Consider the following 72,089-nt stretch of genomic DNA (forward strand, 5'->3'; position numbering starts at 1 on the left):
CAAGTGTTACGAGAGTTTGGAGTGAAATGAAAATTTCACAGATAATTGTTACAAATGTTACAGGTTGTTACAAGTGTTACAGCACAAGCCTTGAAAATGGTCAGAAATCGGAATTAATAAGGTTACATAGATGTTACAAGGATGTTACATAGTTGTTACAGCATTGTTACAAGTGTTACGAGAGTTTGGAGTGAAATGAAAATTTCACAGATAATTGTTACAAATGTTACAGGTTGTTACAAGTGTTACAGCACAAGCCTTAAAAATGGTCAGAAATCGGAATTAATAAGGTAACATAGATGTTACAAGGTTGTTACAGCAAGGTGCAAGTTTCTTTTATTAAGAATAGACTTATTGATTAGATAACTTACAATATTTACAAACATTTATAATACCACACCCATTTAAAGTATTTCAGCTGAGAGTGTATTATCCAAAATGCATGTATTGTTATAATGTACTTTATAGTATATTTATTGATATATTTATTGTAAAGTTTTGATTCTACTAGATTTTAAAAACATTTAGATTTTACTAGATCTTCAAAATATTTTGTTCCATGCTCTTTCATTTAATTTTGAATAATGAATCCAATAAATACCTATAATAAGTATAGGATTAAAATTGATAATGTTTTCTATCTTTAACTTATATAAAAAGGTAATGTTTAAACTGCTGGTTAGATTTCAAACAGGACTAAACAGGGGTGTACAGTGCCATCCTTAGTTGTGCACATTGTTGGCATGTTCTCATTGTCGGATACCCACGGCCGAACCATTAACATTCATCATTGATTGCATGTTATGTGACATGTTTATCAATTGTGGGTATCCAACGATGGCAGCCATGTTCTGTTTCTCTGCACAAAATGGCCCAAGAGTTAAAAAAAAGAAAAATCTATCACATGTACAACTGCCAAAATTCAAAAGAGTGATCAGAACCATACACAGTTTTGGGAGACATGTTTTTGTGACAAAAGCCCTTCAAGTTCATATATGACCTTGACCTTTATTTGATATAAAATATCTTTGGAGTTAGCTGGAATTGTCATTACTTTGTTATTTTTTACAGATTTGATTCATGCTTGAACAAACAAACACAGAACCAACATGTTGAATTTTTCTGATATAACTTTGACCTTTAAATGATTACCTCCAAGGTCAAACAATTGAAATTCACTCACATTGTCATAACTTTGTTTTTGTCTATGATTTGATTCATTCTTGGACAAAAGAACAATTATCATTCAACTATGACCTTTACTATTCAAATTTGAAATTTACTTTATACATTTATATTATGTTTTCTAGGAGTACTCTAATAGATATTACAATATTCTCCTACTGATGTGTTTGACTTCCAATGTAAGAAAAAGCCGAGCATGGCCCAAGCTAGATAGTGGCTCTTGTTTTCAATGCCAACTTGATTATATGTATCCATTCCAATTTACATTCTCACATGTATTATCTATTGTGCTTGAAAGGTTTCTACAAAAAATAAGTTTGTTCTTACAGTCCTGGTTTTATTTTAGAAATATTTTATAGACAGTTAAATTTTCTGTTTATTTTCTATCTGCATAATCATTTCTTGGAATAAATATAGTAAGTACACTGATTTATGTGTTATACATTCACATAAGGAAGTACTTTACATGAAAATTGGTTAAACAACTATAGTTTCCCAACAAAATCCAATGTCATAATTTAAAATGTTTATTCATGATATATATGATATCAATTATGCATTTTGCCTGGGTTTGTTAGTATGTTCTTGGTACATGATTTTCAATTTTGACAAAAGAGTTTGGAGGCGATACTGTTATATTGTGTACAAAATGGGCACTTATTCAACTTTGAAAGAAGAATGATATCAGATTGGAACACCTAAAGTAGATTGCTATACAAATCTCGAATTTAGCACATATTGCGCCCCCATCAGTGCTTTCAGCACTTTGATTATTAATGCTTACAGGTACTGTAGGCCATGTCAGTCTGTTTTAAGAAATGGGCGGTATGTAGCTCAACCTTTCGTTTCTTAATTTTGTTTTAGCCGACCAGCCAGCCGAGATTTGTAGATCTAGGGGTATGGCACACTTAAGTTTACTGATATATTGTCTAATTATATGTATTTGATTTGAATAAGTGTCGGCTCGGCCCTAACATACTCGGCCTCGAGTCAGCTCGGCCCTATTCCAACTCGGCACGGATCAACTCCATAGTCAACTCGGCCCACTTAAAAAAAAATTTATTAATCTGATTATCAGTGTTAATATATTGGTTTGTTTTATCACTCTCTGTTGTTGGAACCATATTTTTGATATATAGAAAATACATGGTTGATGTCGGGATGGAGAAGGTTTATCCCATAGGCACTTGGTTTCGGGATAAAAAGCCTTTTGAAGGGTTTGTAGGACTCAAATTTGATTGAATGTAACGATTTTTTAACGTAGATGTCTCGATTCTAAATTCGACATTTTTCCGATATTACTAAAAAAACACAAGGTAGCTCAGTCGCCATTTTTATCCGCAACGGAAGTGGTGAATAATTTACCGTACACGTACCGTACCGAATCTGGTACCCGCGAATCGTATAGACAGCTGCTTGGAAACCGGGCACCGCTACTGTTTGCCTGGTGACATAAAGTGGCGCTAATTTTGAATTGCAATAAAGACGATATTTTTTAGCAAAAGAGGCTGTATTCATATAAACTGTGACGATGGACTTGGAAAAATGGCAACTTTATTACAACAACTTGATATAACAGTCATTAAATTACCGATCTAGGTATATAATTATATACATTATTAATTTATTAATGCCAGATTTCTGATCAACTTTATACATGTATATCCTTATATGTGAAGAAGATGGCAGAATAAAAATCCACTTTTTGAGATGAATTAATAATTTTTAGGAGACGGAGAATAAATGGATAAACATAGTCTGATGACTTCGGGGTTCCACCGACTGCTATGAGGATAACCTTGCACATTTCACATTTGTGATTTAAGGAGAATACTTTGCTTGTTTGTCAAGTTTAATTTCTTAAAGATTTCTGCTAAATTTTCATAAATGTTGACTGAATTTAATATTTGTTTCATATTTTCATGGTCTGACAAAGTTAGCTGTATATTTTGATTACATTCTTGTTTCACGGAGCTGTCATAATTTTCTGTTTCAGGTACAGATTCTTGATTCCTCAATTCTTGGAAGTTTTCATTCCCTTTCCACTCAACGCCCATGTATAACTTGGTAATTTTAGCCCAGAATTCAATATTTTGCACAGATTAAATAATAGTTCCTTTAAACACCTTTCTCATAGCCCTGCCAATTTCTTGTGTACTGAACTGTCCTCTAAGTTTTTTTTCTATTTCTGATAAATACACTTGACCATTTTCACTTTGAAATATATGATCTTTTAACCTACAAAAATAAATGGCTTTGTTGTAAAAAAATGTTCAAAACTATTTGATTAATATGTGTCTATTATTCCCTTTGATTAAGATATTCAAATTTTATACTTATTTTAGATTACATCATAAATGTCTAGAATATTGCAAATGATGCTGTTAAATCTATAAGCAAACTATGAAGTATTCAATCATAAAATATACAAATTATGTGCCAAATTGTCTTGTACATATGGGTTTAAAAGGGATTTTACTTGGATTGCATAGAGGGAAAAGACCTTGAGTAGTTCATATGTTGCCAAAGATACTTTCATCAAAGACTCATACATATATAATTTTATATCATTATGCTATGATTTGAAATTCATTATATTTTTGTTATTTCTGTTAATGAATTACACAAAATATAAAACCTGAAGTCATAGCAAATGAGGTTAACTACTGATACTGATAATAATGGAAACACATAAAGGTGTGCTGGAGAATATTTGTTGTTATAATAACTGATAGTATGAAGAAATTATATCCACAGAATCTGTATATACACTATATATGTATATAATTCTTGGTGTATATGTTAGTTTGCAAGAAGAAAATAATACAGTGTACACTTATCTTGGTAGAAACAGAACCAATTACTTGTTAATGTTTCATTGTTAAAGGCAACATTTTAAATTTTCAACTAATATAAAAATTCACTATTTATATGAATATATCAAAACAACATTGTCATTTTCATAAGATAAGTCTTAATATTTAAGACAATGACTGCATTATAACCTATTTGTTAACATGCATCTCAAGAAATGTTTATTATTTTTGGGAATAATTTAAAACCATTGAGCTTATACTCTATGCAAAAGTGTTATATTACTTTCTTTGCAGGAAGTTTTTAAAACTGACTTCATCATAAATTTAATTGGTGATATATTAATAGTCAGGAAATTGATGTACTATATTAATACATGTGAATTAAGGAAATGCCTATAATTCTTAAATTTCAGCTCTTTAGTGTGAATAATTATAAAATCATATCATTTTGGGTAAATAAAGGCTGCTTTATCAATCACTATAAAATGCTAGTTAGTAGCAGCATTTTATATTAAGTAGTTTTCTATTTAGAAAATAAAGAAAAAAGTTTATAGAAGACAATTTAATTATTTCATTGTTAGATGTAAATTTGTTTTCTTATTTGCTGATTCAGTTGGAAAGACTTATCTGAAATTTCAAATGAAAACACAAAGTTTACTTAATACATGATTTCATATTTTAAGAATACATCTATTTTATAAATTTCATATTGTGATCCAATTAACTTGGATTGAAATTTACTCACCTGTTTAGTTGTGTCAACATTGTGCTGATTATACATAATTTGAATATTGAACATATAAAGGATTTTTGCTCATGCAGTCAAATAATTATATTAATTTTAGAGATAAATAGTCTGCCCTTCACAATGTTGTGTTTATTTGTGCACATGAAAGAAAGAATATGGTATCACACTCTTGAAGGTGTTTTGCCTCAATATAGACTTGAAAATATATTTTTATTTAATCAAGATTATTGAGTTCATGTATACACTTCAACAAAATAATAAAACAAGAGCTATCAATTGGACAAGCAAACTTTACTATTTTCAGTACTTGATAGTATAGTAACAACCTGGATAATGATGAAATTAACGAAGAAGAATATTCTATACAATTTAAAAAATTAGATAAAGGAGCATAATTCTGTCACAATGCTTGTTACCTCCTCCATGTGTACAGGTTTTGGGCTTGATGGTGAACAAGTCTGCATAGTTTCAAACCCATGTGTCAATGGACTCTGCACAAGTTCAATATCATATGTCAGTGGACTTGAGGTGGTACAAAAACTTCAACATGTCAGTGGTTAATATGCCAATGCTCAGGAGGTAAGGATAGCTCTCCTTATTCTTTGAATAGTGGAGCTAAAAAGTAAGCATTCATATCACTGCTACAACTTGAACCCAGAAAATTAAATTAAGAGTTAAAGCAAGCATTTCCATTAGAGTACCAGTCCATATTTGCTGAATCTTGGCAAACCCGTACAGGAACAACATGGTTCCCATATGAAATACAACTTAAGAACCCATACAGATTCATATTCAACCTTGTGCGGGCAATAATCTCAGACATTTATGACATTTTCATATTTATTACCCACCAAGGTCCTACATGGAATATTTAGGATGCGGCAAGTTGGTGACATTGGATAATCACAACATTTCTATAAATTATAATTCTTTATATAACAGCTGCTGTCAATTTATGAAATTTATCTTATTTTTTATAAGAGTTCCTTTTTCATTGCCAAGTTAGGTCTTTGTTTCAATCCCCATGCATAGTTTGGTTGAAAAATTATTCAATAAGAGCTATAATCAATATGAATATTAATTTAAAAAATCTATTTCTCCTGCTTTTCAATAATTTTATAATTCTGATTATTATTCCTGTCACAACAGATGACAATAGAGCCCTGTTTAGCTTCTTCATGTTACTATAAATATGCCTCCAAGTCAGTCTTCATTCCTGCTAAGTATCATTTAAGGGACTCAACTGGTGTTTTTGAATAGACAGGACTTGAAATTTTTTTCGGCATTTATGTTCCATTTGATTTTTAAGGTTGTGGAAAATTTCGGATCATTCATAGTTATTTTATGAAAAATAATAAAAAAATGAAAATGGTTGAAACACTTTACACACAAAATGGGCTACGAATAGCAAAACGATTTTCAATTATTTCTGAGTATATTCCAGAATTATCCATTGTATATCTTTCTCTTTTAGTGCCAAACTTGATCTGTGTAATAAAGTAGCATGTTATGTTTTATTGCTTTTTGGACCTCAGTGGAGTTCCTTTAATATGTAAATATATACCTAGATCGGTAATTTAATGTCTGTTTATTGCAATTCAAAATTAGCGCCACTTTATGTCACCAGGCAAACAGTAGCGGTGCCCGGTTTCCAAGCAGCTGTCTATACGATTCGCGGGTACCAGATTCGGTACGGTACGTGTACGGTAAATTATTCACCACTTCCGTTGCGGATAAAAATGGCGACTGAGCTACCTTGTGTTTTTTTAGTAATATCGGAAAAATGTCGAATTTAGAATCGAGACATCTACGTTAAAAAATCGTTACATTCAATCAAATTTGAGTCCTACAAACCCTTCAAAAGGCTTTTTATCCCGAAACCAAGTGCCTATGGTTTATCCGGTGAGCGAGAAAGTGTATCTTGGCGAGCTTTAGCGAACCAAGATTCACTTTTGCAGCGAACCGGATAACCTTCTTCATCCCGACATCAACCATGTATTTGATTTATCCTGCTTTAATCATGTTTTTATAATAATTAGATGGTTTCATTCTTCTTTTTCCCTGATAAAATAGCATCTATATGTAGTTTTGTTTTGCTGCTAAACACGTGACGTAATCATATGACGTAATGACTGGAGATAGATAAGTTTATCCGGCAAAGCTTTATCCAGCTGATGATATAGACAGTAGCAGGATAAATGGACTTATTCACAAACGTTGAAAGACGTTTTCTTAAATTATTATTACATTTTTGTGTCGCCTCTACGGAGTAGTGGCGACATATAGGGATCACTTCTCCGTCGTCTATATGTCCGCCTGTCTGTCTGTCCGTCCGTCACAAAACTTGTCCGGACTACTCCTCATAAACTACTGGTGCAATTTCATCCAAACTTTACAGGAATAATCAGTATCAAGTCTAGTTGTGCATATTGTCAGCATTTTCCGGTTCAATGATTTTTGTCAGAGTTATGGCCCTTTAATAATTTTTAATTTTAAAGTTTGTCCGGACTACTTCTCTTATACCACTTATGCAATTTCAATCAAACTTTACAGGATTGATCTGTAGCTCAAGTCCTTGCGCATATTGCAAGGGTTTTCTGGTTGAATGATTTTTGGCCAAGTTATGGCCCTTTGATAAAAAGGTTTCTTTTTCTGTGTGTTGCCAGATACACAAAAGCTTGGTTGGACTACTCCTCATAAACTACTGGTGCAATTTCATTCAAACTTTACAGGAATGATAAGTACCAAGTCTAGTTGTGAATATTGTCAGCATTTTCCGGTTCAATGATTTTTGTTTGAGTTATTGCCCTTTAATAATTTTTAATTTTAAAGTTTGTCCGGACTACTTCTCTTATACCACTTATGCAATTTCAATGAAACTTTACAGGATTGATCTGTAGCTCAAGTTCTTGCGCATATTGCACGGGTTTTCCGGTTGAATGATTTTTGGCTGAGTTATGGCCCTTTGATTAAAAGGTGTTTTTTTTTCTGTGTGTTGCCAGATACGCAAAAGCTTGTCCGGACTACTCCTCATAAACTGCTGGTGCAATTTTATCCAAACTTTACAGGAATTATCAGTACCAAGTCTAGTTGTGCACTGTCCGTCTGTCTGTCCGTCTGTCACAAACTTTGTCCCAACATGAAATTGGCCATCATGAGGCGACACATGTGATTACTTATCGCTCTTGTTGGTAATAGAGTTTTCAATGATTTGGTATATATGAATTCATTACACTCCATCCTTGTGACATTGCAAAATACATTGCCTGTTGATAAATGCATTACATGTTGTTTTATGTATACAAGATAAATAACAAACATTTAAAAATATTTTATATAATAAGTAAACAAGTTTATATTTCTTTTTTTATTGAAGATCACTTTACAAACAAAAAGCATCATTTTGAAGGGAACACATTTGTATTATATTAATTTTTATCATGCAACTGCGATGATAACTGCTCGATAACACTTGACTGATAATTATTTTTGATATCAGGTTAGTAACCTGATATCAAAAATAAGCTCCCCCCATTTTAACAGACTTGTTTCAATAGCTTATTAGCCTTTAATCCAACAATTTTATCTAATATCCTGACAAGTCTATTTGTTATTTTATTCATTTTCAATTACGAACAGATTAGATAGCGAATAGTTAAGTTTTAAGCACCAACTTAATGAAGTGACGTCACAATTTATAAATAATTTCCAAAATGGCATCATCGATATTCACGTCATATTATTTAGATAAACATAACAAACAGGCCAGGCGATTTTCTTGGAGAACTTGTAAATATTTACTATGTACCAGATTGTTATATTGAATTTATAAGTGATCAGCAAATTGTTTCATGCATGTTTATTTTTGATTGCTGGTTTGACTTTGAAACTGAAATTATGCCTGATACTGAATGTTTGACTTTGACATGTCAAGGAAAAAAGTTTGAAACAGCTTGCAGTTATCAGAAAAAGTTATGTTTTTTTTCAAAAGTGGGCCAAGTTGGCCTGTGCCCATTTGACCCGACCCAAGCTGGTAGAGGGTCGAAATCCCCCCCTTTTATATTTATTAGTAAGTTATTATCAAACACACATTTTGTGAACCACTATCCCTAGTATGGTTCAGGTAGTAAGATAATGCAGCAGTCTAATATTTATTAAATTAAAGCAACAAAGTTTGAATCAGGTTTCGCTTAAATATTTATTTTTTTTCATTAATCAACACTTATTTCTGTAGCACCAAGGCTAAGGGACTTTGATTATATTAATGAAGTGTATCCCTGAAAAAAGAAGTAAATTCAAGTTATGTTTAGAGTAAAAACATGTATAGAGTAACTTATACTAGGCTTTAGGGGAGCTAATTCTAGAAATATTGATGCTAGAGTACAATTGAATTTTTCTTTGAAATAATGCAGTTTTCCTTATGTACACCAGCTGATTTTCTACCCAAAGTGGAAATTTTAGCAATAATTTTTACCTAAATCTAAGGTCCCTTTCTATTAAGTAAGAAAAATAACTGGAGTCCCATATTATGTGAGTGATGATAAGGAACATATATAATATTTGAAGTTAAAAAGTAATAGGTTGTTTCATGCTACATGTATATGGGTACTTTCTGTCTGCTAAGCATATTTGCAGAGTTATACCCCCTTTCTAGCCCACATGAGCACAAAGTGCTCAGAGGTGTCAGATCTTTTGGTTAGCAGTATGTCTATATTTTGTCATCTGTCCTTTGTTGTTGTCCTCAATTTATTAAAAAAAACGCTACTATAGACCACATGATGGATTTCGACCAATTTTTACAGGAATGATTCTTAGATGGTCCTCAAATAAAGTAAAAATTTCAAAAAAAATCTTCTTCTCTAAAATTTCAAGGTATTTTGCATGAAGCATCTCCTTGTGAGTCTCTACAAACGTTCTGTAAGTCTGACATACCCCCTGGACCACCCTGGGCTCACTAAGTTTCTATAGACTAAAATACTTCAGTAAAACAATCAATTAAGCTTTGTGTAAAATTATAATGCCAAAATCTAAGATATTTGTTATGAAGACTTTTGTATCAGACAGTGAGTCACATCAACAAATATTTGGAATTTATGCAGTCTGGAGAAAGAAACCTTAATATATGACTTCATTATTGTTGTAATAATTACACATAGTTACTCCCCTTTGATAAATGATCCTCATTGACCATGCTAATTGTTTAGTCGTATAACAGTTAGATTAAATAAAACACAAGGTTAGCTTTTAAAAAAGCTAGTAGCGACTCGCTTCGTAATTTTTTTCCAGGGGTGCGTTTAAATGTAAAAATGACAGTTCTGTTAGCTGAAGAGACTTCAGCGAACATCAAAATAAAAGTGACATAAAGTTATGGAAGCCAGTTCTCTCAGTTTAAGAAAGAGGAATATGAGTATATATGAAGATGCATGTAAACAGATAGAATGAAGTCCCTATGTCTATGCACATTTACTGTATGGCCTGTTGACCTTGCCCAAATAAATGTTAGATAGGTAGAATTCATAAAGATGTCTCTTTATACGAAGTTAAGTCGAAATATGTTATTTAGTATTGGAGTGAGTGACAGACACAAGTCCTAAAGTAAACACAAGTTGTCTATCAATTCAGCCAGAAAAGCCGGGATCCTATTAAAAAATATAGGGACCCCGGAAATTGACCAGTCTAAGATGTTTTTCAGATAAGCCGGGATCCTATTAAAACATATAGGGATCCCGGGAATTGACCAGTTCAAGAATTTAGTTTTCAGAAAAGCCGGGATCGTATTAAAATATAAAGAGATTCCAGGAATTGGCCAGTTCAAGAATATAGTTTTCAGAAAAGCTGGGATCGCATTAAAACATAAAGGGGTCCCGGGATTTGACCAATTCAAGAATGTAGTCTTTGATTTTTCCAATTAATTAGGCGTATAATTATAAGTATTGTGATTTCCGCATTTTAAGTTTGTTAATAAATAGCTCTAAATATATTTATATCCTAAGTTTAATTAATTTAACGTTCATTACATACATTAAAAAAAACTTAACGTTTAATGGCCTTTCATTACGACAATAATCAACACAAATATAGTTTATTATTTTTTCCTCTATATCTTATACGATCCCGGATCCCGGCCAATCCGGGGCGTCCCGGATCCCGGCCAGTAAATATATACACTTAATACCGGAAAGGATTAAATGACCGGAAAAAAGGAAAAAGAAAAAATGCACAGAACAGATGTACACTTATGTTAATTAACCAAACGAAAACTTACTACAGAGGAACAGGTGAAATCGCGAAATCAATAGTCAGTGTAAATATGATTTATTGAAAAGAATTCATGAAAACAAACATTTTAATCATCATTATATCTTTGCGCTCAAAATAATACTTGCTGCTTTTTAAAAATGGCGTGAAAATTGAAGGTTTTTTGACGCTATGTAAGATTAAATTTGATTGGCTAAATAATTTTGGATCCTAGCCCTGATAGATAAATTTTGTAGAAAGCTGGAAGCCAAGCTTCGATTAAATTTTTGGATGGATTCGGAGTTTTAGGTTGTTTCTCAGTAAAATCCTAACGTAATACCGGCTCGCCGTGGTGAGCCGGCATCAGGTACAGGGGTTTAATACTTATAGATTTAGTTCCATTTAATTTGACTTTGAATAATTAAAATGATTGTTGTCATTTGTTAATGTGTACACAAATATTATAAATTTTCTTATTGACACTCATTGTCAGGGGCGTAGCTGGGTCATTTTAAATATACGCACAAATGTTAAATGACATTGACCATCCAGGTCGGATGATTGAATTTCGCTTACATTTTCTTAACTTAGTCATTTATTTATGGAAATGATTCATAACTTAGTCATTTATTTATGGAAATGATTTATACTTAGACAAAACAAGTGTGACTAAACAGATCAGTTAAACTACAAAAATGTGCATATTACTAATCTATAATTTTATTAATATTATTATTTAAATATTCAAAGTGCTTGATAGCTTAAAAAGGATTTTTCTCTAGGTGAAATGTGCAAATTTCTGTTTTAATGATTTTGCATTAAACTTTGGTTGCTACAAACCACTGAATGTATTCAAACTTGAACCAGTCATACTGGTTATAACATAAAAATCTTACACCAGCTGTCAGTACAGATCTGAACATCTAGCTTAAGCATAATTGTTTTCGGCAATATGCTCTGCAGAGTTTTCTGTAAACAGTTACCCGTGAGCTAGAAATTCCCTTTAAAGCCAGGGGTGTAAGCAAGGTGTTTTAGCACCCGCGCAAACAGTAGATTATCCTGTCTGATATGCAAGAAATTGTTGTTGTGACATGTTTACCAATACCTCTAGCATGGATAATTCAGATCTGATAAGGAAAAAAAATACTCTTAATTTGAGACTATCTAGCAAGCAGTTAGCATCTATGGCAAATACTGATAAATATAAAGTATATAAAATGTCTAAGTATACTTATATTATAAGTTTTATTCTGGTGCAAGCCAGAAATGATGTCTAAGTGTATGTTCCTTCTTCACTCCAGTTATGGTTGAAACTTGCCATATGACTTCTCCAGTGTCAGTTTTATTATAAACCCACTATATCCCGCCCCCCTAAAGATAGTAAACAGTAAAATAACTTACTTAAAATTAATATATTAATTATTGATAAAATTAATTTTTGTACAACTGTTTTGCTGATTTGTGTTTTTATATATATGAAAGAATCTGGGTATTTATTTAATATTTGGTATTCGACTGGTATGTATAAGTACCCGGCAGAAACGAATATAAAAGAACATTTCGAAGAGAAGATGTGCACTTCTTTCCAAGCTGGAAATATGGTATTTCCAGGTTATGTTTCTTTGTTACATACTTATAAATAAAATGATGAGAAATATTGATGAAATTAAATGCTTATTTTCACTTTCCTTATTTTCACTGCAAAAAAAATATTTTCCACTGCAGTGAAACATATTTTCACCGGTGTCTTGCCAGACTAATTTCTGCTATATTCAGCCGAGTTAGTCTTTCATATTGTGATGTCAAAAAAGAGAAATGCATATGATAAACAAGTAAATTTAAGTATTTTCTATAAATAGTTTGTAGTATGAAAATTATCATGTTTCACTTGTGGCAACCACCACTCATGAAATATTTGTTTATACCACGCAATGAAAATAAATATTGTATTTATAGAAAAAACTTGGCTATCCTCTATTTCTTCAGTTATAATTTATAATGTTTATTACCTGACTGTAATGACTTGAAAAGTGAAAACTTGATTACAAGTCTAAAGATCATGTTTATGATTGAAACATGTTTTTGGGGGTTATACATTATTTGGAAATATAAAATGTTGAGCACCTATAGTTTGGTGCTTAAAATAAATTTGGTACCCAATCATTCCTGCAATAGTGTATTCTGCAACCAGTGATGCTTGAAAGAATGTGTAGATCTCCTCTGCTAAAACGAAAGATCTTCTAGCATGTAAGTTTATAGGACTGCACAGTGCAGTTAAAAGGCACAGACACTTGGGATGTGGAGCTCGTGTGTGTGTATTATTTTAGGACTTGAAATATGATTTTTTTTTTCAAAACAGCTTATATTAATTTTTTTTACATATATGATCAGTACATGTGCTGGGATTGACAAAGATATATATCTTATTTGGATTTTAAAGGCACCCCAAGTGTCTGTGATAAAAGGTATCTATCACAGGGACACAGCCCAGTGTTGGGATAGTGTAAAAAAGTAATTCTAAAAAAATATATATACTGTATATATAATAAAGTCTATATATTATATATACAGTATTTTTTTTTTAGAATTACCTTTTTACACTATCCCAACACTGTGCTGGGTCTGTCACAGTGTGGTATCTATAGGTTTAAAGCACCAGCCTGTTCAAGTATTACCCTATGTAAAATTAATTAATACCCGCTGGTGTTATTATTTATCACAAAACGTCTGTTGATAATTTCTTAACAGATCATAAGGATTATTTGAACGGATGCAGATCGTGGCCGAGATGATCGACTCGGTCGAGTTCATTTAGGGCCGAACAAGATGATTTCAATTTACTACTCGGCATTTGTGTAATTCACTCATAGATGGACAGCAACATTCACTACTGTATGTTTTTATTTTAAAAACATAAGGAGTGGTCCATTAGTTACTTCATATTTACTTCATAGTAGATCTATGCAAAATATAAAGATCCAAATTAATTTATAGAAAATCATGAACATCCGAGCGGCTATTTTAAAGCCGAAACATTGATTAAAATTGTTATTATTTACTCGTAAAAACAGTCAAACTCCTTCGCTTTAACCATTACTTTATTGATGCAATGAAATATTGACAGTATTTAATTTAATTGCAACAGCAAATGTTCTCCACTAAAATAGTCTTACGTTTCTCACGTCTGACATTTTTCACGACCCTCCCGTGAGATTCGTAAGATCTTACATTTTTCACGGGTCTGACGAATCTCACGCTACACCGGTACAAAAGCAGTATACCAGCTTTTTTGCAATAAATGCTGTTGTTTTTCCTTGTGTCCAGAATGATATGCACATACTGTTAAGAAATATATTTAGAAATACATTGAAAATTGTATATTTGTGCTATTCTTATTCTATTCTTCCCGATACATGTATGAATCAAAAGCTCGGCAACACTGTTCATTTTTGGGACATTTTACACTGTTCAAGTAATCATTCTGGGAAAACAGAGCGAGTGCATGCATGATCTGAAATTTTTGCAAATAGGTTTTTTTCTGAGATCTACATCAAATAGAATATCATATAATCAATCTTGAAAAATTATTTCCAATCCGGTCATGTCAAAAGCCTCAGTGGAGTCCCTTTAAGTAATTCATATATGACATTGACCTTGAGATGACTGACCATCAAGGTCAAATACTGAATTTAACTTATTGTCATATCGTTAAATTTATTTGTTTTGTGTTTATAAGAAGAATTCCTTGAAAAATATTTACCTCATTTTGACTGTAAAAGTACATAAATTATAACAACCTTAGAATTCAGCCATCAGAGGCCATTAATGCTAAAGGTATAAGAGTATGAGTCTGAAGTTTACAATATTTATGATTTCTCTTTGGTTACAGAGAGAAACAGTTTTCCTTTTTGTATTTTATTATATTGAAAAATGTATAATTTGCTGTCAAGTTGTGTGTAACTAAATATGTGACTAGTACATTTTACATTATTTTCTGTTCTTAGTAATTAATCTATAGAATAAGAGTATAGGTAAAAGAATCTCTGGTAAAAAATATTTAAAATCTTAAAAGCACATATAATGTGTCAGAGATAAATAATTTTGTAATTCTTTAGAAAGGTCAAACATGTGTTCAATAATGTTTTAATGATGTATTTAGTACGGAATGCCGTTAGGGCCATCGCCTATGAATGTGTTGATCTGAAACGCGATAGTCGATAGTACGATGGTGAAAACGCGAAATCACGAAACTACGATGGTGAAAACGCGAAATTACGATGATGAAAACGCGATAGTACGATGATGAAAACGCGACAGTACGATACTACGATGATGAAAATGCGATTAACTTTCGTGTTTTCACCATCGTACTGTCGCGTTTTCACCATCGTAGTTTCGTGATTTCGCGTTTTCACCATCGTAGTTTCGTGATTTCGCGTTTTCATCATCGTACTGTCGTGTTTTCATCATCGTACTATCGCGTTTTCACCATCGTACTATCGCGTTTTCATCATCGTACTGTCGTGTTTTCATCATCGTACTATCGCGTTTTCACCATCGTACTGTCGTGTTTTCATCATCGTACTATCGCGTTTTCATCATCGTACTATCGCGTTTTCACCATCGTAGTTTCGTGATTTCGTGTTTTCACCATCGTACTATCGACTATCGCGTTTCAGATTAACACATTCATAGGCGATGGCCCTAACGGCATTCCGGAATGCCGTTAGGGCCATCGCCTATGAATGGTTTGATCTGAAACGCGATACTCGACAGTACGATGATGAAAACGCGAAATCACGAAACTACGATGGTGAAAACGCGACAGTACGATGGTGAAAACACGATAGTTTATCGCGTTTTCATCATCGTAGTATCGTACTGTCGCGTTTTCATCATCGTACTATCGCGTTTTCATCATCGTGCTTTCGCGTTTTCACCATCGTAGTTTCGTGATTTCGCGTTTTCACCATCGTACTATCGACTATCGCGTTTTAGATCAACACATTCATAGGCGATGGCCCTAACGGCATTCCGTAATTTAGAGCATTGTAAATGTTTAACAACTGAAAAGAGTAACACTGAACAAACAGTCATGTGTTGTAAAGGTAGCAAAATGTGAGCAGTATTATTTTGACTTCCATACAAAATACTGAATTATTGTAATTATACCAATTGCCAGATAATTTCTCTACATGTACATGGTCAATGAGTACATGTAACTATTTGAGAAGTGCAACAAGATATGTAAAAGGAAAGTTTAAAAAATATTTTTTTTTATCTTTTCTCAAAGACGTAAGGCTCCTCCTATGGAATCCCCCGTCTAAAACAGCCCAAATTTGCATTGATGATAGAAATATGATATCAAATTGTCCCAGGTTTAGATTACCCCACAAATTTCAAGATGCTTGTAAAGAATTACACAACCCGGTCATTGGTTATAAAGATGTGTATAAAAATGTTTACTGTCTTGCTTGCAACGAAAATCTAGAGGCTTGTTATTTACAGCGAAATATGTAAAACAGACAAGGCAAGATTTCAATAATTACTGATTCAGCTTTATTGTCAATGGAAACCGAGGAAGGATCATACAGTCTGGGCCAATGTCCAAACGGAAAGTTGAATAACCAAAAACTGGTAAGATGATTAATATGTATTATACTCGGAGATATTAAAATCTTTTTATAATTGCTAACATTTTTCTTAATATTGATGCAATGAAAAGAAATTATTTTAATATTGCTAAGATACGAATTCTTGCATCGAAAATTAGATTTTATCTTGAATTTAAGCAAACGAATTCCGTTTACTTTTACAGAGCGAGTGCATAAAAAAAACTTGCCCTTTCGGGCACAAGAAAGTTGGAAATTCTTGCAGGCCGTTTGTTTTGCAAATTTCCGGTGCCAGTTTGTCTTATCATCTAAGATTTTTATATAAAACAATCAAATTTAACGACAACGAAGTTCTTATGGAAGCCCGTCGTTTTGTATTGCACCATAAGGAAACAGCAGAGGCAATATGTAATGAAGAAGTTACCGGCGTTGCTATGGAATGCTATTTTATCGCAGTTATGGTCAAAATGACAAAGCACATCAGACAACGGACGTCGATATATAAAGATTACGAAATTTTAACTAGTAAAATATCATTTTACAACAGCATAGAGAAGAAAGAAGATTTTCCGATCAGAGTAGAAGTTAATGAGAACGTTAAATATACAATGACATTGGGAAAAATATCGGAACTTCTACTGTTAATTGACGACAAGACGCCTGCATGTCCATATCCAATCGCCATGACTACTCTACAGTTCTGTGATTTGGAAATAATTCCGGCAAACACTTGTGAAAATAGTATAGTAACCCTGGAAAATGGTATCGTATTCTATAAAGGGGAGTATGTAAACTTATACACCGATATAAACTCTTACAAAATTGTTGTTTGCTATGACAAGTATGTATCTAAGATGAAAATGGCTGGGAGGGTTTCTTTTTCCAGTGGCGACCATCTTCATATAATGTCTCAACATCACAAACTGATTGCTGTAGTCATTGTCTTCTTTTTTCTTAAATTTTATTAATTCTTTGTCATTTTATGTTTAATATTTCAACGTGTTTATGTCGTCCTAGCTCTGCGACATTTGACTTAATCTACATTTTCGAACATTGAATTAACTATTTTTAGTTATTTACAAATAGTATTAAAATTGTGTCCCGCACTTCATCTCAATGCTTTTTTAATCTAGAAAACTTACGAACTGATTTTGTGTTGAAAAAACCCTGTATATTTAATAAAGTCTCAGGGATGTTTAGGAATATTTTAGTACATTTTTCATTCGACATTCGGCAATTTACACTAATTAAATTGATGTTCTTTGCTCTTGAGACTATTCTGAACTTTAGAGAAACAAACTGCGTCTGTTTATCACATTCACATATTGTAATATCGGAAAGGATAGGTTACAATGGAAATAAGTATAACATGAACACATTCAAATGTCGACAATAACCAGTAATGTATTTACATATTAAAGTGCAGCATTAAAACCAAAGAAAACATAAAACATACATTAAAAACTACACAAAAAAGAAAGAAACAAACAAAAACAAATTGTTCTCTAATTTTAAAATTGAGTGAAATAAATATATAATTATTTCAATAAAAACAAACGTTTCTCTTTAGTCTTCTTCAGTAAAAAATTGACGTTCATGAAATAACAAAATGTTTCTTTCTTTTTTTTTAGTAAAATAAATCACATTTGAAAATTGCAGCCGATCTTATTTCCCGGCATAAAATGACATGTGTATGGTTTGTTCTTGTAGTAAGATTGATCAAACAAGTATGCTATTACTTATACAAATTTATGTATCAAATTTCAGTCTACTTTATATTGCTCTGGTTTAACAAAGATATATTTTGCTTAAATGTGTGATTTGTAAAAAAATAAACATGTACACATATAAGACATGTTTCTTTTTAAACTATAAACTATTTACAGGTATATACAGTATGAATATATAGTGTCATTAAAATGACTGGCAGAAAAGACAAAAGTCTCTTGACCAGTAATAGGGAATGCAGCTTCCCAAACATAGTTTGTGCATTATTTTATTCAAATTCAATTAATTCAGCAAATATTTCCGAGTTTTCAATAGATTTCTGCAATCAAAGTATTTTACAAAAAGATAAATAAAGTGTTGGATGAAACATTATAAAATGAAAAAAATCTAAAGAATGAAAGTAAATCCTTGTCAAGAAGTTTTATCATACATTGTACTATGTTCACATTAATTTTTATAAACTCAATATACATGTACAAAATATAGTTTATTGCATGTGCAATTTTTCCAGCAATCAAGTTACAGAAGGAAAGAACGGAAATTTGCGTCATTACAGGAGTTCTTTATCAACATCCATTCCTTTTCAATACAATATGATACCGACTAGTACAGAAATATATATAGGCAGTGGATCCGCCGCATCAACAATATGACTGTTCCACTTATTGGCATACTCTGTGAATGAGTAAAAAACTGCTCCGTTAGGGAAAATACGCTTGTGACGTCGTTAACGTCAATTTCAAAGTTATACCGTGCGCCACATTGCTTTACATGTACATGACACTAACTGCATAACTTTTTTATTTGTTTATATTTCTTGTTGGTATTTTTTGTATCATTTAGGGAATAGATTCCGATTTATGTTCCGTGTATTTTTATGTAAATTCATTTAACAGGTAACGAATCATTTACAAAGTCCGGTTAATTTTTGATCATCCCTCGTACATATACATGTGTTGTAAACAAAATTTATAATCAGCATTAATATATATAGTTGTATTTTGTTTAAAGAAAAATATCTATTTAATGATTTTTATGCGTCACTTTTAGAGTTGTTAAAGTTTTCGTGACTTGTAAACTTTACGGCTGCTATTTTTGTAAAAAAAGTGGCAGAAAATAACATTAGAGAAAGTAAGCCGTTCGTCCTGTTTTATCAAAATGCGTAGTATAAATAAATAAACATTTTAACAGTGCACATACATGGTTTAGTAAATCAATCAAGTGGAAAACAATGGATTATAACAGTGACAGTGTTTACAGGTAAGTTATCGTGCTAAATGTAGAATACATTCTTACACTTAAAAAGATATGTCTTTTTTGTGAATGAAATAAATCACATTTGAAAATTGCAGCCGATTTTATTGCCCCGCATAAAATGACATGTGTATGGTTTGTTCTTGTAGTAAAATTGCTAAAACATATTTATGCTATTACTTATACCTATTTATGTATCAAATTTCGGGATATTTATATTGGCCTGGTTTAACAAAGATATATTTTGCTCAAATTTGATATTTGTAAAAAAATAAACCTTTCTTTGTACACACAGATAAGATGTGTTACTTTTAAAGCTATAAAATATTTACAGGTATATACAATATGAATATATAGTGTCATATATAGTGAATTACTGGCAGAAAAGACGAAATTATCTTGACCAGTAATAGGGAATGCAACTTCCCAAACATAATTTGTGCATTATTTTATTCAAATTCAATAAATTCAGAAAGATATTCATAGGTTTTAATAAATTTCTGCAATCAAAATTTTTTACTAAAAGATAAATCATGCGTTCCTGGATGAAACATTATAAAATAAGAAATTCTAAAGAATGAAATTAAATCCTTGTCGAGAAGTTTTATCATGCATTGTACTATGCTCACATTAGTTTTATAAAGTGAATATACGTGTACATATACATGTGTTGTAAACAATATTTATAATCAGCAGTAATTTATATAGCTGTTTAAAGAAAAAATATCAATTTAATGATTTTTATGCGTCAGATTCGACTTGTTGAAGTTTTCGTGACTTGTAAAATTTACGGCAGTATTTTTTTTGTAAAAATAAGTGACAGAAAATAACTTTCAAGATAGTAAGCCGTTCGTCCAGTTTTAGTTTACATAAATAAACATTTTAACAGTACATATACATAGTTTCGTAAATCAGTCAACTGGAAAAAGCGACAGTGTTAACAGAAAAGTAATCGTGTTAAATGTAGAAAACATTCATACACTTATAAAGACATGTCTTGTTATGTTATATATATTATTACAAAATGTCCATGCATAAATGACAGAATTGAAAAAAAGTATATGTTCAACGTTAACGCAAACTTGTATTCATGAAGGCTTATCCTCGTGGTATCAATACGCCGAAATTCGCAAAATTTCTACAGTAAAAAGCACTATTTTATTTTTCGACAATTTGGATAGAAAATCGGATGTAGTCCCTATTTCAGTTCATTATTAAGAAAACATTTTTAGTTCTCTCTCGTCAAAACATGTAGATTAACAAGTGATTGATGGAACAACGAATAATCTAGTTTAAGATAAAACTTACTTCATATTCAATTTTTATAGGTTTCATTAAACGAATCTGTCATTTGTTTTCACGAAAGATTGCATAAAAGAAACCTGCAGAAGTAGAAACTAAAGTTAAAGTGAAGAATATTGCTGCTATTTTATCAACGGCGTCGACAACCATGTCCCAAGTAAAGTGTGTTGTTTCCGTGACATTTTTGGCTTCCTTGTTGTTATCGGTAATGTTATCCGAAGATGAAGTTGCTTCTGTCTCAATGCTTTCAATTGTATGGACCTTGTTAGATTTGGTATTTTTCTTACAGAATACTTTGCTAATTTTAACGAGAAACACAAGAAAACGTGGTACTGCCGTGTCCTTGTCCATTAATTCTGCTTTCGTTAAAAGTACAGATAAAATTGTGATGATTGTTGACTGGGCAGTTTGAACAACTAGATATATCGAAAAGAGCGGTATCTTCTCGGAATGCGGAGGCATAACAGAATCTACAATGGTCAAGTAGAAGGAGAAAGCTAGGAATACTGTAACCGCGTATCCTGATCTGTTACCACCGTTAGGTATTGCAAACACGAAAAGTCCTAGAATATTTACTAACAGAACTGGAAGAAATAATGTCATCAGTGCGTGTTGGGGTTTCCGCTTCAACTTTATTTCATAAATAAGGACATCCACGCCCAATCTTTCTGAATGTTTTACACTTGTGTCGTGGATTTCCCATACAGGGCTGGCATCGTAATAGGTTAACAACACATTATTAGATACTGCGGTTAGATTAATCTGCAATTAGACAAAAAATCCACAACACAGTAGTGTATATATCATTCAAGGGTATTTGAGCAACACATTAGCTTCAATTTTGTTTTTACGCCGAGTTTAACACATTTTATAACACATCGAGGTCCTCCTTAACGGCCTTCCTGGAAAACTTACTAGTAATTACTTATTTCTTTGCAAGTGACCTACCACAAATCCTACATCGGAGATCAAATCGGCGAATTCTGGATTACAGATCCGATACTCACCCTATTATGTCAAGGGTATGGACAACTAGAATCTATCATTTCAAATTTATAACAGCTTTTGGTAGAATTCATGTTAAATATTTAATGGTTTTGTAAATAATGCCATCATGCTCTTATTTGTTTTCAATTATTTTTTTAGATAAAATGTGGCGTTTGAAATTTTGTCATTGAAAACAAAACAAAACAAATCAATGAAAATGATTTATATGTCCATACCGTGACACTGCTTTTAACATTTTTATCATTAAAACATGAAACGATTTCATCGATTTATTGTCAGAATATTTCCTATTTAATATTTTATCATTATTTCGTTATTGAAAAACATGAAACGATTTATGATCGATGATCGATTTATTGTCAGAATGTTTCTTTTTTTATGATCCGAAATTAGAAAAAAAATTACTTATTGTATTTTTGATAAAGTTCCTTCCGCTACTTCCAAGTTCAAAGGTTTTATTATCTAAAGTTAGAAAAAACATATGTGCTCAAATCTCGAGAGGGACTTGGGAGTTAGCTATCCAGCTAGCTTACTGAGCGTCGGTGGTTCTACTGAAGTACCTATAATAACTGGAAAGTCTCAACATGCCCTTCACTGTGTTGGTGCGAAATAAAACCCAACACCAACAAAGACAACAAAAGATTATTTCAGTGCAGGTATTATGGTAGAGCCAACAATCTTCAATAATTTGTTCAAATCGCATATAGGCGACATGGCACGGTCGTGCATGAATTTTTGCTGTGACGACATACGCGTTCTTCACACAATCAGAACATCTCGGCTATTATTGATAATAACCTCGGACTTAATACGGATACCACGTGGTGTTATATGTAAACAAAAACATAGGATGTAATCAGTGATAGTGTTTTTATTATTGTACATACTAGTATTTGACATCCAAAGGAAAATAAAGTATATTTCAGTAAAACTATGTCTGAACATATGCCTGGCAATTTTATCAGTTTAAAAATGCCCACAATTTTAACCAAATCCGAACTGATGTCAAAAGGTAGACATGATGCACTTTCGGTTTGTGCAACCATACTCGTAAGCACATAAACAATGAAGTTTACTTTTATGAGTATATCTATTTATAAATCTAGTTATCAACACCCATCATTGAATAACTTTTTATTAACATGTTCAACTTCTTAGCGTAGGTTAGACCGAAATATCGTATCCGTCATGTGTATTCTTACTATTGTGCTCGAGCTTGTGTTTCGAAGTTTGACGGAAAGGGCAGAGAAGACGACATTATTTACATACAAGCTGGCGGTTATAAGAAATATTGGGATAAAAATAGTAAAGGTAGCATTATGTGGTCAATTTGGGTTACGTTTATTTGCAAGCGATTGTTTTATCATTAAAAGTTGCTTACTGCAGTGTAGCTCCACGACATCAACTTTATTTCGCAAGTTTGTATATCATATGGGTAATAAGTCATGTCTATATCACACGCCGTTTCAAACACCTGGAATATTGATATACATGTTGTCAGTTGAATATTCTATGTAAAGAAGCTGATGTTACTGACAATGCACAAATTTAGTACGTTTATTTCATAACAAAACTTGGAGGTAAAAATAGTACATTCTGTTATAGTTTGCACTAAAGTTTTCATCTGGATTGTGATAATATAAGTTTTTATATGTTTCTTAAAAAATAGATTTGATTTTTTAAAGATTTTGTAACCTTATTTGGAGTCACGTCGCATTACTACATGATTAAGTACAATGTATGTTTATAGTTGATGTAGTTGATATCTGGTGATTTAAAAAAAAAAATATTCTTGCGAGTAATAAAATGCACGTACCTCATGAGGGAACCACCTAATCTCACCGTAAACAAAACTTTCAACCAAAATAGTTTCATGTCCAAGACTTTCATATGATTTAACTGAATTGGCTAGAACTAGATCTGGCTTCCAAACATCGTCCTGAAAGAAATGTTACAGTATATACTTTTTCTATAGCTATGTACATGTATATTATTGGCATTATACTATATATGCCACTGAGGGAGACCGAAAGGCTGAAAGCTACGGCAAATTCAAATTAGCTTTTTTAAGTATATACGATATGCGGCAAATTTAAGATTTTGTCTACATAAGACCGAATGTCTTTGCGGACAGTTATATGTTTACAGGAAATGAAGTTCTATAACTGAAACCATATCTTGAGCCATAATGAAAGATTCATTATATAAAAATATTGGCAACAAAGTCTGGTAAAACATGTAGATGAAATTAAATCCCTTATATTCCTAAGTCAAATTACAATATGCTTCTGAGGCCCAAGAAACGGAGGTACAATTAGAAAATATCAGTAATAATCTTATAAATTTTAATATAGATGATAAACTATTTTTTGAAACACTGTTAAGTGGAATTAGGGGAAAAACTATTTCGTACTCATCTTATAAAGAAACAAGAAGACAAAACTCAGGAAAAATATTGATATAAATAAGTAATTTAGAAAGACGGTCTAATATTAATATTCAGGTTTTAGAAGAAAAAAAAAGAAGAATTACTTCAATTCCGAAATAAGAAAATGCAAGGTATTTTTATAAGATCTAGGGCCAAATGGATTTCAAAATAGGAAAAAAGCATCAAGATATTTTTGTTACCTTGAAAACAGAAATTATGTCTCAAACAATGAATCCTTTAAATGATATATCGGGTACTTTGCTTACAGATCAAAAGGAAATTCTACAAGCAGTAGCTTGTCATTTTAAAAAATTGTATACCTTAAGGGAAACAGATAACGTAAACCTTACTGCTCTATTTGATAATAATATCATATCAAAACTGAGTGATGAAGAAAGCCAAGGCCTTGCAATTGATGGTCTTTTAACTTTTAAGGAAATATTAGCCAGTATAAAAAATATCAAATGATTCTCTCCAGGCAGTAGTTTTACAATGGTTTTCTATATTTTTTTTAATGATTTAGGTCATTTTGTAGTAAGAGCAGTTAATCAAGCTTTTGTTTCAGGAAAATTATCAGATAATTTTAAACAAGGGGTTATAACGTGCATTCCTTAATGAAAGAAAGACAAGCATTATCTTTATTCAATGTTTCTAATAAAATTGCACCAGTAAGTATTGCCCAACGCCTTAAAACTGTATTAAATAAGCTTATATGTGAAGATCAAACTGGTTTCTTATCTGGAAGTTACATAGGTGACAATATAAGACATATTTATGATATTAAGCAATATACAGATGATCATCAAATTCCTGGAATATTGTAACTTATTGATTTTGCAACAGCCTTTAATTCTATATCACGGACATACTATAATGCTTGATGGAACTGTTAAGTCTCTCAGACACACTATGCAAGTATTAATTTTTTTTTGCTAAAATATCGGGTTTTGCTAAAATTTCAGCATAAACATAGATAAAACAAAAGCAGTATGGATTGGTTCTATGAAAGGGAATTCTCAAATAATGTGCCCGGATTTTAATCTTCAGTGGAACTCTGTTTTCAGCTACTTGGTGCACGTGTTTATTTTGAAATTAATTTAAATAACATGATTCAAGCTATTTATTTATCTAATCAAGGTGAAATTAATAAGTTATTTACTCATTGGTCAAGACGTATTAATATCCCTATTGGTAAGAATGATGTAGTTGAGTCATTAGCATTACCTAAACTAAATCATCCATTCTTAGCTTGCAAAATCCTGATATAGAAACAATTAATTAAAGCTTTACAAAACTCCTTCTTTAAATTCCTATGGAAGTCATTACCAGATAAAATTAAAAGAATTGTTGTTTTTCAGGATAATGAAAATAAAGGTTTCAGAGTTATAAACTTAGATACTTTCATAATGTCTCTAAAACTGACATGGATAAGAAGAATTTTAATGTATTATACTGAATATTATAATTTTCTAAATAACATGTACTCTTTTCTATCAAATATAAGTAAATATGGTGAGCAATTTTTGGTTAATAAACTTCAGACAGTGCAAAATAAATTTTGGAAGGATGACTTTACTGGGCTCATACAGTTGCTTAAGCAGTACCAAGGAATATGAGTGAATTTTGCTCACTTCCTATTTGGCATTATTCTATGTTTAAAATGGGTGGTTCTACTTTTTGTTTTTCAAGATATATGTAAATTGCGGTATTGCATTGGTTAGACAATAGAGGTAATTTGCTTCCATTTGATGAATTTTTAACTAAGTTTGATACAAATACAATTTTGTAGGGTATCCAAACATTATAGAGTCTATTAGGAGACTTTTAAATCAAATGTCTTTAAGACACCTACCTCAGAAAGAGGAAATGTCTGTCCAGCCTTTAATGATCAAGATAATCAATAGTCAAAAGAAGGGATGTAGACAAATCTTAGAGAAAATATATCCTCTATTGCTAAGAGAAAATGGGAAGATGAACTCAATTTGAATGATGATTATAATTGGAATGGCATTTATAGGCTCCCTTTTAATATTACAAAGGATTCAATTTTACGATGGTTTCAGTATAAAGTTTATCACATGATACTGGCAACAAATTGTCTTTTGAAACAACCATAGTGATCCTATAAAACATTTATTTTGGGATTACAAATTAAGTTTTTCTTTTTGGGAATGTATAAAATTATGGATAAATTCAAAATGTAGAGATGAACACTTAGATAATGCAACATTGAATTTAATTTTGTTGGGAAAGTACTAGTATATTCTTTATCGATGCAAATAAAAAAGCTAAACTCCAAGCGTTCAACTTTCCCTTGAATTGCTGACATTTTTTGGTAAAAATATCAATGTTATACATGTTATATTGGACTTTTTCCTTTATTTTAAAAGAGTTCTGTAATATTATAAGTTCTGAAAGGAATATTTTTCTAATATTACAATAAAAAAGGTCTGGCATTAATGATTATTACAAATTTGGTAAGATACTATTTAATTATTATCTTTGTTATCTTTATAAACTTTATAGAGTCTTAAAAGAAATCTCTTGTTCCTCCTTTGTCTCTCTCAATATATCGTATGTATATGCATACATGTTTTGTATTGTGAAAAAAAAATCTGAAAAAGTTTGGTAAAATACCAAGTCCTTTTAATCGAGACTGTATGTGTCAGGCAGGTTATGTATGCCATATTCTGTTAAACTCGGTGCTTACCATTCAAGTTAAAAAAGCTTAATGTAAATAAGTCACTCCAAAATTCTACACAAAAGTTATTGTAAACACTGGTGATTTAAAAAGAAATAGTTAAGAACCGCAATATATTTTGTCTTTGTCAGATTGTTATATGACAATGTGTGATAGTTTCATATGAATTTTTTAAGCAGGAAACTGGTCGTAATGTTCCCTTATTTATTGTTGTCCCCTGATCTTGTACATTGTGTGTTTGTTCAGTTCCCAATGCTCGAATAAAACCTTTCCAGGATAAACATTTGCCGAGCCCAAACACATCGGTTCTGCATATTCCTGTGATTCATACTATATTCATCTAAAATACTATAAAAATGTATTCATTGACAAGATGAAAATTTGTCGTTGGTGAATACAAAATATTTTCAGTGACTTTTACTAGAGATACATTATTATGCGTGTAGTTGTATCTATATCTGAACAATACTCGTTTACACCACACAAGTAGAGAAAGGCAATACGTCACACGGAATGGAATGTTGGTATGGAATATTACCTGAGGCCAATATGTCAAAAGTAAGAGGTTGAATTCCAAAGGATCCCATTGCAAGTATGTATCGTACCATGCTATGCTCATGAAGGCTGTTGTCTTTAATGTTTCGGTTATCTCATCTAAGTCAATAATCTTTTCAAGATAGAAAGCAATTTTTACATCTGAAACATAAAAAAGATGATTTATTGAAACAAATACCATCTAATGCCCCAAAATTATTCATTGCAAAAATTGCGGTGCGTACGAGGGATGTTCAAATATGAATGCAAATACGCCAATATCTCGCCTTTAACCACATTTTGCACGAACTATGTACATGTATTGTATCGATGGTTGTGTAAGTAATAGATACGGTACGAGTTTTTCTTCAAAGTGTCTTCTTACAGACTTAAGACGACAGTTTGCTAGGAGAAACAACAAATTGTTCGAGGCGCATTTAATAATAAATATATATAATTTAAAATGATTTACGTTCTTGTTGAAAATATAAAACTATAGAAAATATTTCCATGGCTTAAAAGCTTTAAGTAGTGCAAGGTGTGGCGAATTGTATTTGCACGAAATTTTCGTGCACTTATTTTAATCGGACATAATATATACAATGTGAAAATGGCTGCCTTTAATAGAGAGTCTTATTTACTAAAATCAATTATCTCGATCAACATTGAAACAAGCACTCAACTTTTGTAAGTTTCCTTACTTGTTTAGTAATGGGAACATGTTCTTTTGTTTTTTTTTCTGATTAGACGTTATAAAGAAATGGTAGAGTTTCAGCATATTTCAAAGAACAACTAAAAAAATTTCAACAGTTACTTTGTTCCAGGAAATGTCCGTTCAATTTATTTTAAGTTCATTACAACTTTCCGTCCGTTTCTATGGTGTCCTGTTTGAGGCAGTTAAAATATCACCTGTTAAAATATAAGATGACTTAATATCTTGTTTTGGCTTTTTCAGGAATCGTCGGTGGTTATACTCAGGTGTCCGTTCGTGTCTGAAATAATGCACGGAAGGGCACCTGAATTATTCCACCACCAGTAGAGCTGGAAAGTCGCAATATGACCTATACTGTTTATACCCAAACAAGCACTGACAAAATACGAGCGCACGGCTCTTGTTAATAGACAAGTAGCGATGTATAACATTCGCTTTCGCAAAGCTTTATAAGAAACATGCGAGAGTTAAGGTTAATCATCGCAAATGTTCTAACATTTTGTTTCTCTCGAAGGTTAAGTTAAGCGTGTGAAAAAATCAAGGTTGTATGGAACCAAATGTTTTATTCGAGAATGCAGAATTGATTGATTGATTGATTGATTGTATATATATAGGTTTGTGAAACATATTTGCATCTACAAAATACCTTTCAAAAACACTGGATCCAAAGAAGGATGCAAGAACGTGGAAAAAAACAATAAATTTGGAGAAAATAAACGTTCATACAGTGCTAAAGTATAAATACCCAAGTACTTTTGGCGTATTATGCCTTCATCAGGGGTGTATTACATGTATAATGTGCACACAATCGAGCACAAAATCTCAATACGTGTGTACTGTATAGTATCAACAAGAGCGATCAGTAATCACATGTGTCGCCTCATGATGGCCAATTTCATGTTGGGACAAATTTTGTGACAGACAGACGGACAGTGAACAACTAGACTTGGTACTGATCATTCCTGTAAAGTTTGGATAAAATTGCACCAGTAGTTTATGAGGAGTAGTCCGGACAAGCTTTTGCGTATCTGGCAAAAAAACCTTTTTATCAAAGGGCCATAACTCGGCCAAAAATCATTCAACCGGAAAACCCGTGCAATATGCTAAAGGACTTGAGCTACAGATCAATCCTGTAAAGTTTCATTGAAATTGCATTAGTGGTTAAAGAGAAGTAGTCCAGACACACTTTAAAAATAAAAATAATTAAAGGGCCATAACTCTGACAAAAATCATTGAACCGGAAAATGCTGACAATATGCACAACTAGACTTGGTACTGATCATTCCTGTAAAGTTTGGATGAAATTGCACCAGTAGTTTATGAGGAGTAGTCCGGACAAGCTTTTGTGTATCTGGCAACGACAGAAAAAAACACATTTTTGTCAAAGGGCCATAACTCGGCCAAAAATCATTCAACCGGAAAACCCGTGCAATATGCGCAAGGACTTGAGCTACAGATCAATCCTGTAAAGTTTCCTTGAAATTGCATTAGTGGTATAAGAGAAGTAGTCCGGACAAACTTTAAAATTAAAAATTATTAAAGGGCCATAACTCTGACAATATGCACAACTAGACTTGGTACTGATCATTCCTGTAAAGTTTGGATGAAATTGCACCAGTAGTTTATGAGCAGTAGTCCGGACAAGTTTTGTGACGGACAGACGGACAGACAGACAGACAGACAGACGGACAGACAGACGACGGAGAAGTGATCCCTATATGTCGCCACTACTCCGTAGAGGCGACACAAAAATTGAACTGAAACACAGTCGCTAGAAAGGTGATACAATTACATCGATTATGAATAGACCGTTATTGAATGGTCATTGTGTAGTACTTTACAAAAGAGAATATAGCCTGCGGTCAATATGGCATAAACTCGGTTAAATATATCGTTTAAAAGAAAAAAATATATATAAACTAAAAAAATAAAACTTCACATATAAGGGCGTTTTGTGTTTTTAGCTCGACTATACGAAGTATATGGAGAGCTGTCCTACTCGCCCCGGCGTCGGCGTCGGCGTCCGCGTCCAGATTTTAGATTAAAGTTTTGGTGCAGTAAAATATTTTTCACTATAACTTTGTCATTTCTTAAGGTATCAACTTCAAACTTCAAATATATGTTCCTTATCATCAACCACATCTTATGTGACAAGGTTCATAACTCTAGCACCAATATTTTCAGATTTATCTCCCCTTGAACTTAGAATTTTCCTTAAAAAATACTATTTTTTACTGTTTCTTCTTTATTTCTTAAGGGATCAACCTCATACTTTAAATATATGTAAGTTATCATCATCCCCATCTTATGTGACAAGGTTCATAACTCTAGCACCAATATTTTCAGATTTATCTCCCCTTGAACTTAGAATTTTCCATAAAAAATATTATTTACTGTTACTTATTTGTTTCTAAAGGGATCAACTTCATACTTCAAATATATTTACGTTATCATCATCCACATCTTATGTGACAAGGTTCATAACTCTAGCACCAATATTGCAAGAATTATCTCCTCATAAACTTAGATTTTTTTTACTAGAAAAATGGTATTTTTTATTATAACTTTTTTATTTTTAAAGGTATCTACCTCAAACTTCAAATACTTATTCCTTATCATCAATTAAATTTTATGTGACAATGTTCATTACTCTTGAAGCAATATTTACACATTTATCTTTCTTTGAACTAAGGATTTTCTTTAAGAAATATAATAACTTCTTTACTTTTTAAGGTATCTACTTCAAACTTCAAATATATATTTCTTATCATTACACAAATGTTGTGTGACAAGGTCCATAACTCTAGCATGACTATTTCTAGAATTATTCCCCTTGATCTTGGAATTTATGTTAACAAATATTATTTTTTAATATCACTTAATACATAATTATACATAATTGATTTTTCTTTCATAGTTTTGTCCTTCTTACTGCGTCCAGTATTTTATTAGTCGAGCTTCGCTGTCTCCTGTGACAGCTCTTGTTATTACTATAAGTATGATGTAAGAAAATGCAAGTTACAAACAGTATGATGTTATATGAAGTGGAAATTTACGATAAGGTGAAAGTAAAAACGAAGCTCTCAGGCAAGGGAAAAATAGCCCTCCCCGACACCGCCTGATGACTAAAGTTAGGTTTATAAGTTTGTCAAGAATGGGCGAGAATAATTGTGTAAATTAGTCTCCTTTATTGATTCCTGATGGCTCTAGCGTATTAAGTCGGCGAATCCAGTATGTCTCGCGTGATTTCCGTGTTATATCTGACCACTTTGTGTTATGTTCAATACAACAGAGGGACACGTCTTTAAAACTGTGTCCCTCAAGGTGAAAATGTTCAGCAACTGGGGATCTGTTAAATGTTCGCGTTTTCCAGTCAGAGCGGTGTAAGTTCATCCGTTTATTTAATGGAAGTTTGGTTTCACCGACATATTGTTTGTTACACACTTTGCAAGAAATAAGATAAATAACGTTAGCCGTTTTACAATTCATTATGTCTTTGAGAGATGTTTTGGCCCCTATTTTTGAAAAGAATGTTTTTGTAAGGAGCATGACAGCACAGGTTTGGCATCTTGATGAAGGCATAATGCGCCGAAAGTACTTGGGTATTTATACTTTAGCACTGTATGAACGTTTATTTTCTCCAAATTTATATATATATATATATATATATATATATATATATATATATATATATATATATGTCATATTACAATACATTGAAGACAATTTATCACAGATACATAATTTGTAACACAATAATAAATTGAAAAAAATAATAACTTTCATATTAAATCAATGATCTAGTTGACTTCAAAACAATATATACAACACATGATAACCCATGACCGTTCAATATTAAATAGAGAACTTATTTCCAATGGAGTCCCTTGATGAAAACAATTATATTTTCTTGAAAACTGTCATTACAGTCCATGCTTAGACTGATGTTAAATGTCTTAGATCAAATAAGAATCTCGCTGCTCTATCTATAAAGATACATAAGGGCGACATGAGACTTTTAAAAGAAAGCATTACATGTCAAAAGATGTTATTTAACTGACCCAAGCAGGACACCGTATATTTCAGCTGCATTAAGTACTTAATCCACATGGAAGTTATATAAGACGTAGGAAGATACTTTTTGAATAGCTTTGCTGGGGGTATAGTCGTATCACAGGTGAACGTCGCGTGACAGACACTATACCCCGTCCCCATCCACAACCCAAACCCTTAAACATCATTCAAACATCATAAATATTGACAAAAATAAATTTTATGAAAATAAAAAATGATGACTCTAAAAAATTAAAAGGTATTTGACTTTTGTATAGAAAAATCACTAGCATCTCGATTTTCAGCGCATATATTCATCAAATTTTCACCAATCTTACCAATCTTGGTGTCAAATCTTATATAAATAAATACTCCTTAAGAAAACAACACTGGCACCTTCGCTGATTATACGTAGCAAGTAATATTCATGTTCTATTCATAATCTAACGAATATCAGTATTAATTTTATGCAGTTAACTTTCGATTTACATTGTAGCTAATATTCGATTCAGTTATCCCCCTTTAACGTCTCTTCCTCAACGCTAAGCGTACCACATGTTTACTACATGAACTCTCAAACAAAAACCAACTGATAAAGTGTATATTCAACATAATATATATATGTACCTGTATAAATATGATATCATATATATTGTAGACATTTATTATGCTGCAACCAGAGTTTTATATTGGATATTTGTATCATAATTTGGGGACCTTTCTGTTGAAAATGTGTCAGAGTTAAATATACATGGGTAGTGCGTTAACTGGAGTGCAGGTATTAGTTACCCGCACTCAAGAGCATGGTCATTGATTGGCTCATTTTTGCTGGGGTTAACTTTTAGTGATGGCAGAGAAAGGGAAAGCGACAGAAATGTCATATTCAGATGCTCGTTCATTTGTTCTTTTTTATTGTGACAACAGTGAACATGTTTTTATGTTTGACTATGATACAAAAAAGAAAGAACATCAAAACACTCGACAATATGATTAATACTCAGGGGCTACGCCCCCTCGTACCAATTAGATAACCTCGTGTTTCGATGCTCTTTCTATTACACAGACTATATAATTATTTAAAAAAACATACTAAAAGACCGAGGTTGATTTTGGAATGGAGTAATCTTAGAGTTGTAGCCCTGATTAACGAAAAGTTCTGTGTAAAGGCGATGTCTTTCTGTAGCGTTGCTGGTAGGATTGGATATGAACACACAGACACATCTTGTGGTAGACGCTAGAAGCAGTACTAATATCTTGAAGTCCATTCTTTTGTACCTATAAATGTAGAAATATGCTGCAATATCAAATAAAATATTACATTCTTAACTGATAATCATCGCGCATAACACATTGAAATTTCTACATTTGTCTTGTTTTCTCGTGGGACAATATCCCAACACAAACCTGAAGAGTTGGGTTTACACAATCAAATAACATTAAAAAGAAAACGAACAAACAAGGGAAATAAATTAAGGTCATGCTGCTTTGATTCAATGAAACAGTATTTTCCAAAATGTTATGTGTATAATGAAATGTAAATTGTAAGATATATTGGTATCTGTAACGAAAATGCATTTATTACATGTATCATTACATATATTATTATAGTTCGTCTATAACAGCATTTCAACTGCACTACCTTTACAAATTTGAAATAGTCCGAAAGACGTCGATTTCTATTAGATTTTCTTGATAAAAATTATTAAAAGTATTGATCGAATCGATAAAATAAGAAAATAAGTGTTAAACATGACAATATAATGGATTTGGTCCGTCACTATATATATATATATATATTTGTCGGACCAAATCCATTATCAACTATTCATTTCAGTATTGTATTAGTAAATATTAATTTTGTATTTGTGCATGTGCTGTGAATCTGTTTAAAATAACTTTAAAATTAAAGAACATGATGCAAATTCAGCGTGGGCATCTATTTCTTAAACTAGGGTCAAGTGCCTAATATCGCCCAAACAGGACAGGTAAGCTATTGCACTGGTATATGGCATTGAAATCGGATCGAAAGCAAGGTCAGGGTGGGTTGAGAAAATTGTGCTTTTTATGAAGCTATTACATAGGTATATAAAAGGAACAAATCCATAAACCGACTAACTCCCATGCAACACGGCAGTTGCACCGCGAACTTAGCAACAGAATATGCCCAAAAACGTGGGTCACTCAGTGGGCATCGAAAAATGTCACTTTTTTACTTAAAAGAGTTTATCTATAAATTAAAGGCATTTGATGGCAGTCATATTTCTTTGTTGAATTCCAAAGCTTATCACTGTCTTACTTTTAGCAAACAAATAGACCAACTGGTAGGACACGTCACGAAGGGTTAAAAAATGGTACATATTAAGGAACTATTGAAGAAGTCAGTTACAAGGTGAACAATTCTGGAAATAAATTGGGGTTTTTAAGCAAGCGCCTAGTGCATAATATTGTCAAAGGCCGGACTCAGTTCACTCACTAGCAAATTTGCATGAAAATTGGACCAATGGAAATCACGGTGGGCGCCAGAAAATAATGTACTTTTACTAAAAAATTATCTAACTATTATCATAAATATATTTCTATTTGATTTTTGTTATATATTTACTGTTTATTAAAGTATCATCTATACATGGAAACATTTTATAAAAATACACAATACAAACTTAAATACATGTATGACCATTGCTTCTAAGGGTGACAACTCCCCAGACCACAAAACAGCAGTCTTTTATGCTCTGCAGATTTGTCTCCCTTAGCTACACATTTCTTTTATACAAGAAAACATTTTCATAATTCCAAATAGCCGAAACATAATAAAAACGGACTCTGGGTCTAATTGCCGTTCTTACTTATCAGTTAACAAAATTTTTGTTGAATATACTTTTGGAGAAATTGGTACCAGGTAGTTAGTTTCTAAGAAAAACGGTTTGGTCGATCGACCATCTAGCAAGATATGAACAAAATGTAATAAAATCGGCTTAGACATGTCACAGACTGAAATGATACGTTTATGGCAGTTGTGGCTTTCAATAGTTTTATTTAAGTGGACACATCGTGCACGCGTTTAGTTTTTATCGTATACGTTTAACTTCCGGTATTGAATCGGTGAAACTCGACAATTTCCGTCACTGATGTACATTGTCGATCTCACCCGTGCAATATCGTGAACACTGGTCACTCGTTCTTTGTTGTATTTGTCCAATTGTTTTGTTTGTTGTATATGTTTCTATGTGAGAAAGATATTCATTTGTTCTTTTAAATATTATCAACTTCTGCGCACTGTTTGATTTTCCTGTCCCGCTCACTTTACAGTCATCCCTTACGAGTCAGACGTATAGTAAAACTAATTAAATTTATTTAACATGAGATCTACTGGTTACTTTATTTCAATTTATATTGAAAAACTACATAAGTAAATATCTCCATACTGACGCTGTGGTAAGAAATAATATTAAAACTAAGATATTGATTGTAATTCTTATTTATGTATTTTTGTAATTTCTTATTCCGCATCGATTGTGTATATATTGTTATTTCATTGTATTTTGTTCTTTTATGTATTGTATTTGTAAGATGTATAATTATTTTAATATATTTTTAGACCATTTTTACTTGGGATTAATAAATACATCGAACCTACGCCCAGAGTTTGTTTCTATCCAGTGTAGAAATATTTTAGTTTAAACATATTTATTCCCGAAAGTATATATAATGTACATACAAATATATAACAAACAAAACATTTTACACAATGGCAAAAGATGAGAATGAAAGACAAGTCTTATAGAATTCTTCTCCTTTGGCGAACTATATGGTTTGTCTTAAATAAGTTTATAATTAGTATATACTAGACAAGGGAATAAGTTTTAATTATACACACATAAAAATATATATTTATATATAAACTTTTATAGAATAGATTAACTACAAGTAGATGTCTAAAATGTAAGAATATAGAATGTAGAAATATTTTAACCCTACGACAGACATAAAACAGAACAAAAGTAGACAAACAAATATAATAAAAAGTATTTTTTTCCATATACTAATTATTATTTTTAAGTCAGTAACGCTCAGTACAACTGTAAACAAACTTAAATACAACTGTCTTTATAATGACTTCATTGGACTAAAAGATAAATAAAAGAAAGTTTACCTTGGCTAATGTATGTCAGATGGAAAAAATTTAATTCTAACACTATCGGATTTTTTTCTTAATAAACAAAGAATGACGGAAACGTGCATTATTCTACATTCTAACACTCCACGTGATGTTGTCACTATAGACAAAGAAGGAAAAAAACCGGTGTTAAACTGCCAATAAACACTTGTTAGGGACTATTTGTATATGCGGCTGTTATGTTTTCACCTTCGATTATATAGTTTACAAAGCCTTTTAAAGCAACAATAAAAAGCATTGTTATTTATATTTTCAGTTCTTATAATGCTTTCTTTTCATACATCACCGAAATTATATCTCACATACACAAACGCCACATAATGGATCCATATCATTTTGACAAAACGGCGCCAATCCGTAAGCAGCGTAATGACGTCATGCTAAGTAAACAACTCGTTCATAAACAAGCTAACGTTATTTCATACATACAAGAATGATAACTGTGGCACTGATGTAAACTAAATACGATGTAAGTTTCTATTGTTGAAAACTTGATAAAATAACGTTGTCTCTGTTGTTTAATAATTTCTATATCTTCGAAACAGTAGGGTGTGAAAATCGAACAGCGTTACACGAAAATCGGCACTGGAAGTTATTTCCGCTTGAAAAAATAATATTAGTGATCTTTCTTATTCGATCGTGTTAGAATCGAAATAATATCGGTTTTAGCGGTGTTTATCGGCTATGTAACACCTTTTTTGTCGTTTTGATGCGAAAAAAATAACTACTCAGGCCTACGGTTCAAAACTCCGCCAAGCCATCTCCTACGCAGTGATCTCCCCTTATCAGTACAATTCTGCCAAGGGAGGTAATCACTGTGAGGAGTTTGGCTAAACTCCTAGTATGGAAATTTATATCAATTCTACGTGCATTATAGTTTAATAATGCTGGTTTGTTCGTTCAAATGCGTTGTAATTAATCACTCAGGCCTATCGTGCATTATTCTACAACCATGCACTCAGAATTTATATCTATTTCCTAGACAATAATTACAGATTATATGTTATGTTTTTGATGACTGTATTGGTAGAAAATGTTAATGCTTAAATGTATTAAGTCGGATTGTTCACGTTATGTTTTAGAAAATTTAGTATTGTGTTATAGTTATTTGGTTTAAAATGTAATGTACCTTCTTTAATTTATTCTTTTCTTCATTTTATTGTATTTACAGAATCATTCGGACTGGTTTACTATTATAATAATTAAAAGGTATGTTTTACTTACATTATTTAACTTTATTTTCTGATTTCAAATACATATTCAAGCATTGTAACAAATCTTGAAGTTCACAAGGACAAACAGTATCATATTCTATAAATTTGTATAAGTCCACAAAGAAATACAATATAGCTAGTACTCTATTAATTCATATACAAAAGCAATTAGACATGTTCAGAAATTTATAGGGATAGAAATAAGTACTATTGTTTTACGTAAAGAAATATAATAATGGATTTTAGTTTAAATAATAAGATAACATAAAATTTCATGTATACAAACATTTTGTCTATACGCTACGTGTTCATGAAGATAATAATTATAAACCTTTTTTTCATAAGCATTTTATATGGGCTGACGTCATAAAACAGACTGGTTTTATATACACATACCTTTTCACCCATTACTAGTATTTGCAATTTTATTAACAAACAAAGAAAAAGCATTTTCTGATTGCATAAATGCAACTCAACATTAAAAATTATTTCCCAAATTTATGTTAACCGACATAATCATTATCTGACAATATAAGTTTATACAGATATAGATGTTACAACTTTTCTTTTTTCTATAGTCTCATTAACATATATTATATTAAAGTGAATTTCTGTATTTATGCGGACAGATATTATGGCTATTAAATGTTCTAATAACCAGACAAAATATAACTGTCACGGTTCAGAACTGTTCCATATTTAGGGGAGATGATGTGTAAGGTTAGCTAAGTCGGTAGAGCCCTGGAACGGTATTCCGAGGGTCCCGGGTTCGAGTCCCGATCAGGCTGCACATTTTTCTTACCCTGTGACATTAAGCGCCCAACGGGGGACCGTGACTGATATAGCTCAGAGTTTAATTTACATTGCTGTGTAACTCTGTGAAATTCGATACCAGGGGAGTTTGCCACGGTTCAGAGCTGTTCACTATTTAAGGGGGGGGGGGGGGGAAGATGCGTAAGCGGCCGGTTAGCTCAGTCGGTAGAGCCCTGGAACGGTATAACGAGGGTCCCGGGTTCGAGTCCCGGTCAGGCTGCACATTTTTCTCACCCTGTGACATAGCCATTTTCTGAATACGTTATTCTCCAAGTGTAAGTTCACATATAAAAATGTCAATATAACGTTTTCTGAATATATAGACAATTTAACATGTTCTGAAATCTTGAAACAAGTTCACATGGACAGACCATATTATTATTATTATCATATTAAATCTGTTGTCGTTAAACAAAAGTTGATGTTTTGGATATATATTTATGTAAATAAAAAGAAATAGAGAAAAAAGTTATAACATCCATTTACAGGAAAGAAAAAGAAATACAAATAAACAGTTAATATGTCTTCTACACAGTCATGAATAATGTCTTTGTTAAAATTATTGTAGCACCGTTTTAATATACCTTGTTATAATGATTTTGCGGCATTATGGATGTTATTCCAGATCGATTTTTTTCATACAGAAGAGTTATCTAAACTCTAAAAAACATATGCATTAAGGGGTATATTTTGATCTTGAAATTAGTAAGAAATGTAGTAGACAGATACTATTCTTGCATAGTTGTAACACTATAAGATGTTAAATGCATAGTTGTAACAACACCGGCAAACTGAAGAATTGAGTTACTATTTCATTCATGAAGGATATGGAATGTAATCTAGATGTGTGAAGTTGGCGGCCTTGCGGCCCAGCGGCCTGAACTTAAAAAAGAATACAAGTTTGGCAAAGAAATTAAAACGATTAACATTTGTTATTAATGTAATTTCATAATGGTAAAAAATACAAATGCCAATATGTGGAATAGAATCTTATTTTATAACGGTCATATTATTCTCTAACATATTTTAAAAATAAAAATAAAAACATAACTTGTACACGAAATATATATCTTTATAACCATATCATTATGTTATAATACTTATTATGCATGTATATTTATAATAACTAAATTGACCTTGATGTGTCCTACTGGACATGATCATTTTTGATCAGATGAACTTATTTTTTAATTATGTTTTTGTTAATGGTCGGTACGACACAGTAGCTTAAATTATGACTTTGAAACTTTACATACATATATAACGATAAGTTTTGCCTGCCCAGCCCATTTTAAGGCCAGAGTGGATGTGTCGTTAAATTCAAATACACGTAATTCCTTATTTAGAATGTGCAGTATGCCATCATTGAAGCGACAGTTCTACAAGGAATATTGGCGCGAAACTATAATACCGGTGCAAGGATAGAATACAGTCTTTAAAAAAAGTCCCGTCAATATAATGACATTTTGGTTCCACGCATTACTCATTTGGTTCCATATATTGGAAAAGTCGATTCATATACTAGCAACATATGACAATATATTGAGGAATTGGTGTCATATAATGTAAAATCCACTTATATATGGGGACTTCGGTCCAATACATTGATAAAATGGTTTCATATATTGTAAAAATGGTTTGATATATTGATAATTCGGTTTTATATAAGGGCATCTGGTTCCATACATTGCTACTTTGGTATCATATATTGAAGAACTGGTATCATTTAATGTGATAATCAACTTATATATTGCTACTTCGGTTACATACATTGATATACTGGTTTCATATATTGTAAAAATGAATTAATATATTGAAAAATCGGTTTTATATAAGGACATGTGGTTCCATATATTGCTACTTTGGTAACATATATTGAAGAACTGGTAACACCTCAGGGCCGGATCAACTTATAAATTGATATTTTGGATCAATACATCGATGAAAGGGTTTCATATATTGTAAAATAGAATTAATATATTGGCGTATATATAAGGGCGTATGGTTCCATATATTGCTACTTTGGTACCATATATTGAAAAATTGGTATCATATAATGTGATAACCCACTTATACATTTCTACTTTGGTTTCATAAATTGATAAATTGGTTTCATATATTGAAAAATGAATTAAAAAATATTGATAATTTGGTTTCATATAAGGATATCTGATTCCACACATGGCTACTTTGGTACCATATATGGAAGAACTGTTATCATACATTGACAAAATCAACTTATATATTGCTACCTCGGTTTCATACACTGACGGTATGGTTTCATATATTGTAACTGTTGATTAATATGATGGATTCCGGTCGGTTAAATAAGGTGTTTTCAATTCATGTGTAGTCAAAGTGAACTTATATATTATCCAAATGGTTACATAAATTGAAAAAGAACAATATCAGACAGCCATGGCTTTACATATTTTACTTCGTGTTTTATTCATAAGGCATCAGCTTGCCTTACCTTTTTTTTCCGCATTCTCATTAGACGCCGCGTGCACGCGGCGTCTAGTCAATATGCATTCGAACTACCAAATTTCACACCAAACCTTATCTCAAATCTCCCATTAATTTGCTATATATATATAGACTTTTAAATAGACATATTAGTAGAAATATGAATAATAATCAAAGCACAGAAGGCGCTAAATTTGTTTGGGTCTCAGAATGTAAGAAAGGTGCAGGTTGTGAGATTATATGTTTAGTGCCACCAATGATTTCCAGCGTTTTAATTGTAGTAAATTGGCTATAAGACTAATTGCAACACTGATATTCAATCCAATGGTTATTTGACTTTAACAATTTAAAAAAATGAGTTACCTTTACTGGGATTTGAACTCAACACCTCTCGCTTCCTAAGCAAGCCCGAAAACCCTTCAGCCACGGTTAAATTTATATGTGAACGGTCTGAAGAAAACCATATTATTCTAAATTAGGGCTTGTAACGACTTTTAACTGTTGTTTAACACAGATGTAAATAATCCTGAAGCTTACTCTAAGCATGTATATTTATAAAGAATCAAAGGGCTGCAAGTTCTGTGGTATTTTCTGATCTTCGCAATCTAAATCGTACTGTATATCTGTATGCATTTTCCTGTATAAGTTTATTTTTATGTATTATAATTCATTTTGTAAGGCACATACGGAATTCTGCATAACTAGAGTTGCATCAAAAAATCATTTATGTACTTTTTTTACGACAGCCACACTTTATCCTTGTAAATCATGGCTACTTCCTTAACAAAAACACTTTAAAAAAGAAATTAACAAAAAAAAAATATATGTCCTCGACTGGGATTCGAACTCGAAACCTCTCACTCACTAAGCGAGCGCGTTACCACTGTACCACGGAGAAGTTATACACAGAATGTCTGAATAATATCAACTCATTCTAAATTTAGAACTTGCATTGCATTCAGGTTTGTAATCCTTATTAATTTCGAGGTATTTTGTTCAGGGTAAACCTGTTGTTTAAAATTGAAGTAAATATTTTAGCGAAAATCCTCTCGCCCAAACAGTCCGACATGTAGAATCTATATATTCCACTACTCGGTTTGTGTAGTATTCGGTAATCTACATGGCTAAAAATAGTATTTTCATTGATAAAATCATATTCATCCGCGTAATTTGTGATTGTGCATTTATTGACAATTCTATAAGCCAACGCTATTGTTTAACTTTAAATGCGTTGTAATTTGTTGGATACTTGTAACAAAATAAAATATTTCTTTCTTTTAAATCGTTGGTTTTAAGCTGTTTTGAGAACTACTTGTTGAGGTGTGCGCATGCGTGAAAGTAATGGACGTTCAAATTTAAGTGGCAAATAAAAAATTGATTTTTCAATAAAATATACGTGATAAGCACCATAAAAAAGATAACACTTGACGCTTCTGAGAACAGAAATATATGTAACCTCGTACAGTAAAGACTAAAGTTGATTATTATTCCGGAAATTGGATTATATTAAATAGAAAAATGTGACATCTAACCGTAAAGCAGAGCACTAAAGTAAACATATACAAATAACATATGTGATTGATGGATATATGTACTTTTATTTAACAACAATGGAAAACATGGGAATATAGTGTAAATGTATTAACAGTGCGTGATTTTAATAACATTCGAGTGGTTAAGTAAATGGGTGGAAAAGGTGGGAAAGGGAGCCAAGCTCAAGGGAAAAAACGTAAAAACAGTAATAGATCACCCCAGCAAGTGAACCAGGAGACTTCACGCCGGAAAGTGACAGATATGAACAACTCATCAGTACAGACGACAGGTCAGGGACAAGGATGTATGAACGGCAGCTTTGGCCAGGCAAGTCAGACATTTGTTATGCAGGGAACTAACGTTAATGGCGGATATACATATGCGGGAAATTCATCACCAAATACGGTAAACAATACACAAACATTTCAAACATTGAGCAATGGTCATGGTATTGTACCTACAACGCCAGTAGCAACGTATAATATACCGCAATATAATACCAGCACACCTTTGAATTCGAATTCACCCAATAGCATTGATCCATTTACATTGATCTTGAACAGATTGGATAATATGGATATGAAACTAGGACAACTTGAAAAAATTCAGACTACCGTTAATGGATTAACGGTATCCATGTATGATATAGGTCAAAAGGTCGACGCCACGGAAAAACGGATCAGTGATCTCGAGAGTAGCTAGCAGTCTGAAAGCAATACCGTAGATGAAATCAAAAGAAAGCAGGACGAGATCGTTTCCTTAAAAACCAAAGTGTCCCAAATAGAAACTCAGCGTATTGAATGTGAGGATCTCGTTAATGAGATGAAATGTGCTGACCTCAAAAATAATCTTCTATTTTTTCGGGTTAATGATGAAGAATCCGAAACAAATGAACAGTGTAAAGAAAAGATTTTGACAATAATGAAAGAAGACATGAAAATAAAAAACGCAGAAAATATCATGATGACCAAAACAGAAAGAATGGGAAGATATAAATCGGACAAGATACGCCCTATTGTTGTACGATATAGTAGTTTTGAGGAACGTGAAACTGTGAGAAAATCGTGCAAAAATCTCACAAAGTACAATTCTGTTGGGGTAAGTCAACATTTCCCCAAAGATATAGCAGATAAACGAAAAGCACTCGGACCGATACTAAGGAAAGCAAAAAATGACAAGAAGAAAGTTGAACTGCGGTATGATAAACTATTCATTGATGGCAATTTGTACATACCGCCACAAACGAACTAGGAAAGCGCCGAGAGTGATATACATATTTTAACGTGGAATGTCGAGGGATTAACCAAAAACAAGCGTTCAAACGACGAGTTTACAAATATTCTCACACAATACGATATAATATGTTTATCAGAGACATGGACTTCTAAATCATCAAAGATAGAATTAAAAGGATATAGTAACTTCCACTCATACAGACGTTTCCAGAATAGACGTGCAAAAAGAGCAAGCGGTGGGATTATAGTGTATATTAAAGATTTTATAAAGAAAGGTGTCAAATTAGTGAAAAACGATATTGACGGTGTAATATGGTTAAAACTTGATAAAATATTCTTTCAAACAGATACAGACTGGTATATTTGTTGCACATATGTTGCCCCGGAAAATTCACCCGTACATGACTTTTATGAAAGTGACATATTTAGTATTTTAGAACAAGATATTACAACTTTTCAACAGTACGGACGGACGTTACTATTAGGCGACATGAATAGTCGCGTGGGGGTAAAGTGTGATTTTATCAAGGATGAGCGCTTAACGGATTTAGACATGAACAATACCTTAAACGATGTACCGCCAATACGACGATCAATGGATTTAAATAGTAATCGATTTGGTGATTTATTGATTGAACTTTGTAAAGCAGTGAATATGTGTATTGTTAACGGACGATCAGGTATGCCGGGCGATAAGGGCAGTTATACGTGTATGACGCACAATGGTGAAAGTGTGATTGACTTAGTGTTGACTAAATACTCAAATTTCAAGTTCTTAAAGCAATTTATGATTCATGATTACACAGAATTTTCCAACCACACACCCGTGTCATTTCGATTAAAATTAGGTATTGTCGAAAAAAGGGAAACAACTCACCGAAGAATATATTATAGGTGGAATGATGAACACAAACATGCATTTCGAAACGATATATTCAGTGAAATTGGCAATTTAAACAGTCTGCTAGATGACAGTGATATCAGCATAAATGATAAAGTACAAACTTTTAGCAAAGTAATTACCGATAACGCCGATAAATACTTTAAGAAAAATGTTAAATGTACAAATAACACATTCCTTGATAGAAGCAATGACAGGAAAAAATGGTTTAACGAAGAATGTATAGAAAAGCAACGTATATACAAGACAGCATTGGGACAATATCTGACACATAGAAATACGGAATCATTAAATAGACTGCATCAGCTTAAACGCGAATATAAAACATGTGTAAATCGTGCAAAGAAAACATTCAATCGTGATCGGTGTCGTGAAATGAACACAATGAGAAGGAAAAGCCCCCGCGAATTCTGGAGAATGTTTAAGACTAATAAAAATAATTCTGTCAATGAGATTTCAAACGAACAATTGTGTGAGCACTTTAAAACATTAGCGCAGGACCATAATACCCCGGATGATGATATCGAAGACTTTTTACGTGATTTTGATGAACATGACGGAAACAGTACATATGAGGAACTCGATTTCCCTATTACGTCAGATGAAGTGTTAAAAGCATGTAAAACATTAAACAGAAATAAATCACCTGGAGATGATTCCATTATAAATGAATATTTGATTGAAACCTGTGATCTATTAATACAGCCATTAACTACGTTATTTAACATTATATTTGAATCGGGACAATTTCCTACAACTTGGTCAAATGGTATTATTATACCTCTTTTAAAGAAACAACCTGGTGATGACCCAAACAATTATCGCGGGATCACACTCATTAGTTGTTTGGCAAAATTATTCACTTCAGTGATAAATACGCGTCTTAAAAATTGGACAGATATTCACGAAACAATAACTGACGCACAATTCGGATTTAAACCTAATTATGGAACTACAGATGCGATATTTGTATTACAGTCATTAATTGACAGATACTTAAGTCAAGGGAAACGTCTATACGCTGCTTTCATCGACTATCAAAAGGCATTTGACTCTGTTTCTAGAAGTGCATTATGGTATAAGCTAATAAAACATGGAATCGACGGCAAACTTTTAAAAGTTCTACGATCAATGTACGCAAATGTAAAATCTTGTGTGAAACAAATAGAAAAAGTATCCGACTTCTTCAGTTGTGATATAGTCGTATTTCAAGGAGAAATAACGTCAAGCATATTATTCTCGCTCTTCCTAAATGATATTGAAATGACCATACAAGAAAATACACAGTCTGGATTAACTCTTGACCAATTAAACATTTACCTTCTGCTCTATGCGGATGACTGCATACTATTGAGCGAAACCCCGGAAGGAATGCAATCACATCTCGATTTGCTATATAACTATTGTGTAAAATGGAGATTAACCGTCAATGTAACGAAAACAAAAATTATAGTATTCAAAAAAGGTAACGGGCGTGTGAGAGATAACGAAACATGGACATATAACGGCAACGGGATAGATATCGTCGAATCTTTCAACTATCTGGGCTACGTACTAAGCAGTAATGGTTCGGCGAAACGGGGCATTGATGCCCTTGCATCAAAGGCTATAAAATCCATGAACAATTTACTATCGGTAACAAAAGACATAGAAATGCCAGTTAAGATAAAATTCAACCTATTCGACGCATATGTTACTTCTATTCTTTGTTATAGTGCTGAAATATGGGGTTTTTCATCCGCAGAAGTAATAGAACGTGTACACCGAAAATTCATTAAGCGAGTCCTAAATGTGAAACTATCGACAAGTAGCCATGGCATATACGGTGAAACGGGTAGACATCCACTAGTTCTTAACAGAAAAGTTCGAATTGTTAAATTTTGGTTGAAACTTTTACACAACGGACAACGGAACTGTATAATATGGAATGTGTACGAATCTATGTTAAAAACAGCTGAAAATGGACTGCAAAACTGGGCCTCAAAAGTGAAGAAACTACTTGATGTATGTGGCTTTGGGGAAGTATGGCTATATCCACGTTCGGTAGATATTAACGCGTTTATACCAATATTCAAACGAAGATGTTATGACATATATGTTAGTGAATGGAGAGTGTGTACGCGAAGTAGCCCAAGTATCATGTTATTTAATAGTATTAAACAAAACTTTGGAATGGCAGATTATTTAACATTGATGGAAAATAAGAAATATAGAAATGTAATAACAAAAATACGTTTGTCCTCTCATTGCCTTGAAATTGAACAAGGTAGGCATAGGAACATTCCTAGGAACGAGCGTCTGTGTAAATTATGTCTTCAACGAACAATAGAAGATGAATTCCACTTCATATTAGAATGTCCGGTGTATAATAACATTAGAAGACAGTATATACCACATTGGTACAGAACAAGGCCAAATATGATTAAATTCATTGATTTATTATCATCCAGTGATGTGCAAATTTTATACAGACTGGCAAAATATCTAATCAAAGCATTTGAAGAAAGAAAGACTCTCTTAAATACAAATAGTTAATTAAAATACTTAACTTAAATACTGTGTCATATGAAATAACAATTACCAAGTTTGACATTTTCGTTATCATAATTGTATATGAATAGTCAGAAATAGCAAAGCCGAATATCTCAAATCTATCGAAAATATGTAGACTTTGTATTTATCTTTGATACATTGATTCATTATTGTATATGCTCTCATTACATACTTTTATGCATGCATGTAAAATATTATTGTTTAATCAATATGCTGTTCGCATACGATTTATTAATCGCTACCATTATTTGTTTGGTCTGACGACCCAAACAAATAAAAACGGTAAAATCATAGATTCGCATTATTCCCAATACATCTAAAGTAATATGGGTATTGCATATAATTATTATATAATTATGTAAAAAGGAGTTTTTTATTATATTTACGTATGTAAGCTTTGCTTACACGTCTCATATAATTCTGTGTTTAATGGAATATGTACTTTTACCAGTTTTATGCATTTTGATTGTGTTGTATATGTTGTACATGTGATGAGACGAAAATAAACTATTTGAATTAAATTTAAATTGAATTAGTTTAGCTGTTCATTTTCACTAGAGGCTTAGTGTCTGACAGACCTGCGGTCAAATGAAAATAATGCAAAAGGAATAAGTATTTTCGATAAACATTTGTTATTTAATGTAATTTCATATAAATTGCCATAACAAATGTTTAAATAAATATTATAAACACTAAAAATCTAAAAGTTGTTACCAGACGTGTGTAGGGTGCTAAAATATAATGTGAATTGTATGTCGGTCAAAAGCTATACATAGGTTATGTTTTTGTGATATGTTTGATTTGACACTCATATAAATGTCACTATAACTACATTGGCTAAACAGCTTCTCACTTCCCCTCGGAAGGTGCTCGTCGCTGAGGAGGCAAATGACTCGGCAGAATATTTGAAGACTTGTAATGGCGGCGTTTTGACTAATCTCGCGGGGAATAGCCCTATTTCAGTCAAATTTGACAGAAGTCTTAAATTAATTAAGAGTCGTTTTAATTTATTTGCCAAACTTGTATTTTTTTTAAAGTTCAGGCCGCTAGGCCGCTGGGCCACCAACTTCACAAAAATGATAAAATATAAAAGTGTTCTCAAAGTGATTTTTTCTTTTTATGTTTCATTTAAATAACAAGAATTGTCTTTAAAACTTCATTAAATGCCGTTTTATTGTTTAAAAAAACATTTATACAACAGTAAAATTTTTGGCCGTCAGGCCGCTGGGCCGCCAACTTCACAAAAATGATAAAATAAAAAAGTTTTCTCAAAGTGATTTTTTTCTTTTTATATATCCTTTAAATAACAAGAATTGTCTTTAAAACTTCATTAAATGCCGTTTTATTGTTAAAATAACATTTCTACAACATTAAAATCTTGGCCGTCAGGCTGCTGTGCCGCCAACTTCACAAACATGAGAAAATAAAAAAGTTCTCTGAAAGTGTTTTTTCTTTTTATATACCTTATATATATCAAGAATAGTCTTAAGAACCCCATAGAGTAACGTTTTTATCATATTAATAACATTTCTACAACATTAAAATTTCCGGCTGACTGGTCGCTAGAGATAAAAAAACTGTCTAAATGTTTTTTTATTTATGTAACTTTTAAATGGTAAGATATGTCTTTAGAAAAGAGTCGTTTTAATTTCTTTGCCAAGCTTGTATTCTTTTTTAGGTTCAGGCCGCTGGGCCGCTAGGCCGCCAACTTCACGCCGCTAGGCCGTTTGGCCGCTATGCCGCCAACTTCATGCCGTTGGGCCGCTGGGCCGCCAGGCCGCCAGGCCGCCAACTTCACACATCTATTAAAATCTGTTAAGTTTGAATTTGAATGTTGCATAAAGATGTCATTTTGAACTTTTAGATTTGCGCTATATAAATTGAATGGGTGGAGAGATTTTTTGTGCGAAAAAAAGCAAAGTTAGAAATAGCCTGAGGTCCTACCGTACACCGACAAAATTTGCGGTCACGTATGACTGAGCCATTATCGGCTTTTATATGCTTTGTTGAAAAGTGTGATATTTATAAATTTATGGAAGACTTATGTTGAAATGATTTTTGTATCATAATGAGCTCAAACGACAGCAAGAATAGACAACACTCTTCAACTGCTAGTGAATTAGATATTGACAATCAACCTGTTTACCCAGTTTTTAAACAAAAAGATAAAAAGACTAAAATAATCGATCAAAGGGCAGCAAGCTCTGTAGTATTTTCTGATCTTTGCAATCTAAATTGTACTGTATATCTGTATGTATTTTCCTGTATAAGTTTATTTTTATATACTATAATTCAGCTTGCAGGGCACCGAGATGCAGCGACTGCGTTTGGATTTTTTACTATAACAGTTTGAGTTCTATACATACGGAATTTTGCATGACTAGAGTTGCATCAAAAATAATTTATGTTCATTTTTTATGACAGCCACACTTTATCCTTGCATATTTTGGCTACTTCCTCAAAAAAGACACTTAAAAAAAAGTTGCCTCGACTGGGATTTGAACCCCAGACCTCTCTCACCCTAAACGAGCGCGTTACCCCTGCACCCCGGAGAAGTTTAAGGATAACAGTTTGAATAAAATCAAATAATTCTAATTTTAGAATATCCATGCAGGGTTTGTAATCCTTGAAAAGCAGCTAGCATACATCAGTATTCAACTATCAACACTCCTATTAAAAGATGATACCACTTTCATAAAGAAAATTATCGAAGATAAAATGAATGAAATGAAAGTAAGCTTCCTTAGTGCAATGACTAAGAGAGTAGAGATTCGTGAACATGACGTCCATACACAAGCTCAGACAATTAAAAACTAGAACAAAAGATCAAAGATAAAGATTTAATTATAAATGGACTCAAAGAAAAAGATCAGTCACTATACGAAAAAATATGATAGATGAATTTTGCTGTGAAAAGTTTAAAAACGAGTCCGAACAGTACAGTCGCAGAAATAATGTTCGAATCTTTGGCATTAAGGGCGATGACAACAAGCAAACCTCAGAAACAGTTATGCAAAAAGTAAGAGACACAATAAAAGAAAACTCAGATCTTGTTCTGCAGGAAGTAGATATTGACATCAGCCACATACTTTGAAAATACAAAGTCGGCAAGCATAGGCCAATTATAGTTATTATTATTATTATTATTATTATTATTATTATTATTATTATTATTATTATTAATATTATTATTATAGTATTATTATAGTAAGACGCCAAAACAAAAGTCGAAGACAAATAAGTCAAATGTTAAAAAGCGTGGTCGTTTGGAGAAAAAAATTACGTGAAACATGCATTTGCAATTGCAATTTAAAAACTACCGCTATTGGTTAAATTTTCCGTGGCCGGAAAAGAATGAAACACATGCTCAGGATTTGAGCAAAACCCAAGGATATCCAACCAAACAGTTCTATGCCTCAAACAACCTTCACTACGCAGTATTCCGAACCAGAACTGTCTTATGTAGACGCGGCCAAATGACCATCACTTATTTTCAAAAAGAAAAACATATATTTTTTTTACAAACAAGTGAATCGTTACGTGATTTAAGTTAATTACCTTTGACCGGTTTCTTTGACCGATGAAGATTGTGCAATGTAAACAATAAACTAAAAAGATGACAACGACGAAGATCTTGTTTCTTATTACGTATAAAAAATACAAAAGTTATAAAAACTGCAATCTCCCAGTTTATATTTTTATTCTAACTTTTGAGAAATAAATATACGAGGGACGGTCAGAAAATATCCGGACTTTTCATCCTTCTCTCTTTCCACGTGCAGCTATATACACACATTATATATTGGTAAAAACTACATTCATTCGCCAATAACGTGGTCAGTTTATTTTCAATGATAGTTGTGTATACACAGTATGTTGCCCTCTGATATATGATAGGTGTTTCGTCTATCATGGACTCTTTGTTAGAGGAAACAACGCTCTGTAAAAAATTTCTGGTTGCAGAAGGTGAAAAAGCCCTGCCACATCTTTCAGAGGCTTAAAAAATATTTTCTGATAAATGAGTATCACGTTCAACCTTCTACAACTGGGTTTCTCAGTTTCGTGAAGGCAGAACAAGTGTTGTGACAAGCCTAAGACTGGGCGGCCAGCTGAGGCGGTGACCCCAACAATGGTAGCAAATGTTAAAGCTATTGTCAACAAAAATCGTCGAGTAACTTTGGAGGAGTTAGCCAACAAGTTTAGCATCGGTAAGGTATGAGCAAGGTAAGTGCAAGGTGGGTACATAGACAGATGTCCGCAGATCAAAAGGCAACCATAGTAACCAATGCAAAAGAACATTAAGTCGTTTTAATCGTGAAGGAGATAAGTTTTTGAACCGCATTATCACTGGAGATGAGATGTGGGTTCATTATTCCGATCCTGAGACAAAAGCTCAGTCAAAGCAGTGTTCCCCACCTCCTTAAAAGTTTAAGCTGCCTCATTCGGCTGTTAAAGTCATGCTTGTTGCCTTTTGGGATTCACGAGGAATGATACTTACTCATTTCTTGCCAATAGGTCAAACTGTCACCGCCAAGTACTATTCTGAAGTAATTCTGAAAAATCTCAGAGAAAAGCTGAAGCAATTGCGTCCCAGGTTAGCACAGAAAAATGTCCCCCTTCTTCACGATAACGCCCCTCCTATACCGCCGCAGCTACAATGGAGGTTATCAACTCTTACAAATGGCAATTGTTGTCTCACACTCCTTATAGCACAGACCTCGCCCCTGTGACTTTTATTTGTTTCCAGAACTGAAAAAATTGCTTGCTGGAAAGAAATATAAAACCAGGGCGGCTTTGATATCTGCTGTTACACAGTACCTAAAACAGGTCTACGTCATGGTTCACAGCGGGAATTCAAAAGCTCCCACGAAGATGGCAAAAGTGCGTAGACGTAGGTGGAGAATAATTATAAAAAGAGTAGAAAGATTTTTTTAAAAATGTTGAATGGTTTTCGAGAACGAGTCAAAAGTCCGGATATTTTCTGACTTCCCCTCATATGTATCTATTATAAACTTATGAATTATAAGAAAGTGATGATGAAATAAAACGCTATTTTTTCATTTTCTGCATAGTAATTTATTTTTTTTTAAACTGCAGTGAAACATATTCCGTATTTCACTGGTGTCTTGACAGAGTACCCTCTTCTTTATTCAGCCAATACATAAAATTAAAATTAAAAAAGCAGTTTCTCAAATTGATCTATGAAAAGAAAAGAAAAAGAAAATAAAATGTATAAAATAAAACAAAACATTTTCTTGTTTTTTCCCCCCTGTAAATATAGGACTGATTATCGTCCTATGGTGTAGAATATTATCTTATTTCAGCCGTGCTACCGACGCTTATGATAACTTGATATTGTTTTTTCTCTTTCTTTTCTTTCCTTTTTGCCATCTGTCAAGTAGCTTTTTTAAAAACCTGTCAATGTTGTTTATACTACTATCTTTTTCCACCTGTCGAGTAACTTGTCATTTGGTGGAAGCTACTCATCAATACTTTTTTGGAACATGTCGAGTATCTTTTACTTTCAAATTGTTCATTATGTTGTTTATACATATATTCATTGTGTAACCTGTCGCATAGCTACTTAAATGAGTATCTATGTTGTTTATACATATATTCATTGTGATACCTATCTAGTAGCTTTTAAATGCCTATCAATGTTTGTTTATACATACAATCATTTTATCACCTGTCATGTAGCTTTTAAAAAAGATCGAAATTACAGATTGTAAATGATGCAAATACTTTTTGATCTGTTACAATGTTAAAAAAGAGACTGTCAATGTTGTTGATACTTATTCTTATTATCATTTTTTTCACCTGTAGAGTAAATGTTTCAAGAAGCTACAGATTATAGATATTGTCAATACTTTCTTTTTGTCATCTGTCAAAAAGCTTATTTAAAAAAAACTTCAAATGCTTCATATTATCATTATTTGTCAAGTAACTCCTCGAGAGATTGATAACTACACATAACTTTTTTTGTTTGTTAATGTACTCACTACATGTTATCATTTGCCGCCTGTCGAATAGATTTTTAAAAGATAGTATTGAGACATCCTATGTTTAGAATAATTGTAAATGAATACTACAATTTTCAAATATTTTTTTTAAAAAGATGGTAACTAGATTGTGTTGACTTTGGTAATGTTTCTAATCGTTTTTGGAAATATTATTGTAAACTGCAAGAATAATCACAGAGTAACACTTTTAGTGTTTTACAATATACTATAATAAAACTAAACTAAAAATAATTATATATTCATTAACAAGTATTTTGCTTTTATCATACAAAAGAAATATCATGACCTAATATAGATAAGCATAATATTAAATCAATACTAGTGATTGTTTATGTAGAAATCACTCTCTATGTAATCCTATATATTTAAATAAAAAGTTTATTTCAAATATTGCTTTAAAAAGGTCCTATAATTTTACTTCATAGCTTTTCGTTTTCCATTATATCGAGAAGTAAATTTTTGCGGACAACTCAGTAAATATATGGCGTTATTTTGATTTTCATTGTCTTTTTAATTTTCGTTTTTCCCATGATGGTAGAAAAAAGAAGTCTTACAAAATAATTGTTTTTAAGTCTTTTGGTTCCTTTTCGATTTTCCATTGAGAAGTAATTTCGGACTATAAAAATATCGGTATAGATGGATACCGAGCATACTTTTATGTGTGTTAGACAATAAGTAATAAAATAACTTAAATATCTCGAATGAACATTGAAAGAGTAGAATAAATAATTATTTTCTTTTAAATTGAAATACTACGCATTTTAAAAACATTTTTATGGGACCTTAATGATCGTGCGATACTACAATTTAGCTGAAAATACAATAACCTATTGTTACTCTAAAACATTTAAGGTGTTGTGTTTGTGTCTGCCAAAGACAGGAACTTGGTGTATACTCAAAAAAAGCCGAGGGACGCTATTGTCTTATATATAAAGATATAGTCACTTAAAGATATAATCACTTAAAGATATACTATGGTCAAATTGTTAAAGAACTTATTGATAATTGCTACATTGTCTATTGTAGATATAATATAAACATGTTTTGTGTTCAAACAAAGTGGATTTATTATGTTAAAAACACTTCACGCTACAGGTAGTCATAATATAAATATATAGCGTCGTAAACTGGCAGTTTTTTATTAAGAAAGGACCATCTTACTTTATCCCGTAAGAAGGAACACTGCTGCCAATAACTAGTTTATTCATTTTTTCATTCATGTTAGACATATTCGGAAAGAATTGCATAGATTTCAATGCATTTTCATGATTTAAATATTTTACACAATTATGAGCATAGTATATCTTTAATCTTTTAACGTATTACCTATATCTCTGCAATATATTTTGAGTCAAAATAAAATTAAAGAAATATAATAAAAAGTTTATAAATCTCACTTACATTTCTTGTCCATTTTGCAGTTAATATGACGTTTTCCCGCCTTTAAGGAACCTTCAAGTACCTAAGTTCTAAGATCTTACATCTAAGTTCTAACTTCTAACTCAAAACGGCCTAAATGGGCTTCCGAACTTATTACATTATTATCACTTAGAAACGGTGGCATAGAGGTGACATTTGCAGTTTTATTTTATCTTGTGGTCACGACTTATTATATTGAGGCCTCAAGATGTTATCTCGTGGCCACGACTTATTATCTCGTTGCCATGATTTATTATCTTGTGGCCTCAAGATATTATCTCGTGGCCACGAGTTATTATCTCGTGGCCACGAGTTATTATCTTGTGGTCACGACTTATTTTCTCATGTCGACGAGTTATTATCTTGAGGCCACGACTTATTATCTCGTGGCCACGAGTTATTATTTGATGGCCACGACTTATTTCAGCCAATGAAAATGGTCGTTTTATCTCGGACAAAAGTTAATATCACACTGACATAAACTTTCACAGGAGGCGCGGGTCAAACGCACCACCGTAGATTCACTTAACATTTACCCAGAGACGTGCTGAATTTCAGTAAGGGCTTATCAGTTAGTATCGCTATTAACTGTATATACCCCAGTAACACATCGACTGAGTAGTGTCTTGTCATCACTTATTTGTTCTGTGTATTCTTATCTAGTGGTCCTAACGCTGAAGGAACAAGTTTCTATAGATGCAGTTTTTCATAAAATTCACTCACTTTTATAAGTGATAATCACCGGTAGGAAGTTAGCAGTAGCAGTAACACAATTATTAAACATGAAGTTGGCAGTAGCAGTAGCACAACACTAGCAGTAGGAAAATTATAAAACGTGAAGTTGACAGTAGCAGTAACAGTAGCAAAGTTATAAAACGTAAAATTGGGAGTAGCAGTAGCAGAGCAATAGCAGTAGCAATCAAAGAGGAGATCTTAAAAGAATTGGCCACGAGATAATAAGTCGTGGCCACAAGATAATAACTCGTGGCCACGAGATAATAAGCCGTGGCCTCAAGATAATAACTCGTGGCCACGACATAATATGTCGTGGCCACAAGATAATAACTCGTGGCCACGAGATAATATCCTGAGGCCTCAAGATAATAAGTCGTGGCCACAAGATAATAAGTCGTTGCCACGAGATAATATCTTGAGGCCTCAAGATAATGAGTCGTGGCCACGAGATAAAATAAAACTGCAAATGTCACCTCTATGCCACCGTACTTAGACGTCATTTCCTATGACAATTATTTGATTCCAAACTTTTAATTTGCTGATATCATTACAAATAGACAGTTATTTCCTAGGTGGTGTTATCATTAATATCATTAATAGTTACCTGTTGCCCTTGCGATATCCTTTACATGAACATTAGGAGTTATGTCAAAATTTCATTTAAATAGTACATGTTACAGGAAGCTCATTTTATTTATGCGTAAACCGACTATTCCAAATCATAAAAAAATGAACAATGAAAAAAATAATGATAAAAAGACAGAATTGAACCAGAATAATTTGAAATGATTGAAGTGAAGGAAACCATTGCGGTCCGTTCCACTGTTTGTCAGCTTTTCAAAAACTTGTGTATATAAATAAATATTTCTTATACATGTATATTCTTTAGACACAAAAATGTTCCAGACATATAATTCAATAGCTTCCGTAGTATACATAACATACAAAATAAGTCATCAAGTTAATATGCATACACTATTTTATACCTTTCTCAGTCGTTCTACTTATATACACATCTTTAAGGATAACATATTTCAATTCTTTATAAAAATTCAGTTGATATTATTTTGCCGACGCCAAATTGAACTTGTCGGTCATTTCGTCAAAATAAATAGACGTCATTTCTCGTTATCACGATTATTTGTGATTTTTTTAGTATACCGTAAATGTATTGATATGTAACTTTTGTATTTTTGTTACCTGGTTGATTGATTTTAAAGAACGAGGGACAAATGTTTAAAATTTATATAAATAAATATTTCTTATACATGTATATTCTTTAGACACAAAAATGTTCCAGACATATAATTCAATAGCTTCCGTAGTATACATAACATACAAAATAAGTTATCAAGTTGATATGCATACACTATTTTATTGTCCAACATTCTCATTCGTTCTACTTATATACACATCTTTAAGGATAACATATTTCAATTCTTTATAAAAATTCAGTAGAAATTATTTTGCCGACGCCAAAATGAACGTGTCGGTCATTTCGTCAAAATAAATAGACGTCATTTCTCGTTATCACGATTATTTGTGATTTTATTTAGTATAGCTGAGTAATACGAGCCGCCGGTTTACACATTTAGGACAATGCATATATTTGTACGAGATCACCATGCTTACAATGAAATTAAACAAAAACCATCTACCTCCATACCGTAAATGTAAATGTATTGATGTGTAAATTTTGTATTTTTGTTACCTGGTTGATTGATCTTAAAGAACGAGGGACTTAACATAGAACAAATGTTAATAATCTAAGATAAAATATCTTGAACAATATTTATTTTACCTTTAAGCCTTTGCTATCCACGGTGCAGGGCTGCCTTTGATTTCTTTTCACAACAAAGCCCCAGAGAAACAAAACATGAAAAAATCGTTAAAATTAAAGAAACGACTAGCTCGGAAGGCAATGACTTACTAGGCAACTAAACAGACAAAGGTGCTTTTATATTGATATTTGAAGGTTAATACACTGTACGACGTTACAAACGCATACATAAAAAGAACTTCCAAATTTTGCACGTTCAAATTCCCATCAGTAACCAATTTGCCAAACAAAGATTCTATATATTCACTAAGTTTTGAGAGGCTATTGCTTTTTAAACACAATCAAATTGCATAAGCTTGACAGAGTCATCGTTTATGTTATTTTGCTCTTGTCAGACAAATGTAACCTGACATAACATAACCTTGTGACCCCAAACCTTAATTTAAAGCTAGAGAACCTACAAACCCAAGGTATGCATATCTAGTAAATATTAAAGACATCGGTCAGTAAACAAAGGCTGTATTTGAAATAAGTGTAGAAATATACTTTTTAGCAACATTAAATGATCTTGCGCACAGTAAACAAGCTCTACGCATATGTTTCATACTCAAGGTGAAGGTAGAGGACTATTAAAGTTTTGTTCCTACAAAATATGAAAAATATCAGTCTGTAAATAAAAACTGTGTGAGCAAATGGAAATAAGTCTACTTTTAGCACCAATTCCTGGATTTTGAGCCAAAGGCAACTATGCACCAAGCGATATAATAAATATGAAAATGCAATATAGCACTCTAGTGTGACCTTTTATTCTACCAAAAATGTAAGAAATCCATAAAAGGTAAGTAATTATAAATAATGAAAACTACCAGTTAGGAGATGAAGCAACTATAACATGTTTCAAGAATAGGCTAACTATACAAGGTTTATTCTTCAAAGTCATAAAAAGGGAGATGACTTTGAAAAGTAATTGTCAAGAAGTTGTACTGATGCATTGATACATAAGTGTGTATAAAGTAATTGGGATAGTTAACGCTTAGAGTAAATGACCCTATAGGAGGCGGACTGACGTACCCAAGGGCATTTTAAACCGAAGTTAGCTAGAATGAAAGCAAAGAGCAAACAAGATTTTACTAAATAATTAAAACCTTTTTAACCAAGACGTTATTGTTGTGTATGTGGTATTTAATTTATGTATATTAGGTAATTTCTACTTGGGTGGTTACAGAAGTCCATTATTTGACTCTATAATTACCCTTAGAATATGTGACCTGCTTTTTAAATTGATACACAGGCTTCAAAATCTCTGACCCCCTTTCAAAATTACATTGTGTTCAATTCCGCCCATTGTTTTCTAGTTCATGAAACACGCATTGTTTATTTGGGGACCATACGCCGCTTTTCATGAAATGACACTAGAGTAAAACATGATAACCGACGTATGAACGCATCTGTGGATATTTCTAAATTAAACATTTTACCATTACATGTTTAAATTAGAATACTGTTTAAGGCAGCTATTCTGCTATTCTAGTTGTACGCGATCCGTGACCCGCGGCCATGATGCGTGTCCGGGACATGTCCGGGAGTATTATTCCATAGGAACGTTTTATTCCTTATATTTATAATTATAGTACAGCAAGCAGAGAATAATTATTTGTAGAATATGATATAAATTTCTAATACCAAAACCGTTTGTACCAAAAAAGAGTTAAGAAAGAATGAAAAAGGAACACACATTATATACCTGTTAGGATTTTCATTTTCATCTCTTTTGCAACCGAATACCATATGTTTTTCTATAATCTGTCAAATATGCACCATACAGTTGTAGGTTCTACCGCACTCATTAAATGTTTTCTCAGGATTCTTTCGAAATCAATAAAATATTAGCAAGACGAGGCCTATCCGTGACTGTCCGTGTCCGTAAAAAAATCGCTAAATCCTGCGATACGTCGGGATGCCGTCGCGGACGCGGATGATAAATTGACAGAAGAAATAGACTCACCGTATTCTTTGTTGAGCGAATTTGTCGCGGATCACGCACGCTGATTACGTGCAAATGAAAAAGCGCCCTGGGCCGGGGCTGGGGCGAGGACAGTGGCTTGCAGTTACCAGTACTGCCCAATGAACATGTTTAATTAAACCGAGTCTGCAATATTTTCAATTTTGCCTTTGTGATTTATTAAGGGATTTCTTTCTCTCTTTTGGTATCTATTCTAATTTTAATATTGGACTTAAATAAAATAAGTTAGAAATGCTTTGTAGTGACTGTTACCTTCTAGGAAGAAACGCTTAATATGGGCTTTCGTAAACCTTGATCCTGAAAAGAAGCACAAAAGAACAGGGTTCCTTAATATAACATAACAAATATTGTGTTGTTTTCGTGATGATAATTTTGTGATATTGATTTGATAAGGGTTGAGGTGATAACGTCGCACCAACACGGTATAGGTAATGTGGCTACTTTTGAGATTTAACGGTGAAGGAAGGCCTCAGAAGCCATTCCATGCACTATTTCAGACACGAACGGGCACCTCAGCAGGAACGCAAATATTCCGCTAGCTAGCTTGATAGCTTCCTCACATAAAATATTTCAAATTCCCTGACGGGAAGCAGACGCATATTGGTCAGGGGCTTTCTATATATTATTGTGAAAATGATTTGTTAGCGAGTTTATACTATTCATACTATGTCCGCTGTTTTGAACGCCGCCTTTCCTTGTTGATCTTGTTTATCATTTTTTATTTATTAACATGGTACGTTTTAAAGTGCCTCAGTGTATAATTTACTAATCAGAGAACCGAAAACGAAACTACTATTTTGACATCGGTAAACTACATGTATGTTCACGCAACTAAGTCTGAAAGAAATTGCCATGAAGTTTATTTCGCTTTTAGTTAGGTTAGTAATTGGCTACTTATCCACCCGGTCCATCCGCCGGTCCATCCGCCTTGTATCATATAATTAAGGTGCGGATATGCCCAACGTTTCCCTTATAAGGCAGTATGACATTGAATTGCAAAGGGCATTCATTTTTCTTCTCTGTATGAAAAGGCTCACACACACATAGCTGGGGCGTCCTTGGCCGAATGGTTAAGGTCGTTGACTTCAAACCACTTGCCCCTCACCGCTGTGGGTTCGAATCCCGACAGGGACTTTGGATTATTTCATGTGAGGAAGCTATCTAGCTAGCTTACGGAACGTCGGTGGTTCTACTCAGGTGCCCGTTCGTGCCTGAAATAATGCACGGAACGGCACCTGAGGTCGTCCGCCACCAGTAAAGCTGGAACGTCGCGATATGACATATACTGTGTCGATGTGACGTAAAACTCAAAACAAACAAACAAACATAGCTTGTATTTGAATCAGTTTTTGTGCCAGTTTTGATATTTGACTGCTGAGCATTTATTAGGTCAATTATTTAGATTTATGGTCCCTCGATCAACCTTTGAATATTTTGTAACAAAATCAAGCCTAGTTTAACTGAATGGTTTAACAGTGGAATCTTCAAATATTTAAGTCCATAAGAAAACTTAAACAAAATGAGACATAATTTTTTTATGTGACCAAAGTTAATATAAAATAATAACAATCAGATATAATCCTTGAAACAAAACATGATCAGGGTACCCTTTGGAAATAAAAAAAAACTACAGATCTCGTTGTGGCTATATTCATCCGTATATCGCGTCATCTTTAAAGTTAATATCCCGCCAGCAAACTATTGTTATTTAAGGGTTAATTAAATCCTTGCGCTATATAATAGTATATAAGTAATCTATGAAATTAATTATCACAGTGCCTATGACATGTGACCTTTTGTGATAAGCGTGTGGCGGAATTCAAATTAAATTGGCAGAAAACTAATCCAAAGAATATCGATCAATGTTTTATTATGGAAGATTATTACTGCTAAATTTGCATTCAGCTTTCTTACATTGTTTATCCTATGTTCCCGCAAGTAATTTCACTCATTGAACCTTTAAAATGGATTCGTCATGCTGCAATCTTACATTGTAAATTATAGTGTTAAAATGTGCTTTCTTCCAACTTGTAATTTCACTTTTATTGATGTGATAATTTCTTCTTGCTGCAAATGAATAGATAGTATTTGATGGAAAGTCTCTAATGTTACAGCTGTAAATATATATTCTTTGATCGTTTTGAAACAATAAATTGAATATGGTCATTATATGTTAAGCTTTTGTTATTTAATCCCTATTTATTAACCATGTCAAAGCAAAGTAAATGCACTGCGCAGTCGTTATTTTTTTACCTCGGAATAATAATAATGTGCTATACATCAAACCAAAACGTATGTCAAAACGACAGTTATCGCATAGCATACTATCAAGTGCAGAAAAAAAACAACAAAAAAGCATGCATCACGGATATCCATGAAAGCTTTTATACGATATTCCGTTATGACCAGCGCGTTTTCTCTGAGAACCAAAAGCTCGAAATAGACAGTACGATGTCGACAGTGTGACAGTACGACTGTATGATGGCAAAGCACGACGACACGATGGTGACTGTCACTATAGTAAGTGGTACTGTCACCAACGTACTCTCGTACTGTTACTATTGTACTGCCATGCTTCGGACTTTTCGTTCTCAGAGAAAAAGCGCTGGTCTTAACGGAACACCGTTATAACATAAAGTGGCATTATAACATCAGTTAGCACTTCTCGCGTAAATATTCGTTGGTTTACGTGATAAAATGAAGAAACAATGTTGTTTCTTAGGTTCCTTACTAGTAAAGACGCTATTTATAACGGACTTATATAAAACTCTATCCGTATCCAGTATTTTAGGAATGTGCTCATCCCTTCGGTATGTGCAGACAGAGGGCATCAGCAGGAAATTGTGATCTTGGTCGGACTGCGCTTCACCACTGACTTACTGGTTAAGATCAACGCTTTATTTTTGTACATAGAGGGCAGATACTAGAAGTTAAACTTTAATTAAGCATTCTCGCATTGCGCACTATGAGCCCCAAACTTTAATTAAGCATTCTCGCATTGCGCACTATGGCCCCTAGTTTGCAGTGACTTAAATATGCTTGACACAAACATCTCGCATAATTAGGGTAACCTCTCTAATACTCTCTAATCATTTCACAAGTTACTGTACTTCTAGAGTTCAATATGTCTTTAAGATAAAAGTATTATTTTGTTCAAAATTGAGCATTTAGATTTATTAAAAAAATCTGGAAACAAAGTTATCCCTCGGAAGCATTAATCACAACAAAATTACAAGAGAATTCAATTCTCAACACTTAATAGTGCATCAATGATCCCGAAGGGACAGAAAAATATAACAACACTGAAGCCTTCAAATCATTCAACAAATTCATTCAAAAACAAATAACATTAGGTAATATACATGTGTATATTTATAATTATCACTGTCGTATCCTATTTAATTTACGTCATGGTACAGAATCATTCCGGCTGATTTATGCCCTTGTTTGGCTTTCACTTTATTCTTTTTCCTGGAAAGTAGAATACATGTATATAAGAAATTATAAAACATACACAAACACGCTCACTTTTTTTTCAATGACCATACATGAAATTTCCATTACTAATAGACATTTGCGACATAATGTCGGGAACGTTATTGAGGAACAGTTATGTTAATATTGAGGGGTCATCTCAACACATATTATGAAGACTTGAAATAAGGGCAGGATATATTTTACTGTGTTTCTTTCCTTACATCGTAATTTTCATTTTATTAATTGCAAGACGAACTGATGCCAAGTTCCCTAAATAAATTCGGAACTGTCGTTTTATCTAGTGCGCTGACCTGCATCCATAGTTTCGTCCTTTGATGATGTCAAAACGTTTGGCAACTTGAGCACGGATATCTTGACGTCTTGACTACGGCCTCGGTTATGCAGTTCATGTGGGACTGGTCCGGGTTCGAGTTGTCTCGGGACTAGGCGGGAGCGAAGCTTCTGGTCAGCTGTCCATATTGGCTCTCATTTATACATCTGTTAAGATTTATCGGAGCTTGACCTAGCAATGACTGCTGTATGTAAGCCGCTTGTCCTTGGTCACCGCTTATATCCAGTAACGCCGGAATGTGAAAATAACGCACGATTTGTGCAATAAGTAACGCAGAATTGTGCAATAAATGGCGGATACCTGACAGGATTTCCAACGCGGCAAGAAAACTGGCCAATATAATCTTTATTTAACCGAACTGAAAAAAGTCAATAGCCGCAAACGGCTGCGAAGACATAACACTTCATCCCTTATCAAGATTATTTCCGCGAAATTGTTTATTTTTCAAGATCATTCGTGAAAATGATGGCTTGACCGCCGTTTTGAGCGAGATTTTGGCCTTTTGTCGGCTCTTGTAAGTACAACAATGCATATTATTCCGTTTGAAATTACAAACAGATAATCTAATTAAAAGTGTGTAATGGTAACAGAAGTTACATCTTTTATTTTCCTAAAAGATTTATTTAGTTTGCAAAATCGATTACTTACATTATTTTTTGATACTTAAAGCTAGTATTTGTCACTCATGTAAGACTGTTTAATTCTAGGAAATGCAACCTAACCTATTGTAACATATTTGATCATTGCAAAATCAGTTGTTACAGAAGTGACTGTTACATAAGTGACATATTCAATGTACATCTCAGTAAAAGTAATAACAATATATATCTAATAGCTGTGAATCGTTCTTACTGACTTTTACCATATATTTTTACAAATTCTCAATACAGTTGTAAATGCACAATACTATAGGGTTAACGCACGTTTTTCCGTGTTATAACGTCTGCAGAGTCCCGAGGAACGGTTAGGGCCCGAGCCCGGTAGGGCGAGGGCTCCAACAGTTCCGAGGGACTCTGCAGACTTTATAACACGAAATAAACGTGCGTTGACGCTATTATAGCATAAAATTTTAAAACAGATTCATGATGTTTATTATATATAAAACACAAACATTAAATCCTTGTGCTTGAACGGTATTTATCCAACTCTACATGTTTTACGTATGCGTTTTATTTTTTCCGGGGCCAACAACTTGAGAACCGAACGAAATTTGAAATTTTAATTGATTTAACAAAGTTTAACTTTGGAGATCTAATAACTTAAGAAAAACATAACATTACTCTACCCAAGACAAAACAGGCGCCTCAGAAATTCCTAGAATGATTACAGATTGGCGGTAGGAAAAAGATCAGTGACATCAGATTCAATTTCAGAATCGGTTTTTTTTAAGCACGCAAGTTTAAAAAAAAATCAGGCATAAAACATTATTCTCTCAAAGAAACATACAGAACATTTATCAATATAAACGTCAATAAAACAACGTTTTCTTATATTCAATTTGTGCTTTCCATTTTTGGAAGTTAATCGGGGGATTTTAAACTGAATGACAGATTCTATTTGTTTACACTGACAACTGTCCGTTTCTAAGAAAGGGCGACAACCAAGATAAGCGGCGATGTCTATACGCCGTATTGCCGGCATAATTACTTGAATACTGCTCGCCGCTATGCGACTGAGGCCCTCGAATTAATAATTCCAATATAACAAGAGCGCATGACTCTGGCAAACAGGCCAAATCGTCATTTTTTGTTTGTTTACTGGGCCCTCTATGTATTGCGCATAGGTAAAACCGGGCTATAACAAGAGCGCGTGACTATGTTAACGCATGGTTTTGGCCCCGTTATAACATGGGCAAAAAAGGGAAAAATAGCCGATTTTATGCTATAATGACAATTTAACTATACTCTCCGTTACAGATGTGTGCGTTCCAAAAAATTAAACAAGACAATTAATCCCCTGTGGCCCCTTATGTGGTACTATTCAGAGAATTCTGTTTATATGAGAGGTTTGCTTTATTCATAAAAACTAGGGCTCAGTTTTTCCTTTACTGATATAATCTTTAGGGACACATTTCAAATTTACAAAAATAATACAAAGCTGTTGAAAATGTGAGTTTTACATCATAGTTGACTGACTTATACATACAATAATGCAAAATGTGTTTTTGACAGTGAAATAGTCAGCACTAATTAGCCCTAATTTACATTTGTGATATAATTTTGAAGTGTTTATATAACCGTTAAAAACAGGAAACAATTGAATTTATGAGATTTCAACTTAAAGTTCATGTCCATTTTGCATGTTTAGTGAAATCTCTTGAAAATACAAAGTTTTGGCGTAGGACAGAACATGCTGCGAAAATATAGAATGACTCGTACATGATTATGTATATTAGTATTTTTTATTTAAAAAGGAACTGTTGCAACACAGTGGTATTATTGTGTAATTTTGATACTAGTGAAGACTATATTAATATAAATATCTGCGGGAATAACGAGGTACACTTTCATCCTCCAGTGTCTGTAATATGAAATAATAGTATCTTAGAGTACGTTTCAAAGGAAGTCCTAATTTTAGACTATAGGACGAATAAAAGACTTAGGTAGCACTTCACACTAAATTTCAGGTTTCTACCGTCAATGTCCCACAAGCAATATGTCTGATAAATCTGATCCCAAACTACTCAACCTGGAAAAAGAAAACATATTTTGTTAAGAACATATATGTCATAACATTGCAAATCTATAATGAAATCATTCCATGTGCAACAGTCAGGCAGTTGAAAAATCCCAATTTATTCCGTAAAGGCAAAAAATCTACAGTGGTCCGAGACCCAAAACAGCATATTTCGTCCCTCTGGCAAAAAAACCCTGCAAATATACGGGCTAAGAAACTCTGTCACTACTTTAGCAACTCCCTATACATGCAAAATATCACAAAGGAGTAGGTGCTTGGCCTTGTAGATTTTTCGCTATTGCTGAAAGTTTGTACCCACCTGTAAAATTGCTTGTTTTCACCGAGCAAGCTGTTTAAAAGCAATGTTTACAAACAATGGCGACCTTGACATCTATATTTAACAGCATGTAATTTCTTACCATATTTTCGAATTTGCCAATGGTCATATTACATGTCACAAAAACAAATTTCATACTGAAAATGCACTTTAAAGACAACCAGTCATTTAAATCCACAATAGTCACTATATCCATGAAATCCTCCCTGGCCATTCGAAGCTGGGGGTGTGCTGCCTTAGGACTCACTCATAGGAACTCGAGAACGGGACCGCAGATTGCGGCGCATATTTTCGATCGTGTAACGGTTTTTATTTGTTTGGGTCGTCAGACCAAACAAATAATGGTAGCGAAATTTCAGACTCTAATGCTGTTAATTGCAAGTGCCGAAAGTAGTTCGCTTTTTTTAAGCGGTTACTTCCCTTTGTATGTAACACTAAGGCCGAAAAATTCAGGGGAGATCACTGCGTAAATATGGTCACATGACAGGCGCATTAATTTTCAAGCAAAATAATTCCCGAATGGTCGAAGATTTCTAATATTGTTTTTTTTTATGGATATACATGCTTATAGTAAGCGCCATGATTATTTACACAAGTGTTAAACAACATTTAGCGTCGTTTAGAATAATATGGTTTTCTTCAGGCTATTGACATATAAATTCACCGTGGCCGAGGGGTTTGCGCGCTCGCTTAGGAAGCGAGAGGTCTGGAGTTCAAATCCCAGTTAAGGCAACTCGGTTTTTTTTATTGTTTAAGTCAAATAAACATTGGCTTGAATATAAGTGTTGCAATTAGTCTTATAGCCAACCTAATACAATTAAAACGCTGGAAAGCATTAGTGGCACTATACAAAAACAAATTGTTTTATAATCTCACAACCTTCACCTTTCTGACATTCTGAGACCCAAACAAATTCAGCGCCTTCTGTGCTTTGATTAAACATGTTTCTACTACATCTAAATATCTTTTAGTATTATCTGAGTATATGGCATATCAATTGAACACAATCTGTTACTTTTAAAACTGGCCAAACTTTACGGTATTATAAAAAAGACAAGGAGTGACAACCGCCATTTGCCGCAGTTCGGCATGAGTTTTTACCCTTTGAGTTTTTTACTTGATTACTATTATTTTCAGAATTTTGTTCCCGTTATCGTTGTCACTATCAGGTATCGTCCGGATATAACTTTCACTGTTTATTGTTTATGTACTAATATAGGCGCATTATAACAGCGTATTCGTGTTTTGATTTGTTAACATGGAGAAAACAGACACTTTAGTAATAAGGTCCAACTAATTTTGCCTAACTGAAAAAAGGGAATATTAATTAAAGCTGCATTCCTCCAGATGAGCCGAAATATTTCAAGAAAATTAAATTTAAGAAAAATGTGCTTAAATTTTAAGAACAGTAAACTATTTAAAGATTCAAGTAATAATTTACATGGTATATGCGATTAAGGGCTGATTTTGCGGTATTTATCACCATATTTCTACTGCGTTACTAACGCAGTATAAGGGCTAATTTTGCTTATTTTGACCTCTTTTTGGTAATTTATGTGGATTGCAAGAGCTGTTTGCAATGTTAAAATTATTTTCTTTGTTCACATCACAATATTTTACTTTACAATACATTTTTTAAATTTTCCTTGAAAATTAGCGTTAATCTGGAGGCATGCTGCTTTAAAACATGATCCACAAATAAATATTTTAGGCACTCATCTGGTATTCATTACTAGAAAATGTGAAAGTTTTCCATGTATTGAGTGACATAAAGAGAGTACTAGAAAAATAAAAAACAAAAATCAAGCATATCAAGGGGGCTAATTTACGCCGAACGTTGCGGTAAATGGCGGATGTCACTCCTTTTCTTTCTCAATAAACCGTAAAATTGACTTATTTTTAAATTAGCAGATTATATTAAATTGAGATTATATAATTAAAGATCACCCACTCGCATAACATGAAAAGATATTCAACGGTCTGACAAAGAATATGTTAAGCCGTTACGGTTTCGGATTTATACGTCACAATATGCAGTCCTGTTTCAAAGTTCCTATGGACTCACTATGAAAAGCACTGCAGTAGTACTAACCTTACACAATCAGTATGACACTAAGTTAAAAAAGAGAAGAAAAAAACAAAGAAAAACAAAAAAAACAAACAGTCATGGTACTAAGTCAATCAATTATAAGTCGAACACGATAACGTTTACATTAATCGGTCGTACCTTACAGATATAATAGGTAATTCAAGTTCTTTAATTATTAGATGTCGCATTTTTATTGCAATGTAGAAGAATAAAAGTGGAAATATACTCATAAATCTGAGTAGCGTAGTGGTTAGAGAGTTTCTTGAGTATGGTTTTTTTACTTTTAAGAATATATTTTTATGGTGTACGTAAGTTTTCAATTTCTCTTTCATAATATTTTGCACACATTTTTAACAATTTTGGTTATTTTTTATAGATTATATTGATATATTTTCTTCCATTGCTCATTTATCTCCCTAATCACGACTGTCTTGTCTATACTTAACCTGTTGAATGCGAATATGTGTTTAACTAAATGTGCTCAAATAGAATTGTGTGAATGAAATTCACGTGGAATTCTTTGTAAAAGGTACTAAAAACAAAAATCAAAAAGAAAAAAGGGCTTTTCCAAGATTCGAACAAGGGTCTCCCACATTCACTCTAGTGAACACTCGACCACCCAATTTGTCAATATTGATGTAAACAGATAGTGAAACAAATAGCGAGTTCAAGCTGAACTACATGATTTGTATTTTTTATTAAACATAACTTTATCTATTAATGAAATATTTACATAAAAGAGTATTATTAATATCATTAATTACAGTTAACAGTTTTTTATTTTTATGAAAAATAACGTTAAACCATTTGCTTTTGTATTGCATATTGATATCAAAATTGTATAAGAACATATGCTCAAGATTAATTGTTTATGCACTTTTTTTTTTAATAAAACCGAAAAGAGAACAGTGCCTAAGTAGTTCCTACAGCAATGATGTACCGGTGTAACGTCAAATTTTGACCTGGTTGGAAGTGTCATTTTTCAACTGATTTAAATCAATTTAAATCCGTTGAAAACTTACCCGTTATTTAATGACCCACCAACGCGTAAAAACAATCCCTGTTGAAAACTGATGTACTATAGACAGACCATTTGTAAAAATTGATAAGAAATCAAAATAAAATATTAAACGTGCGTATAAATGGTCATACACATGAAACAGTAATATTTTTGTTCAAATTTTTGAATATTTATTCATTTTAAATATCCTGCATGTTGTCATTAAGGATGTAACAACACTTTAGTAAAAATTTATATATGTATATAATTATTCTTCTTAAACAATTTGCAAACATCCAAAAATATGTTAAATATGTACTGCAAATTATTAGTAATCATTAAAATTTATGCATTCATTTCTTATTGAAAAAAATGACTTAGACTTCATAGAAAATAAATTTCTAATTACCTCTCTTTATTTGCATAAAGTGAAATCCGGCAATATATTTTGAAATAATTATTTTTGGAACCTAAAATATTGATGAATCTTCATTTGATCATCATTATTTATTTTTATAAATAAATATAAAACCATAAACAATTGAGTTACAAGATCTTTAATCAAGTGGACCAGGAGTTAAGAACAATACTAACTGATATTGTAAAGCTATATATGGAACTTATGTAATGATCTTTAATATTACATTGCATGCAGACCATTAGTTATATTTGTTGTTTTTTTGCTTGCTTGTTAATGTGACTGTTTCTACTGTTATAAATGTTTAAGATAGATCACACTAATTAAAACCCATGTACCGTCTTAGAATGAATATTAACTATTTCAGTCTTTCATAAATGTTCATATTGCATACTTCGTGTATGAACTTTTCTGTACTGATCAGGGGAATTTACCGTTGCGAGAAAAGTAGTGTACCAACAAAGGTTACTGCCTCTGATCAGAACAGATTAGAGTATGTAAAATATTTACTGTACGTTGGCTTTATACATTTATTTAGGGTTAAACAGAAGGGTTAAACAGAAGTTTTAAACAGGATTTTTAAAAAGTTATAAATATAAGTTATAGCTTTTATTACCTTTATGGAATTCCTTGGATCTATATTGCATTTTATGTAAAACTATCAGTATAGAGTGGTTTATTAATAGACCCTTTATGAAGCATATAGTCGTTCTAAATACAATATATTGAAACGGCTAGCCAGCAAAACCATCTAGACTTGTGGTAATCCTTTTCTTAAACTTTCGTAAAACAGTTCCTGTTCTAACATACATACATGTATTATCTTGCCTTTCTCGCCAAAGTAGTTTGCATGGGTCCAGGCCTGGCCATGTCATGCTAGTGAAATTATTTTTATGATGCCTGTGAGCGATTCTGTTGCTTCTAAACGTTCTTCTACTACAAACAGACGTGTAACTAAAATTTAACTGACCGTTAAAAAATGACCCTCATTTGATCAAAACTTAGGGTCAGTTGTCAACGTTAAAAAATGACCCAGGTTCAGTTCTCAACATTAGAAAACTCACCAACGGGGTCAATTTTCAACGGGGTCAAACTTTAATATAACATTGGCTTATTTCAATTTTTACCAAGCGAATTGGTAATGAGCTACCTCCACAGCAGGCTTTTGGCTAAATTTACACAATACACAGATCAATATATAATTCTTATGTACTTTCTCACGGTGTCAAGGGTATACGCATCATTTTTCCGCGTACCGTCGATAATTTGTCATCCTGCGCGCAGCACCGTATCATTTTAGACAAAACAAACACTGAAACACAACATGCATGATGGAAAACGACCCGAAAATCACACTTTTGAAGCAAGTGTTTTTTTAAAAGCGTGTCTACGGAATATAATGACCATTGAAGCTTATGTTTTTACCTAGTTTTTATGAAAGACTTGTACGATTTCTTTGTTTTAATGAAAACAGCTAGAGCTGGCTTGGGAAAAATGATCATTTGGAAAACTTTTAAATGGAGAAAATTAGGTTGCCAATCAAAATATTTATTTGATACAACTGTAAGCATCAAAGAATTGTATACAAAAAATATTGCACACAAATTTAAGCTGTTTAATTTCTTAAAAAAGTCATAAAATCGTGACTACTGACCGAGTTCTTGGTACCGTATAATGGGTCCGCACCGAAAATTGTGGCACCGTATACATTAATTAGCGCTAGACTTGCACTGCATCATGATGATTAACCTAATGGTGAATAATCTTATTTGTTTTTATTTATTGTTGCCCATCTGAACTGAACCGGAATCCTGGTTCTTTCGAGACTTGAATCAACTGTTTCTCGCTTTCGGGTGTTATTCTGGCCATCACCTTACCCGGTGTGCCAGACTGGAACCGAATGTGCTTGAATGTTCTATCAAAAGAAAACGATAAATATCCGTAATGACAACTGTTACAAACGTATTTCCTAATATTAATTTCTTCCAAAATAAAAGTACTGGTACAATACTGGTATTTTTACTAATACCGCATGAGCTGACAAGTACATGTACTGGTACTTAAGTAGTATACTCATAGTACTAATTCATGCATTTCCGATTTTGTAAAATGGTAGTTTAGACATAATAGGTACTATTGCAAACCGTTTGTCCATTATATCATTGTAAATAGTTAAGTTTGCTATAAAAAAAATACCGATTGTATCGACAAGGCAGGAGTCTGTTTAACTTGATTCTGCAATGTCCAGTCTACCATCGACAGCAAAGCGTCAGGTCCGTTTGGCCCTTTACCATCTGGACCTATCGTTTAACTTAATGAAATAGGAAGTTGAGTTGTTGTACGATGCCATCCAGTCTTACTCCGAGTATCTGGATTTTACGCAGGGTTAAAAAGTATATTGGGCCCATCTGGCGAGAAAAAAGAGGCAAACTGACGTTCTGACTGAAGGGACAATCTTTTCTTCATTGTCACGTGTGGCAACACTACGCCGTATACCCTCATTATCTAGTATGAAATAACAAAAAAGAGATCCATAGTTAAACATAAATT

The 72,089-nt window shown here is 32.7% G+C and overlaps 1 protein-coding gene across 2 annotated transcripts; it reads right to left on the reverse strand.

Moving 5' to 3' along the window:
- Window positions 1–18,445: 18,445 nt before the first annotated feature.
- On the reverse strand, window positions 18,446–57,319 carry LOC132748060 (acetylcholine receptor subunit beta-like 1). 2 transcript variants are annotated; one of them, XM_060737598.1, is made up of 6 exons: window positions 57,189–57,319; window positions 33,409–33,593; window positions 27,558–27,715; window positions 23,707–23,829; window positions 23,272–23,364; window positions 18,446–21,644 (listed from the first exon to the last, which is right to left on the reverse strand). In XM_060737598.1, exons 2-6 carry the CDS (start codon window positions 33,581–33,583, stop codon window positions 20,928–20,930), a joined length of 1,266 nt encoding a protein of 421 aa, XP_060593581.1. In that variant the 5' UTR covers window positions 33,584–33,593; window positions 57,189–57,319; the 3' UTR covers window positions 18,446–20,927. The 2 variants fall into 2 exon arrangements, with proteins under 2 accessions (XP_060593581.1, XP_060593582.1); XM_060737599.1 differs by having other exon boundaries at window positions 33,409–33,612; window positions 57,189–57,305.
- Between the last annotated feature and the right edge of the window lie 14,770 nt (window positions 57,320–72,089).

The sequence above is a fragment of the Ruditapes philippinarum genome, unplaced genomic scaffold (genome assembly GCF_026571515.1).
Source record: "Ruditapes philippinarum isolate M1 unplaced genomic scaffold, ASM2657151v2 ctg2512_1_1_1_1, whole genome shotgun sequence".
Classification (NCBI taxonomy): domain Eukaryota; kingdom Metazoa; phylum Mollusca; class Bivalvia; order Venerida; family Veneridae; genus Ruditapes; species Ruditapes philippinarum.

Excerpts from the sequence above, each read along its gene's own strand:
- LOC132748060 (XM_060737598.1), bottom strand. The coding sequence starts at position 33,583 with ATGGACTTCAAGATATTAGTACTGCTTCTAGCGTCTACCACAAGATGT. Across the intron at positions 27,716-33,408 it reads AAATCAACCTCGGTCTTTTA|ATGTAAAAATTGCTTTCTAT; the intron begins GTATGTTTTTTT and ends TTTATGTTTCAG. Across the intron at positions 21,645-23,271 it reads TGTCGTGGAGCTACACTGCA|ATTAATCTAACCGCAGTATC; the intron begins GTAAGCAACTTT and ends GTCTAATTGCAG.